The 60,820-nt window shown below is 36.1% G+C and overlaps 2 protein-coding genes across 2 annotated transcripts; one reads left to right on the forward strand and one right to left on the reverse strand.

The window, feature by feature from the left end:
- Nucleotides 1-8,277: 8,277 nt before the first annotated feature.
- Nucleotides 8,278-28,227, reverse strand: LOC128547415 (lipoyltransferase 1, mitochondrial-like). Its single transcript, XM_053520172.1, has 6 exons — nucleotides 28,176-28,227; nucleotides 23,678-24,023; nucleotides 23,119-23,291; nucleotides 20,394-20,501; nucleotides 17,267-17,395; nucleotides 8,278-12,081 (listed from the first exon to the last, which is right to left on the reverse strand). Exons 2-6 carry the CDS (start codon nucleotides 23,988-23,990, stop codon nucleotides 11,602-11,604), a joined length of 1,203 nt encoding a protein of 400 aa, XP_053376147.1. The 5' UTR covers nucleotides 23,991-24,023; nucleotides 28,176-28,227; the 3' UTR covers nucleotides 8,278-11,601.
- A 29-nt stretch (nucleotides 28,228-28,256) lies between these two features.
- Nucleotides 28,257-50,111, forward strand: LOC123533083 (TLC domain-containing protein 2-like). The gene is made up of 5 exons (XM_045314710.2): nucleotides 28,257-28,400; nucleotides 33,082-33,327; nucleotides 36,493-36,575; nucleotides 40,565-40,647; nucleotides 46,643-50,111. Exons 2-5 carry the CDS (start codon nucleotides 33,089-33,091, stop codon nucleotides 47,072-47,074), a joined length of 837 nt encoding a protein of 278 aa, XP_045170645.2. The 5' UTR covers nucleotides 28,257-28,400; nucleotides 33,082-33,088; the 3' UTR covers nucleotides 47,075-50,111.
- The last annotated feature ends 10,709 nt before the right edge of the window (nucleotides 50,112-60,820 follow it).

Consider the following 60,820-nt stretch of genomic DNA (forward strand, 5'->3'; position numbering starts at 1 on the left):
TCCAACCTATTAATAGTTTCAATCTGGTCGATCACATCATGGAGGTAATATTACCTCCATGATCACATATGAGCATAACTCTATAATAATTTCCATTCAGTTTCTAATACTGTCTTTGAATTTTACTGCAGGAACAAAAAGCCCATGATAGTTCTAAATACCTAGTGTATTTACACCCCACCCCACTACCTCCCCTAACCAAGACACACAGACAAGACAAAATCAACATATGGGGAGACATTGATGAAATATATCTTCTGCAATGAGATGGTGGTAACGGCTGTTTTTACATATCTATCTAACATACTGTCTAGACTCCCCTCGAGGGTTATAACAAGAGGACCATGATGGTCCTGAATCGCTCACCTGTCCCCACGTGACCCAGTTTTGAACTAAGTATGACGTCGTTTTCTCTATTATTTGATATAGTGACCTAGTTTTTTGAGCTCATGTGACCCAGTTTTTAACTTGACCTAGATATCATCAAGATAAAAATTCTGACCGATTTTCATGAAGATCCATTGAAAAACATGGCCTCTAGAGCGGTCAGAAGGTTTTCCTGTTATTTCACCTAATGACCTACTTTTTACAAGCACGTGACCCAGTTTTGAACTTGATCTAGATATCATCAAGATGAACATTCTCACCAATTTTCATGAAGTTCCATTGAAAAATATGGCCTCTAGGGAGTTCACAAGGTTTTTCTATTATTTCATCTAATGGCCTACTTTTTAAAAGCACCTGACCCAGTTTTGAACTTGACTTAGATATCATCAAGATGAACATTCTCACCAATTTTCATGAAGATCTCATGAAAAATATGGCCTCTAGAGAGGTCACAAGGCTTTTCTATTATTTGACCTAATGACCTAGTTTTTGACCGCACGTGACCCAGTTTCGACCTTTACTTAGATATCATCAAGATGAACATTCAGACCAATTTTCTTGAAGATCCATTGAAAAATATGGCCTCTAAGAGGTCAAAAGGTTTTAACTATTTTTAGATCTGTTGACCTAGTTTTTTGACCGCAGTTGACCCAGTTTCGAACTTGACCTAGATATCACCAAGATGAACATTCAGACCAATTTTCATACAGATCCCATGAAAAATATGGCCTCTAGAGAGTCACAAGGTTTTTTTATTATCTGACCTACTGACCTAGTTTTTGATGGCAACACAGCCCATTTCAAAATTAACCTAGATATCATCAAGTTGAACATTCTGACCAATTTTCATGAAGATCCATTCAAAAGTATGGCCTCTAGAGAGGTCACAAGGTTTTTTCTATTTTTAGACCTACTGACCTAGTTTTTTGACTGCAGTTGACCTAGTTTCAAACACGACCTAGATATTATCAAGATGGACATTCAACCAACTTTCATACAGATCCCTTAAAAAATATGGCCTCTGGAGAGGTCACAAGGTTATTTATTATTTGACCTACTGACTTAGTTTTTGATGGCACGTGATCCAGTTTCGAACTTGATCTAGATACATCAAGATAAACATTCTGACTAATTTTCATGAAGATCCATTGAAAAGTATGGCCTCTAGAGAGGTCACAAGTTTTTTCTATTTTTTAGACCTACTGACCTAGTTTTTGACCTCAGTTGACCCAGTTTCAAACTTGACCTAGATATCATCAAGATGAACATTCTGACCAACTTTCATAAAGATCCCATGAAAAATGTGACCTCTAGCGTGGTGACAAGCAAAAGTTTACGCACTGACGGATGCAGGGACGACGGTCGCTACGCGATCACAAAGCTCATACTGTCACTTTGTGACATGTGAGCTAAAAACAAGAGGGCCATTATGGCCCTATACATTGCTCACCAGAGTTGATCTGGCCTAATGACCTAATTTTTGACCCCGCATGACCAAGAGTTGAATTTGACCTAAAGATCATCAAGACAAACATTCTAACTAAATTTCGTAAAGATTTGGTTACAACTCTGGCCTCTAGAGTGTTCACAAGCTTTTCCTTTGATTTGACCGGTGACCTAGTTTTTGACCCCATATGACCCAGACTCGAACTTGACCTATAGATTAAAACAAACAAACATTCTGACTAATTCCTATGAGTTTCAAACTTTAATTATGGTCTCTAAGAGTGTTGAAAAGAATTTCCTTTGATCTGGCCTAGTGACCTAGTTTTTGACCCCACATGACCCAGATTCATACTTGACCTAGAAATGATGAAGACAAACATTCTCACCCAGTTTCATAAAGACTGAGTCACAAATGTGGCCTCTAAAGTGTTCACAAGCTTTTCCTATGATTTGACCAGTGACTTTGTTTTTGACCCCACATGACCATGTTTCGAACTTGACCTAGAGATCATCAGACAAACATTCTGACAATGTTCATAAAGATTGGGTCAAAAGTGTGGTCTCTAGAGTGTTCACAAGCTTTCCATTGATCTGACCTACTGACCTAGTTCTTGACCCCACATGACCCAGTTTCGAACTTGACCTAGAGATCATCAAGACAACATTCTGACCATGTTTCCATAAAGATAGGTCAAAAATGTGGTCTCTGGAGTGTTCATAAGCTTTTCCATTGATCTGACCTACTGACCTAGTTTTTTGACCCCACATGACCCAGTTTCGAACTTGACCTAGAGATCGTCAAGACAAACATTCTGACCAAGTTTCATAAAGATTGGGTAAAAAATGTGGTCTCTAGAGTTTCACGAGGCAAATGTTGACGGACGACGCACGTCGACAGATGCCGGACAATGACCAGTCACAATAGCTCACCTTGAGCACTTTGTGCTCTGGTGAGCTAAAAACAAGAGCATTCCAGACCAAGACTTTGATATGACTTCAGTGGTTCAAAAGTAAAAAAAAAAAACATTAATGAGCCGCACCATGAGAAAACCAACATAGTGCATTTGTGACCAGCATGGATCCAGACCAGCCTGCGCATGAGTGCAGTCTGGTCTGGATCCATACTGTTCGCTTTCAAAGCCTATTGCATTTAGAGAAACCGTTAGAGAACAGCATGGATACTGACCAGACCTGCGCGGATGTGCAGCTGGTCTGGATCAATGCTGGTCGCAAATGTCTGGATCCAATACTGTTCGCTTTCAAAGCCTATTGCAATTAGAGAAACCGTTAGAGGACAGCATGGATACTGACCAGACTGCACGGATGCGCAGGCTGGTCTGGATCCATGCTGGTCGCAAATGCATTATGCTGGTTTCTCATGGTGCGGCTCATTTCTTCTAGAAATCGAGAGCAATGATAAGAGGGTAGAGGCTGCTTAAACGTTCATGTTCTGGCTGCACGACTGCAAAGATTGGGAGGTAATTCTACATCATCACTGCACTTGGAAAAAATAAAAACTTGTATTAGTTTGCACTTAATATGTGGGTTAACCTACAGACAATTCTGGGCATGTAACATGTGATTTTATCACATTTATCTTTGATGAAAGAACAAGAAACCTAAAATTTGCATTTCATTTTTAATAATACTTAACAATCCAAAAGACTACAGTAACATAGGAACAGTTTCTACAGGCAAACTATCTTAAACACTTTATTTCCACTGGCACTGTATGTACATGTAGTTTCTTTTTCTCATTTATTATTTATTTGGGTTTTTAACCGGCACACCAACACAGTTTAGGCAAACAGGACTACAAATTTTGGTTTCACATCTCGTTTACATCGAAATAAAACATTCTTTTTCTCATGAATCTAAATCAATTCTACAATACCTGAGTTTCTGTGCCGATATGAATTACTGCTAAATCCTCATTTTTAACATCCAATTTTATTGCATGACTTAATGAATACTTATTCTACATGCTGAGTACAGTACCTTTATAGGACAAGAGGACCATGATGGTCCTGAATCGCTCACCTCTTCCCACATGACGCAGTTTTGAGTATGACGTCGTTTTTTCTATTATCTGACATAGTGACCTAGTTTTTGAGCTCATGTGACCCAGTTTTGAACTTGATCTAGATATTATCAAGATAAAAATGCTGACCAATTTTCATGAAGATCCACTGAAAAATATGGTCTCTAGAGAGGTCACAAGGTTTTTCTATTATTTGACATATTGACCTAGTTTTCGAAGGTACGTGACCCTGTTTTGAAATTTACCTAGATATCATCAAGGTGAACATTCTCACTAATTTTCATGAAGATCTCATGAAAAATATGGCCTCTAGAGAGGTCACAATGTCTTTCTATTTTTATACCTACTGGTCTAGTTTTTGATTGCATGTGACCCAGTTTCTAAACTGACCTAGATATCATCAAGGTGAACATTCAGATCAATTTTTATGAAGATCCCTTGAAAAATATGGCCTCTAGAGAGGTCAAAAGATTTTTCTAATTTTAGACCTACTGACCTAGTTTTTGACCACAGTTGAACCAATTTCAAACTTGACCTAGATATCATCAAGATGAACATTCAGACCAATATCATACAGATCCCATGAAAAGTATCGCCTCTAGAGAGGTCACAAGGTTTTTTTTTATTATTAGACCTACTGACCTAGTTTTTTCAGGCATGTGACCCAGTTTCAAATTTGACCTTGATATCATCAAGGTGAACATTCTGACCAATTTTCATGAAGATCCATTCAAGGGTATGGCCTCTAGAGAGGTCGCAAGGTTTTTCTATTTCAAGACCTACTGACCTAGTTTTTGATCGCAGTTGACCCAGTTTCAAATCTGAACTATATATCATCAAGATCAACATTCAGACCGAATTTCATACAGATCACATGAAAAATATGGCCTCTAGAGAGGACACAACGTTTTTTCATTATTTGACCTACTGACCTACTTTTTGATGGCATGTGACCCACTTTCAAACATGACCTAGATATCATCAAGATGAACATTCTGACCAATTTTTATGGAAATCCATTCACAAGTATGGCCTCTAAAGAGGTCACAAGGTTTTTCTATTTTTAGACCTACTGACCTAGTTTTTGACCGCACATGACCCTGTTTCGAAGTTGACCTAGATATCATCAAGATGAACACTCAGACCAACTTTCCTACAGATCCCATGAAAAATATGGTCTCTAGAGAGGTCACAAGGTTTTTCTATTATTTGACCTACTGACCTAGTTTTTGAAGGCATGTGACCCACTTTCGAATATGACCTAGATATCATCAAGGTGAACATTCTGACCAATTTTCATGAAGATCTCATGAAATATATGGCCTCTAGAGAGGTCACAAGGTTTTTCTATTTTTAGACCTACTGACCTAGTTTTTGACCGCATGTGACCCAGTTTCAAATTTGGTCTAGATATAATCAACATGAACATTCAGACCAACTTTCATACAGATCCCATGAAAAATATGACCTTTAGAGAGGTCACAAGGTTTTTCTAATATCTGACCTACTGACTTAGTTTTTGACCCCACGTGACCCAGTTTCAAACTTGACCTAGATATCATCAAGGTGAACGTTCTGACCAATTTTCATGAAGATCTTGTGAAATATATGGCCTCTAGAAAGGTCACAAGGTTTTTCTATTTTTAGACCTACTGACCTAGGTTTTGACGGCACGTGACCCAGTTTCAAACTTGACCTAGATATTATCAAGATGAACATTCTCACCAATTTTCATACAGATCCCATGAAAAACATGGCCTTTAGAGAGGTCACAAGGCTTTTCTATTATTTGACCTAATGACCTAGTTTTTGACCGCACGTGACCCAGTTTCGACCTTTACTTAGATATCATCAAGATGAACATTCAGACTAATTTTCTTGAAGATCCATTGAAAAATATGGCCTCTAGAGAGGTCAAAAGGTTTTACTATTTTTAGATCTGCTGACCTAGTTTTTGACCGCAGTTGACCCAGTTTCGAACTTGACCTAGATATCACCAAGATGAACATTCAGACCAATTTTCATACAGATCCCATGAAAAATATGGCCTCTAGAGAGGTCACAAGGTTTTTTTATTATCTGACCTACTGACCTAGTTTTTGATGGCACACAACCCAGTTTCAAAATTAACCTAGATATCATCAAGTTGAACATTCTGACCAATTTTCATGAAGATCCATTCAAAAGTATGGCCTCTAGAGAGGTCACAAGGTTTTTCTATTTTTAGACCTACTGACCTAGTTTTTGACTGCAGTTGACCTAGTTTCAAACACGACCTAGATATTATCAAGATGGACATTCAGACCAACTTTCATACAGATCCCTTAAAAAATATGGCCTCTGGAGAGGTCACAAGGTTATTTATTATTTGACCTACTGACTTAGTTTTTGATGGCACGTGATCCAGTTTCGAACTTGATCTAGATATCATCAAGATAAACATTCTGACTAATTTTCATGAAGATCCATTGAAAAGTATGGCCTCTAGAGAGGTCACAAGGTTTTTCTATTTTTAGACCTACTGACCTAGTTTTTGACCTCAGTTGACCCAGTTTCGAACTTGACCTAGATATCATCAAGATGAACATTCTGACCAACTTTCATAAAGATCCCATGAAAAATGTGACCTCTAGCGTGGTGACAAGCAAAAGTTTACGCACTGACGGATGCAGGGACGACGGTCGCTACGCGATCACAAAAGCTCATACTGTCACTTTGTGACATGTGAGCTAAAAACAAGAGGGCCATTATGGCCCTATACATTGCTCACCAGAGTTGATCTGGCCTAATGACCTAATTTTTGACCCCGCATGACCAAGAGTTGAATTTGACCTAAAGATCATCAAGACAAACATTCTAACTAAATTTCGTAAAGATTTGGTTACAACTCTGGCCTCTAGAGTGTTCACAAGCTTTTCCTTTGATTTGACCGGTGACCTAGTTTTTGACCCCATATGACCCAGATTCGAACTTGACCTATAGGTTATCAAAACAAACATTCTGACTAATTCCTATGAGTTTCAAACTTTAATTATGGTCTCTAAGAGTGTTGAAAAGAATTTCCTTTGATCTGGCCTAGTGACCTAGTTTTTGACCCCACATGACCCAGATTCATACTTGACCTAGAAATGATGAAGACAAACATTCTCACCCAGTTTCATAAAGACTGAGTCACAAATGTGGCCTCTAAAGTGTTCACAAGCTTTTCCTATGATTTGACCAGGTGACTTTGTTTTTGACCCCACATGACCATGTTTCGAACTTGACCTAGAGATCATCAAGACAAACATTCTGACAATGTTCATAAAGATTGGGTCAAAAGTGTGGTCTCTAGAGTGTTCACAAGCTTTTCCATTGATCTGACCTACTGACCTAGTTCTTGACCCCACATGACCCAGTTTCGAACTTGACCTAGAGATCATCAAGACAAACATTCTGACCATGTTTCATAAAGATTAGGTCAAAAATGTGGTCTCTGGAGTGTTCATAAGCTTTTCCATTGATCTGACCTACTGACCTAGTTTTTGACCCCACATGACCCAGTTTCGAACTTGACCTAGAGATCGTCAAGACAAACATTCTGACCAAGTTTCATAAAGATTGGGTAAAAAATGTGGTCTCTAGAGTGTTCACGAGGCAAATGTTGACGGACGACGCACGTCGACAGATGCCGGACAATGACCAGTCACAATAGCTCACCTTGAGCACTTTGTGCTCTGGTGAGCTAAAAACAAGAGCATTCCAGACCAAGACTTTGATATGACTTCAGTGGTTCAAAAGTAAAAAAAAAAAAACATTAATGAGCCGCACCATGAGAAAACCAACATAGTGCATTTGTGACCAGCATGGATCCAGACCAGCCTGCGCATGAGTGCAGTCTGGTCTGGATCCATACTGTTCGCTTTCAAAGCCTATTGCATTTAGAGAAACCGTTAGAGAACAGCATGGATACTGACCAGACTGCGCGGATGTGCAGGCTGGTCTGGATCAATGCTGGTCGCAAATGGTCTGGATCCATACTGTTCGCTTTCAAAGCCTATTGCAATTAGAGAAACCGTTAGAGGACAGCATGGATACTGACCAGACTGCACGGATGCGCAGGCTGGTCTGGATCCATGCTGGTCGCAAATGCATTATGCTGGTTTTCTCATGGTGCGGCTCATTTCTTCTAGAAATCGAGAGCAATGATAAGAGGGTAGAGGCTGCTTAAACGTTCATGTTCTGGCTGCACGACTGCAAAGATTGGGAGGTAATTCTACATCATCACTGCACTTGGAAAAAATAAAAACTTGTATTAGTTTGCACTTAATATGTGGGTTAACCTACAGACAATTCTGGGCATGTAACATGTGATTTTATCACATTTATCTTTGATGAAAGAACAAAGAAACCTAAAATTTGCATTTCATTTTTAATAATACTTAACAATCCAAAAGACTACAGTAACATAGGAACAGTTTCTACAGGCAAACTATCTTAAACACTTTATTTCCACTGGCACTGTATGTACATGTAGTTTCTTTTTCTCATTTATTTATTTATTTGGGTTTTACGGCACACCAACACAGTTTAGGCAAACAGGACTACAAATTTTGGTTTCACATCTCGTTTACATCGAAATAAAAACATTCTTTTTCTCATGAATCTAAATCAATTCTACAATACCTGAGTTTCTGTGCCGATATGAATTACTGCTAAATTCCTCATTTTTAACATCCAATTTTATTGCATGACTTAATGAATACTTATTCTACATGCTGAGTACAGTACCTTTATAGGACAAGAGGACCATGATGGTCCTGAATCGCTCACCTCTTCCCACATGACGCAGTTTTGAGTATGACGTCGTTTTTTCTATTATCTGACATAGTGACCTAGTTTTTGAGCTCATGTGACCCAGTTTTGAACTTGATCTAGATATTATCAAGATAAAAATGCTGACCAATTTTCATGAAGATCCACTGAAAAATATGGTCTCTAGAGAGGTCACAAGGTTTTTCTATTATTTGACATATTGACCTAGTTTTCGAAGGTACGTGACCCTGTTTTGAAATTTACCTAGATATCATCAAGGTGAACATTCTCACTAATTTTCATGAAGATCCATTCAAGGGTATGGCCTCTAGAGAGGTCGCAAGGTTTTTCTATTTCAAGACCTACTGACCTAGTTTTTGATCGCAGTTGACCCAGTTTCAAATCTGAACTATATATCATCAAGATCAACATTCAGACCGAATTTCATACAGATCACATGAAAAATATGGCCTCTAGAGAGGACACAACGTTTTTTCATTATTTGACCTACTGACCTACTTTTTGATGGCACGTGACCCACTTTCAAACATGACCTAGATATCATCAAGATGAACATTCTGACCAATTTTTATGGAAATCCATTCACAAGTATGGCCTCTAAAGAGGTCACAAGGTTTTTCTATTTTTAGACCTACTGACCTAGTTTTTGATGGCATGTGACCCAGTTTCGAACTTGACCTAGATATCATTAAGATGAACATTCTGACTAACTTTCATAAAGATTCCACAAAAAATGTGACCTCTAGAGTGGTCACAAGCAAAAGTTTACGGACGCACGGACGCACTGATGCACGGACGGACGACGGACACCACGCAATCACAAGAGCTCACCTTGTCACTATGTGACAGGTGAGCTAAAAACACAAACTTTGAACACAAATGATCCTTAGTTTGCTCCCTGTCCACCTCAAACCAAAGAAATGTTTAAAATGATACAAGCATTTTCCTTGCCTGGTGCTCAGCGTTAAAGGATAAAGTGGCGACTCTTCTCCCAAACCTTGGCGGCGATGTATTCCATCAGAAATAAGGTGCTGAGAGTGATTAAGATAAACTTTAGAAGTGTTTTTAATTATTATAATGTTAATTAAAGGGAGTTCCTATAGTTTTTTATGCGCATCTTTCTGCCCAGCCGATACTATCTATGGAAAAAGTGAAGTGAAGTCAACATTTGTTGAAACATGTGATAGACAATCTTAAATATGAGGAATCTTGTATAAAATAACATTTTGCAATAAGTTTTATCAGTAATCAAATGTTGATACTGGTTTATGTTGTATAGACATGTATCATGCCTGACATGTATCATGCAACATGCCATTTGTGGCTGTGTTTTGACAGCACATTTTAGTACAAAGACAGTATTGTTCATATAATGTAAGACAATTAACTTTGTACTGATAAGACAATATCTCTTTTCAAATCATTTAGTATTCAATTATAGAAAGGATATAGAATATTTTTTAATTTCTAGCAGATATAATCAATTTGGTCAAGTTCAGGCCATTTTTTCATCTGAACAGGTGTTGTATTCAAGCAGTCTTAACATACAATTTAGCCTGGTGACCCATACTTTTTTGGCCATTTTTATGTTCACAATACAATTATCTATACAAAAGGAAAACAGAAAAAAATTCTATAAAACATTTTTTTTTTCAAAATTTAAAAAAATATTCTTTACTATGAGTATTTTTCATTGAAAAAAAGTTCATAAAAGTGAATATGAAACAAGATTTTTTTTTTCATTTGTACCCATCATTGTAATGATATTGTATTACAAATATGAAATAAATATATAAAACTTATTGTGCTGTCTTGATTCATGTTTTTGTTGGTATTTATAAAAAAAGCAGAAAATTATGAAAATGTTGAAAAGTCGCTAGCAGTTTCAGCAACAGTGGGTGTGTTCAAAACAATTTTTTGCAAAAACAAGCTGAGTGGCCCATTTTTTTATTTGTTCATTGTTTTCAGCACACAATTTCCTATCAGATATGTGAATTTGAAAAAAAAATCTATGAAATAAAAAAAAAACTATAGGAATTCTCTTTAATATGTGTTTTCACTATGGCACTATAGTAGATCAAAGTTATTCCACAGATAAAAACAATCCCACTTTCCTAAAATAACAAAACAAACTTTAGCAACCTTACTGATAGTAATTTTAGCACCTCCTGAAAAATTCCCCTTACTGCCTTGGTCAATACAAACCTGTCAAATAATGTTCATGCTTTTTAAAATAATGCTACGGCTTGAATGACAGTACGAGTAATAGAGTTGATATACTGTATCATAAAATAAAATTACCTATATGATGTAGAGAAATTATTGAATCATGTTTTTACTTTTTATAGATACAGTGAAACACTGTTTGAGCATCAAAAGCTTGAGCTTACTCAAATGAATTTATGTAATTCCCTGCCGTTTACTAATAATTCATATGTTTACATTGCTTGAAACACTGAATAACTCATAAACAAACATTTTGCTCCTTTCACAGCTACCTAAGTGATAGGTGTAATTACTTAAATACTGTATAAGCAGAAATTTTCGCGAAGGTTTACTTTTCGCTATAATCTCAAGGCCCTACATCTCGCGAAAATTAATCCTCGGGTAAATATTCGCCATTAGTATAATTCAAATTCATGTATGAAACTATTTTTATAATTTGACGAATATTTAACCACACGAACATACTCAAAAATTCAAATTCGCGAAATTTGACCCTGTGAAAATATGTGCTTTTACAGTATGGTAAAAATTGGGAGGAATATGTATAAATCTGGTGCAATGCCCCCTATGATAATAGGACTACACATAATTTCCTTGCGATGATGTGTCCTCCATATTTGATTTTAGCATCCTTCAGCCTTAAACTCAAAACCTTTCGATCAAATTTGGAAAAATCAGTTTCCTGATCAGTGAGAAGACACATCATTATCCCATGTAGCTGAAGTAGATGTCTGTGTGTTAAATATTGCTAATGTTTCCATTACACATTGTAGAAGCCAGTCTAGATACTCGCGTGTATCAACGGTATAAAGCTGATCTGCAATCCATTCCATTTTCACTTTTGACAGACTTTTACGCACTTCATTCGGACAGAGCTTCGTGTCTTCTATTCCTATCCGTAATGTTAAAAACACTCGACTGTCGATATCTTTAGAATTTAACACATTTAATTCCTTTAACTGTAAGTTATGTATCCGACCTTTTGTTATGTCAACATTCACACTGAGGATGTTCATAGTTTCTGTCTTTCCGTGGAACGTACGTTGTATAGAAAATGGTGGCGTCTTGCCAAATATCCACTCCCAAGACTTCAGTTCTGTCAGATGATTATCTACACCAGGAAAGAGATTTGTGTCATGAGGATCAACAGTTTGTACACTTCTCATCTAAAATTTGAAAAAGAGAGACATGTATTTGAATATTTTAATTTCAATCACAGCTTTTAGCATTAATAAGTTATATTTTAGAAATTGATGACAGCTTTGTATTTACCATATAGGCATGAAGAACATGGTTGTATTTAAAATGTGTACGTGTTGGGGCATACGTTGCTGTTATTAGGGAAAATAAACGATATAGAATTTAAACTAGAGCTATCACTAAAGGTGATGAATGTATCCCCCGCATGCACTGACACAATACACTGCAATTTGACGCACACATATTGCATAATTATGTGGACTGTATGTATATAGACCGTATGTATACAGTATAGTAACAAAAAACAAAGTCCCATAACAATGCAGAATATTTATCTAAAAGAATGTAACATGCACCATGCACAACTACTGTTGGTACTGATCACTTGTGTGAAGTTTCATTAAATTGTGTGCAAGGGTTTGGTAGATTAGGCACACACAGGATTGCATATGCAGACTGTATGTACATAGTATGTTAACAAGAAACAAAGTCCCATAACTCTGCAATTTTTGTTGCTGAAAGAACATAACATGCCCCATGCACAACTACTGTTGTTACTGATCACTTGTGTGAAGTTTCATTAAATTGTGTCAAGGGGATGAGGAGAGATGGTGCACACAAGATTGTGTCTATGTATATAGTATAGTAACAAAAAAACAAAGTCCCATAACTCTGCAAATTTTTTTTTCTGAAAGAACCTAACATGCCCCATGCACAACTACTGTTGTTACTGATCACTTGTGTGAAGTTTCATTAAATTGTGTCAAGGGGATGAGGAGAGATGGTGCGCACAAGATTGTGTCTATATATACAGTATAGTAACAAAAAAAAAACAAAGTCCCATAACTCTGCAAATTTTTTTCTAAAAGAACCTAACATGCCCCATGCACAACTACTGTTGGTACTGATCACTTGTGTGAAGTTTCATTAAATTGTGTCAAGGGGATGAGGAGAGATGGTGCGCACAAGATTGTGTCTATGTATATAGTATAGTAACAAAAAAAACAAAGTCCCATAACTCTGCAAATTTTTTTTCTAAAAGAACCTAACATGCCCCATGCACAACTACTGTTGGTACTGATCACTTGTGTGAAGTTTCATTAAATTCTGTCAAGGGGATAAGGAGAGATGGTGCGCACAAGATTGCGTCTACGGACAGACGGACAGACAGACAACCTGAAACCAGTATACCCCCCCTTACAACTTTGTTGTCGGGGGGGGGGGGGGGGGGGTTTGTCACAAAAAACATATGTCTCCCCATGATGCATTCTAAGGATAGAAGAGGGGCATGTTTGTTGGTATGCAGGGGTTTTGTCACAAAAAACATATGTCTCCCCATGATGCATTCTAAGGATAGAAGAGGGGCATGTTTGTTGGTATGCAGGGCGAAAGTCAACTGGCGGCCATTTTGTTCAGTGAAGTGGAACATTTCGGCGATATGCACAACTAGGCTTGGTACTGATCACTCCTGTGAATTTTTGTCGAAATCTGTCAAGCTGAGTTTGACCTGTGAAAGCCAGACAAGATTTTTCTATCTTGAGCTCTGGTGGCCATTTTGTGCAGCGAAGCGGAACCTGCCACCTGTATGGGCAACTAGGCTTGGTACTGATCACTCCTGTGAAGTTTCGCCGAAATCCAGCCAGCAGTTTGACCTGTGAAAGCCTAACAAGATCTTTTTATCTTTAGCTCTGGTGGCCATTTTGTGCAGCTAAGCAGAACGTGTCGGCGATCACTCCTGTGAAGTTTCTTCGAAATCCGGCCAGCAGTTTGACCTGTGAAAGCCAGAAAAGATTTTTCTATCTTTAGCTCTTGCGGCCATTTTGTGCAGCGAAGCAGAACTTGCCAGCGATATGCACAACTAGGCTCGGTACTGATCACTCCTGTGAAGTTTCGTCGAAATCCGGTCAGCAGTTTGACCTGTGAAAGCCGGACAAGCTTAATGCAGACAGACAGACGGACGGGCGGACAGACGGCGAAGGCCTGCACAGATCTTGGTCTGCACTGGTCACAAAGGCAGAATCAGTTGCCACCAGCAGGCTAAAGGTTAAGTACAAAATGTTAAATGTTGCCTTTTAATTATCTTCATTTGTAATGGATTGAAAAAAATGGATTTAAAAATGGATAATTTTTTTCAAGTTGGATATATTTTTTATACAAGAAAACTTAACCTAAAAAATGTGAATTATATATAAATATGCACACTGAAAACAAATACAAAATGTATTAGACAAAACACAAAATAAATTCAACACAATTAAAATCACAAGTTTCCTGTAAACATGAATTTACTGGATGCTGAATGGATATTACAATTTAGACAGCATAAATCAAGCCCTAATTCGTACTGTTTCATTTCCCAGATCCATTACTGATCTAGACCGCCTAGGTAGCCTAGTGGTAGAGCATCGCTTTGAGAGCGGGAGGCCGTGGGTTCGATCCCTGGCCACTTCATATCAAAGACATAAAAAGTGGTACTGACAGCTTCCTTGCTTGGCGCTCAGCATTAAGAGGATAGTGCTAGGACTGGTCAGCCCGGTGTCAGTGTAATGTGACTGGGTGGGATATCATGTCACGTGTCAACGGCATGATATTCCAGTGAGGCAGCAATATAAAGTTGGGCATAATGTACTCACTGCTACAAGTAGACACTGTTGTTTATTATATATGACTGAACTTTTTTTTAAAAAGACGTTAAACCCGAACACACACACACACAATTACTGATCTCATTATTTACATTGGAAACTGTGAACAAGAGGGCCATAATGGCCCTATATCGCTTACCTGTTATCATTGCACTTAAGGACAAGAAGGGCCTCAGAAAAAATATCTAAGTCCAAAGGACAGGAACAACAAAGGGAAGAAGTTTAACCAAAAAGAAAGAAAAAAAATCTTACAAGGTACAGAATGATATGTCAAAATACACCTAAAAATTGGAGGTACCATCCATGTTGTACCACAGAAAAGTGGTCTTGGTTTTTCCCTACGGCCAATAATAAAAAGGTTACTAAAAATAAGCTATTTATAGTAACGAAAAAAGGGAAGTAATTAAAAAAAAATTATTGTAAATGAACAAAAGAAGGATCTGCCAAATAAAAACAAGAGCACTGCAATGCAACGCAAATGCAGAGCAATATACACACAAAACAAAGTCATATGACCTTTGACCCCTAAGTGTGACCTTGACCTTGAAGTGAGCCATCCAAAACATGCGATCTGCACGTCGTTTCGATGAGGTGAACATTTATGTCAGGTTTCTTTGAAATCCTTCAAGAAGTTCAAGAGTTACAGAGCGGAAGGGAAATTGCTAACCAACAGCCAGACAGACACCGAGGCGATAACATAATACGTCCCTTCGGGCATATAAAAAGAAATCGAGATCTTATCGTGACACAAGTTGTGTGCAAGTTTGGTTAAAATCAAATCATAAATGAAGCTGCTATTGTGCAGACAAGTTCAAAATAGCTAATTTTGGCCCTTTCAGGGGCCATAACTCTGGAACCCATTCAGGGATCTGGCCGGTTCAAGAAAGGAACCAAGATCTTATGGTGACACAAGTTGTGTGCAAGTTTGATTAAATTCAAATCATAAATGAAGCTGCTATTGTGCAGACAAGGTCAAAATAGCTAATTCTGGCCCTATCAGGGGCCATAACTCTGGAACCCATGAAGGAATCTGGCCAGTTCAAGAAAGGAACCAAGATCTTGTGGTGATACAAATTGTGTGCAAGTCTGGTTAAAATCAAATCATAAATGAAGCTGCTATTGTGCAGACAAGGTCAAAATAGCTAATTTTGGCCCTTTCAGGGGCCATAACTTTAGAAGCCATTATGGGATCTGGCCGGTTCAAGAAAGGAATCGAGATCTTATGGTGACACAAGTTTTGTACAAGTTTGATTAAATTCAAATCAAAAATGAAGCTGCTATTGTGCAGACAAGGTCAAAATAGCTAATTCTGGCCCTTTCAGGGGCCATCACTCTGGAACCCATAATGGAATCTGGCTAGTTCAAGAAAGGAACCAAGATCTTATGGTGATACAAGTTGTGTGCAAGTTTGGTTAAAATAAAATCATAAATGAAGCTGCTATTGTGCAGACAATGTCAAAATAGCTAATTCTGGCCCTTTCAGGGGCCATAACTCTGGAACCCATAATGGAATCTGGCCAGTTTAAGAAAAGAAGCAAGATCTTATGGTAATACAAGTTGTGTGCAAGTTTGGTAAAAATCAAATCATAAATAAAGCTGCTATTGTGCAGACAAGGTCAAAATAGCTAATTTTGGCCCTTTCAGGGGCCATAACTCTGGAACCCATTATGGGATCTGGCCGGTTCAAGAAAGGAACCGAGGGTCTTATGGTTACACAAGTTTTGTGCAAGTATGATTAAATTCAAATCAAAAATGAAGCTGCTATTGTGCAGACAAGGTCAAAATAGCTAATTCTGGCCCTTTCAGGGGCCATCACTCTGGAAAACATAATGGAATCTGGCCAGTTTAAGAAAGGAACCAAGATCTTATGGTGATACAAGTTGTGTGCAAGTTTGGTAAAAGTCAAATCATAAATAAAGCTGCTATTGTGCAGACAAGGTCAAAATAGCTAATTCTGGCCCTTTCAGGGGCCATAACTCTGGAACCCATAATGGGATCTGGCCAGTTCAAGAAAGGAACCGAGTCTTATGGTGATACAAGTTGTGTGCAAGTTTGGTTAAAATAAAATCATAAATGAAACCACTATCCCACAGACAAGAAATTGTTGACGGACGGACGCACGCACAGACGACGGACGAATGGTTATCACAAAAGCTCACCTTGTCACTATGTGACAGCTGAGCTAATAAAACTGTGTATATATGGTGTTGGAATAACATCTAACACAATGAAATACTTCAGCAAAAGAAGGACCCGTACACATCAATGTTTCAAGTCTTAAAAAAGCTTAAATTACTTTTTGCCATATATTTGTAAATCATGTATGGACTTTATTGAAACTTGGCATGATTATGGCATATGCTACAGTAAAAAGTTTGGCAAAGTTTTAGCAATTATTAGATTTATACAAATATAAAGTTTACACTGCAATTCTACTATTTAGTGGTTTAAAGTTTAAGTCTAAATTTCAGACTTAAGAAGTTGATACAGAACTTTTGCACATTACCTGATCATTCTGAACAAATTTTTCACTGATAACATCAACCAGAGAAGTGAAGTCAACATCAGGAAAATGATCTGCCAGATTTGTCACTGACATCTTTAAACTTGCTGTAGCTTTACTACTGACACCTTCCTGTAAAATGGAACAAAAAATTCACTGATAATATCAAAGGGTTAATAATAGTAGCTTGATCTGGGATTTTGTATTCGGCTCGAGTGGATTTTTGCCAGACTGAATCTCACGAGGTGTGCAAGCGCCGAGTGTGATCCGATATTGCAAAATCCACGAGAGCCGAATACAAAATTCCAGATCTAGCTACTGTAACAGTTATAATAACCCTTTTATTATATACCTCCATCTTTTTGTTTGTTGTTTTGTTATTGGACGAAATCTTCAATGTTTATCGATATTAAAATGGAACTTAGTGAAGTTTTTATGTGCGCTATTTATAGAACTGTGTCAGGTCATGCATATCAATGAAAGTAGTCCGGCAACATACAATACAAAAGGTACAATACGGATTTTTTTCTGCCTGTTCATATTTACTTGTGAAATACAAGCCGATTTTTTACAGAATTTATATAGGTATATAACAAGAGCTGTCACAGGAGAGTGTGCGCTCGACTATTTCGATGCTGGATTGTGAAACTGGGCACATCTGAGGAGGCTGGAGCTGTCGCCGGAGTATTTAATGACTCAAATGTGGATGAAGATATTGGACAGTAGTGTGAATCTGTGTCAAAGGTATAAAGTGATAAGAGAGATAAAGATAAAGTGTATCAAAACATTAAATAAGTATAATTCTAAGCAAAAATGGGGCATAATTCATGAAATATTGGTGCAAGAGTGATGCACCTTGTGTCATATGATGTGGGTGATGATGTGGAACAACTATTTTAAGTTTGAATCAAATCCATTTAGTAGTAACTGAGATATAGTGAAAATGCATCAAAATTAACCTAAATTCTATGTAAAAGGGGGGAATAATTCATGAAATATTGGTGCAAGAGTTATGGACCATGTGCCATATGATGTGAGGGATGATGTCGAACAAATGTTTTAAGTTTGAATCAAATCCATTTATTAATAACAGAGATAGAGTGAAAGTGCACCAATTTTAACCTGAAATTCTAAGTAAAAAGGGGGCATAATTCATGAAAAAATTGTGCCAGAGTTATGACCTTTGTGTCATATGATGTGGGTGATGATGTGGAACAATTATTTTAAGTTTGAATCAAATCCATTAAGTTATAACTGAGATAGAGTGAAAGTGCACCAAAACTTTAACCTGAAATTTCAAGTAAAAAGGGGGCATAATTCATGAAAAATTGGTGCCAGAGTTATGGACCTTGTGTCATATGATGTGGGTGATGATGTGGAACAACTATTTTAAGTTTGAATCAAATCCATTTAGTTATAACTGAGATAGAGTGAAAGTGCACCAAAACTTTAACCTGAAATTCTAAGTAAAAAGGGGGAATAATTCATGAAATATGGGTGTGAGAGTTATGGCCCTTGTGTCATAAGATGTGGGTGATGATGAAGAATAGCTATTTGAAGTTTGAAACAAATCCATCAAGTAATTACAGAGATAAGGAGAAAAAAGAGAAAGTGTAAAAAAACTTTAACCAAGGTGGGGAAGCGGAAAGACGCCAACGCCGACGCGGGTTGAGTAGGATAGCTCTCCATATACTTCGTATAGTCGAGCTAATAAAAAACAGTAAAGTATAGAAGCTAGTTTGGAAAATGGATCTGCTAGATTTGTTTCTCGCATCATTTTCCTATATACTACCAGTCTACCAGTATTACACTGCAATCACTTTGGGTAAAACATTTTACAGGTTTATTTGTTAAGATTTTCATCTTACAGGCAAGAAAAGATCTGCCTGTGACTTAAGTAATTCATGTTGTACCAGGCCATTTTGCTAATATTTTTTACATCTGGATCACTTGATATCCTTGATAACTCAAGCAAATTGCTCATCTTAGAGTAAATGGTGTTTTATTGTAATGAAAAATATATAGACTCATTTTTTTCTAATGAGTGCACTAGTTATGAAATAAAGCTGATATAATATTTTACTCTTATTTCATAATGTCGCTATCGCAAAGAGTACAGTGATCAGACAGTCTTTGTTAGGGGCTCTCTCCAGGTAGATAAGAGGGTCAAAGCCTGGCACCAGTTAAACTGTTTTCTATGTTCCATATTTGCATCCATCTGTACATCCTGAAATCTTGTGTGTCCAAACTCCTCCCACACTATAAGCCTGATTTGCTTCTAACTTTCACAAATGAATAAGCTTAATGTGCAGATGACCATAAAGGAAGGAACTTTTGCTGTGATTATTTTTACCACAGTCATGGCCCTTTCATAGTTTTTGCTAATAGAGAAAAATCTTGTGTGTCCAACTCCTTCCACACTATTAGCCTGATTTGCTTTAAACTTTCACACATGAACAAGCTTGATGTACAGATGAACATAAAGGAACTTTTGCTGTGATTATTAATTTTACCTCAGTTATGGCCCTTTGGTAGTTTTGCTGTATAAAATATAGAGAAAAATCTTGTGTACCCAACTCCTCAAACACTACTGAAAGGATATGCTTGAACACGGCTATAAATAATGGACTTTTTCCGTGATTATTTTTTTAGAATTATGGCCCTTTCTTAATTTCACAAAATAGTCCATAGTGAAGAAATTTGGTGTATTCAACTCCTCACTCTTTTTGAAGGAATGGATTCAAAGTTGCTCACATGCACAACCTTATCTGAATAACTTTGTTTCAAACTTTTAGTCGAACAATTCCTTCATGCGAAGATGGTCTGTACTAAAAGCTTTGCTATTTAGAGGATGGTGCAGTATGTAGAGGCATCCGTGTCCAATGGACACAGTTCTAGTTAAGTGTAGTATAAAATTGAGTATTTTTTTTAACCATTACCTGTACATACACATTTTTTGACTTCATTAACTTAGAATGGAATCTTAAACATCAATACTGTTCCTGCCTGATGTGTAAATTTCAGTTATTTGTGATGTACATATCTCAGATACAGAACAGATGCATATTTCTTAATATGAATCCGATACCCTATAATTATCTTATGTAACAATTAAGAATAAAGCAAATACCAAGTTAGAGTGCAGGCTATTTTGCAATTCTTCTTTGTCGACATTATACAGCAACGTAAAGTGATGATATGTTTTCTTTCCTCCTAGTTTAGATGCTGTTCCTGATATCTGCAAATATAAGATATAGAGAATCTGTCATTGGTCTTCCGTTAAGATCAGAAAATCCCAACCCGAGGGCGCACCACTCAAGTCTTAAACGAGGCTGTGCCGAGTTTAAGACTTGAGCGGTGCGCCAGAGGGTTGGGATTTTCGATCTTCACCGAACACCAATGATGGATTCTATTTCTCACTTACCACAACAGAAACAATGAAAACAAGTATGAAAATATGGAACTATTTAAAACGCGGGAAATTGACGTCCGTAAGCAGAAGTGACGTCATGACATTTCAGTGATGCATAATAACAAAGTTCCGCTTTAGTTTTATCGTTTGTAGCGTAACGATACGTTCTTGTCATAAAGTAACGAATTTTGAATCGAGAAGTACACTATAAGAGAAAAGATAAAGGTACCTGATTTTTAATTATTTTACATAAATAATATGTATATTCAGTGCACGAAATAGTCCGTCACAGGAGTGTGGGATAACCCATGTGAGATAAGATTTTCCAGCATTTCTAAAAATAGAGATTTTTCTGTCCGATAAGTGAGAAATTACATTCTATCATACCTATCCCTAACCTTGGTAAATTTCTATAATGAACTTGTCCATCTTTCAATTTGGACACAATGGACAGTACCATTAACTGTTAAAATTGGTGCTTACCAAAAAGATACTGACTGAATGGCGAACAGTGCAGATCATGATCAGACTGCACAGATGTGCAGAATGATCATGATCTACACTGGTCGCAAAGGCAGAATCAATTGTGTCCAGCATGATAAAGGCTAACAGGCGAATTATGCATTTAAGAATCTATCACTGGTATGTATGGGATTATCCAGTCAAAAGAGTAAATGTTTCACCACATAAATGCTTAGTCTGCAGAGAGGTTCTGTCCAATTACCACTCATAAAAGATACCCAAAAGTCATACCCACCTTCAGGCAGTGTTATAGAAGACTCTTTTATACCATATTCTAATAACAGAAGAAATAACATAAAATGAGTGATTTTCTTTTATACCCTTATTCGAACAGACACATTCATTCATGACACATTCAGTCATATGCAGTCCCTTACTGCATTCTATTAGCATTCTGCTATCCAAAAGGTAAGACCAGCTTTCCCAGCTCTTGTCCAGTATGTAGGGAATCCTGTTCTTATATACTTAAATATTTATTACACTTTTATTTGTGTTGTGCAGCTCCAAGGTAGCCAAGTAAACAAGACTCGCAATCTTATGGCCACAAGCTAAATACCTGGGTGAATCAAATGAGCCGCGCCATGAGAAAACCAACATAATGGCTTTGCGACCAGCATGGATCCAGACCAGCCTGCGCATCCGCGCAGTCTGGTCAGGATCCATGCTGGTCGCTAACAGTATCTCTAATACCAATAGGCTTTGAAAGCGAACAGCATGGATCCTGACCAGACTGCGCGGATGCGCAGGCTGGTCTGGATCCATGCTGGTTGCAAAGCCACTATGTTGGTTTTCTCATGGCACGGCTCAAATATTCTCAGAGATGCAGGACAGATTCACCAGAAGATGTTAGCTACTAGTGGAGAACATTAGTTTGTCGGAGTGTCCAGAAAAATATGATGCAATAAGTGAATGCCATTTCATCCTACTGAAAAATGGTATTAAACACAATCAAACAGACAATGAACTTAAAATTATGTCTGGATGTTATTAAATGTATATACTGGGAATTATAACTAAAATTAAATGATTTTTTTTGTTGGGTATAGTGTCATAACAGCATAATTTAGGTCATATGGTCACTTGATTATTATGAGATGTGAACATGATGTGTATATAATTATATGAGAAGTTCATATAGGGACAAGTCTGAACATTAATACGAGATATGCATATCAGGATATAACTTAACATTGTGAGATGTGCATATCAGGATACATCTGAACCTTGTGAGATGTACATATCAAGATATGTCTGAACATTATGAGATGTGCATATCAGGAACATTGTGAGATGTGCATATCAAGATATGTCTGAACATTATGAGATGTGCATATCAGGATACATCTGAACAGTGTGAGATGTGCATATCAGGATACATCTGAACATTGTGAGATGTACATATCAAGATATGTCTGAACATTATGAGATGTGCATATCAGGATACATCTGAACATTGTGAGATGTGCATATCAAGATATGTCTGAACATTATGAGATGTGCATATCAGGATATGTCTGAACATTGTGGGATGTGCATATCAGGATACATCTGAACATTGTGAGATATGCATATCAGGATATGTCTGAACATTATGAGATGACTGAACATTATGAGATGTACATATCAGGATATGACTAGCATTATGTAACATACATATTAGGATATGACTGAATGTTGTGAGATGTGCATATCAGGAATTATTCTAAGTTTTAAGAGATATGCATATCAGGATATGACTGACCATATATATTACTTTTAGTAACAGTTTGTTCAAAATTTCTGGACCAATTTCAATATCTAACTCATATATTAAACAACTTTAGCCTTAATTAAGCCTTTAATATGATTAAATGTCCAAAGTTAGTACCAAAACTGCATGACAAATGAAAAGCATTTCCAGCATTTTTAGCATTTTTTGTACCTTGTATTTATCTTGATATATGATATCATCTCTTTTATTGATGGAGAGTGGAATAGCCCAGTGTGATTTCAGTGCATCAACAACCAGTTGTAGGTTTCTTCGTCTGTTGTACAGTGAGTTTTCCATCAAGAATGAACAATTGAGATTCCCCTCATCATGATATACAGTCCCTCCTAAATCACAACAAATACACAATGAATACTCAGTAAACAAATTGACCATAATACAGGGTAATATATGCACTGCAAACTAAATGATTTACTTAATGGAATCATTTAACAGGTACTGTGTAACCTGGCATAATATACATAATAAGTAAGGCAAAAAAATTGAAAACCCCTGGGTGCTTAACTGATGTTCAGACCAGTTATATGTATTACTGTACAGTTATAATGACGAAAGGAAAAAAATCCAATAAAACATTTGCCTACCTACCTACCTGTGGATTTTGGATCAGAGCACAGCAAACAAACATTTTTTTAAGGATAGCTAAAGCTTATATTCTTACACTTACCAAACTGAGATAAATGAATTTTATTAGTACTTTGTGATGACTCACCTCCACTTTTACGCCTAACAAGATCCACTTCATATTTCTGACAGTAGGGAACATTACACTCCACCCAGGGATTCTGATGTCTACCAAACACAACACAAGGCTTATTTCGCCATAGTAACAGTACTGACTCTCTCTGAAAATCTGTGTTTTCAAACAACCAGTCTTCTAATGCAAGATTTTCATAAATATTTGTTGATGATGATATCAAAACTCTGTGACTTCTAACTGCTTTTGATGAAGCCAGTCTGCTAGCTATGTGGTTGAGCCTGTGCTGTGACAGCAGAACTCTCCAAGGTCGTTTTAGGATTCTCATCCTTTCCAGTCAAACTCAAGGTTATGACATACTCTGCAGAAGGAAAATCAGTCTTTAAATTAAATTAGATTAACTATACTTACATGCCTGGTGTAATAACATAATACAGGGAATGAATATTGTCAGATCAGATCATATTTAATAAGAGAATGACTTTCCACCGAATATGCACATAAGGTTTGGTAGAAATCTGCCCTGTTATATAAGAGAAGTGGCTAAAACATAATAATATTTGACGAATCAAGGGTCATAACTCTGCTGAAAAACATCAAACTTGAACAATGTCATGCCCATGATATGCTTAACCAGGCTTGGTAAAGATCACTTTTTGGAAGTTTGGTGTAATTCCTGCGGGTGGTATAAAAGCAGTTGCAGTGGAAATCCACCCAGTAAAAATTATTATTTATTATTATTATACCTGATTTATATAGCGCCCTTTTCATGAAAAACACGTTCAAAGGCGCTTTACATATAGCAAACACAGCCACACAGGGCGCGAAATTCATCCTCTACTAGTATAGACACAGAGCGATCTGACCAGAGGGACAGAGTGAGATAAAGCCCCAAGAACAGATAGAGAGAAAGCCTTTTTAGATACAGACTTGTCCGGCTAACTTAGCCTTAGAGCTCTTTGCGAATAGACAGTCTGTTTCTTTAATGTGCAAAGTGTATAGCACCGATACACGCGAAGCCGTCTTTCCTGGGAAGAACCAGTACACTGGCCTCTAAGTTAGGTGGGGGACACTCAAGAGCATCTCGGAAATTTCCAGTGCCTTGACCAGGATTCGAACCCCGGACCTCTGGATTGACAGTCAAGAGTGTTACCACTAGACCATCAGTCCACTTATAATGTAAAAGAAGCTGTCAAAACATCATAAAATTTGATTAATCAAGGGCCATAACTGTGCTGAATATAACTGAACCAGAAAATGCTGACAATATGCACAACAAGGCTTGGCAATATTCACTCCTGCAAAGTTTTGTGTAAATCTGCCTGGTGTTGTCAGAGGAGTTGCTTGAACGAACTTTGTGACAGAGGGACGGACGGACTTCTGGAATGGACAGCACTAAATCAGTGTCTCTCCCACTACTTGTGGAAGGCATGATAAGGATCAAAGCATGTGAATTAATTGTAAATCTTTGTAGTATTAAAGAGTCTGCTGAGCTTCTTATATAACATAATAGGACCCACATAGTTCGCACACATAGTGATTAGGCTGAACAGTTCCCAACTTCCCACTGAATATTCAATTTCAGGCTTATACTGTTAGACTAAGTCATTATCATCAATCATGTGAAGACTGTCTATAAAGAGTTAATATACAAAGCAGAGTGTCAATTTAAATATTTTAGCAACCAGTTTTTATAACAAGTAAACAGAAAAATCTTCAGAATTTAGTGGCAATATTCCTAATTGCAAGAGACACTAGTGAGGCTCAAGCTAATTAGATGATTCTATGTCAAATTTAGTCCAAATAATAGGATGTTTTGGGACAGCTTGATAACTTTTGACTGTCACTGTCCCTTTAGGGGGATGATAACTAAAAAATATCAGATCATAAAATAAGTCATCCCGTTATGCCAAATGAGTAAGTCTATGTCAAATTATGTCAAAAAAATATTATTTCAAACATGTCTCTACTTACATAAAATACATAACTGGGCCTAAATATAGGACCCTAGAGTTGGCATCACAAAGACCAATTAGGTTGAATCAAAGAAGTAAAAAATACAGCTCTTTGGTTGAATAGTTAGGTCCCAATGAACACAATTCAATTTCAGGTTTATACAGTTAGTCGTTATAAAAGAAGGCTGTCTAAATACAGAGTTTATTACACAAAGAAAGTCCATTTAAATATTTTAGCAACTTGTTCTTTTCAGAAGTGAATATTTGTCATGGTATAGGACTTAATTATCAAAACGGGGAGAAAATGTGTAGGCGGCTGGGTACCTCAGTCGGTAGAGCATCGAACAGTATTCTGAGGCCCCGGGTTCGAGTCCCGGTCCAGCTGCATATTTTTCTCACCCTGTGACATTTGGCGCCCAACATGGACTGTGACTGAATATACTACGAGATCATGTTTACCTTGTTCTCTGTCCTACTTGAAATTCGAGGGCAAATTTCATATAGTGGGGGAGTATGTCACGGTATAGGACTTAATTACAGGCTTTCAATCGACCTTTGATGAAAAAGTAGGAGAAAAGTAGGAGCCTCTCATATATAAAAGTAGGAGAAAAGTAGGTAAAAAGTAGGAATCTGATGACAAAAAGTAGGAACTTATGAGAACAAACTCGCCAGATTAAGAATAAAAGCATCACCTGCGCACCTCACCAGCGAAGTGCATAGCGCCAAGAGGGGGTAGGTATGGGAGGGGGCCTCTGTTTAAATTGGGGGAGGGATGAGTAGGTTCTCCCTCTAATTGTTTTTGATATAATGTCTAAGTTCTGAAGTACTGGAGGGGTATCCCCCTCCTTTTAGGGGTGAGAGTGGGGGATCAGGGGGTTTGTCCTCTGGAAAATATTGAAATACAGGTATGAAATGGTGGGGCTCTGGTGCATTATTTTGTCTAAATTTTTAGGTATGGGAGGAGGTATCCCAGTCATTTAAGAGGGGTCAGGGGGCTCTCCCCCTGGAAATTTTGCAATACAGATATGAAATGGTGGGCTCAGTGGTACATTTTTTGGTCTGAATTTTGAGGTATGGGAGGAGGTATCCCAGTCATTTTAGGGGGGTCAGAGGGCTCTCCCCCTGAAAATTTTGCACTACAGATATGAAATGGTGGGCACTGGTGCATTTTTTGGTCTTAACTTTTAGGTATGGGAAGAGGTATCCCAGTCATTTTAGGGGGGTCAGGGGGCTCTCCCCCTGGAAAATTTGAAATACAGGTATGAAATGGTGGGCTCTGGTGCATTTTTTGGTCTTAATTTTTAGGTATAAGAAGAGGTATCACAGTCATTTTAGGAGGTCAGTGGGCTGTCCCCCCTGGAAAATTTTGAAATACAGGTATGAAATGGTGGGTTCTGGTGCATTGTTTGGTCTTATTTTGAGGTACTGGGAGGGGTACTTTCCTAATTTTAGGGGGGCCAGTGTGTTCTCCCCTGGAAGATTTTGAAATATAGGTATGAAATTGAGGCCTTTGGTGCACTTTTGGGTCTAAATTTTGAGAAAATAGTAATCCTTAGCCAAAATAGTTGGGTGCAACTTTGATGAGCATAAGGCACTTCTCAGCAAACTGGGGAGTGGGGGGGGGGGGGGGCATGGCCACCCTCTTTCCAGCTCTGGATCTGGGCCTGATTCTTGTACATTTACTCACAATTACACAGCAGCACAATATATAAGGTTTTTCTATTTTCTTGATGCTTTGAGGTCACCATTGTACATAGCTACCTGCAACCTCTTATGCTTCAATATCAAGGTCAGTATTCAACTCATATAATGAAGAGGTCACCAGCAGCATATCAAAAATATCTCTAGAGCCTCACCAGTACACCATCAGTCCTTACATTATGTAACAAATTCATTATACAAATAGACTAACAACATTTGTTAACATATTTTTCTTCTTTAGATAAAAAAGTAGGAATAGTAGGAGTTTTTTCAAAAAAAGTAGGAAAAAAGTAGGAACAGACCTAAAAAGTAGGAAAAGTAGGAAAAAGTAGGACTACTTGAAAGCTTGTAATTATTAAAACGGGGAGAAAATGTGTAGGCGGCCCGGGTAGCTCAGTCGGTAGAGCATCGGAACGGTATTCTGAGGCCCCGGTCTGGCTGCACATTTTCCTCACCCTGTGACATATTCATAAAGCATTAGCCTGCTTCATTTCTAAAATGGATTGGTCTATATTTGAATTTGGGCAATACCATTTGTTATTCAAAGAGGTGTTCACTGAAAATTTACTGACTGAATAGCGAACAGTGCGGACATGACAAGGCTGCACGGATGTGTAGGCTGATCTTTGTATGTACTTATCGCAAAGGCAGAATCGCTTGCCGCCAGCAGACTAAAGGTTAAAGAGACTAAGAATTTAGTGGTGTTACCCCTGATCAATGGTGACACAATTACTGAGACTAATAAGATGATTCTGTGTTTACAGATAGGCCTGTTACATTGAACTATGTTGAATTATGTTGAAAAACAAATCACTGTTTGAAAAACGTTTCTATATACGTAACAAAGATGTTCGTACAGTAAATTTAATTCATCAGTTCATTCCGACCTTCAGTAGATTTTGCTTCTCATTGTCACAGTAGCAGTATTCCAACGACTACACCGCTGATGAAAATTTTGATAATTTTTGGAAAAGAAATTTAGATAAATTCGGTCAAACAACCATTGGTTTATGGTGGATATTGTTTGCATATGATTTTACTGAGTTTACTTCTGCATGTTTGTTTTACATACCATTGATTATGTAGGTGTAATCTTTCAATTTTAGTAGTTTTAATCTGATATTCGGATAAAGTATTTTCGGACAAAATAGGTTTATTAGTAACGCTGAATAACTCAACACAATGGTATTCTTGCACGTTTGATAAACCAGAAGGTGTGCCCTCATGTGATTTATCCAGGTGACATGGAATAAGTGTGGAATTCACATATGGAAAGAGATTTCTATAAGGGCCTATAATTTTCTTTAGACGTCTAGATATTTTGTGTACTGTTTCTGCAATTTAGTGTCATCGGCAGTCCGTTATGTATTGAAACCTTTCTAAAGACAAAAATAAATAAAAAATATGCCATTGACAGTCCACAAAATCTCGGACTATTGCCTATTTTCTGGAAGTTTTCAGCATTGCTCAATAATTGTTGCAATTCTTCAACTCGGTTATATCAACTTCAACTTTGTACTGCCATAAAATCAATACTGATTACGCTTGGCAGGCGCTTGTCAGGAGCAGTTATTAGTTTAAAGATATATTATGTGCATGGAGGTTAAAAGTATATATAGCATATACATATATTGCAAAGATAAAAGATCTACAGATCTAAGGTTAAAAACAGTATACAACGGTCTACAGAGAGCATGAGTCGAGTCTACCAACAAAAATTGGTAGGCTCGAACTTGACTGGACATATATTGGAAGACTGTTCCATAGCCTGATGGTCCTTGGGAAGAAGGCTGGTAGTTGGTGTTGGAATGTGGGATTAGATAATTAAGATTTCTAGTAGAGAGCATGTGATGGTATATATATATCCCGGTACAACCCGTTTTCGGACAGCTAACGGTATATCGCTACGTGTTTGGGACGCTTTTCAAAATAATTATTTTTCGGGATAACAGATTGCTACAGTCTTCCATTTTTATTAATTTAAGAAATAAGTCCTTGAGTCATATGAAGTTATGATGTCTACAACATCACAATTTATGTGATAGAATTGAAGGTCCACTAAAGTCTGAACAGGTCTGCTAGATTTTAGCAGTTGGTGGACCTGCTGGCAACTGCTGAAAAAAGTTATGGTCGAGGCCTGCTGATTAGTTTCAAGTTTCAGAAGTTTATTAGCATAAACATACACATGTTTTTGCCATTTACAACAAATATGCAGTGACGTTTCAATATTCACAGAAAAGTATGATAAATATAATGTGGCAAATTATACAATGAAATTAATGTATACATACGTAGATTATACACACATTTAACGTTATTACATTTTAAATGTATTTCAATGATAATGGGTCTTTTACAAAATACTTTCTTAATGGATGCAGGTACCCTATCTTAATATATATATATATATAACAAACTAATACCAAGTTAATTCATCCTCATACATGCAATATATCATAATTATACATATTAACACATACATATGGATTGCCAGGCTATTAGTCTATTACACATGTAATTTAGGTACATGTACATACTGTTACATTACATCCATGTTACATTCATTTTACAAATTACACTATATACAAAACCACTTATTACATATAGCTAATTATTATTTATTGTCTGAAAAGTATAGATATGATAATCGTATGCTGTCATGAACTATGCATCAAATGGACAAATAATCTAAGGTCTTACAAAGAGTTATAAAAATAAATAGATTTGCAAATTGTAAGGCATATAGAGCAAATCCTGCCAACATCATGTGGGAACTGAATGAGATTTCGTTTTACCGGTGTATGAAACAGACAGCACAAGGATAAAAATTTGTGTTGTGAAAAACTTTCTATCAGATTGTTTGTTTAAAATGGTAACAGTGTTTTTTTTTAACCCTTAGACTGCTAAATTTAAAAAATGGACTGGTCTATCATTTAATGTGGGCAGTACCATTTGTTATTTGAAGGGGTATTCATTGAAAATTTACTGACTGAATAGCGAACAGTGCAGACCATGATCAGACTGCACGGATGTGCAGGCTGATCTTGGTCTGCGCTGGTCGCAAAGGCAGAATCACTTGCTGCCAGCAGGTTTAACGTTAATGTTGTTAGTATTTTCTATAGGGGGAATGAATGGATTTATGATTGAAAGTATGGGAAATCAAAAGTGGTTGTTTGAAAAGTTGACCCGATTCGGTCGGCCGTTACCCGTGTATGAAACAGAAAGCAGAAGGATAAAAATTTGTCATGAAAAACTTTCTATCAGATCGTTTGTTTATAATGTTAATGGTGTTTTTTTAATGTTGTTAGTATTTTCTACAAGGGGAAGAAATTAATTTATGATTCTAAGTCTGAGAAATCAACAGTAGTTGTTTGAAAATAGGACCCGATTTGGTTTATTATGTGATGGCCATATCGCCAGTGAATACTTCAGTAAGTGTCTGTTGATTTTATCACGAGTGATCAAGTCAGCAAACACTTCAATAAGATAATGCCGGTTAACGCGGTAATATTTGTCTATGCAAGATTATCTCCAGTTGCGATTCTGTGTATATTTATACTTCTTTGGATGTTATAAGCAGGGTAAATTAAACTCCTTAAGGATGTACGAGCGTTTTTTTTTCAGGATATCCGCCATTTTGAAAAATGTTTCTTCGAATATTGCTTTCTAACAAAAGTTTTGCCAAAAATTAATGCTAAATAATTAAAATATGGATAATAATGTACCATTTAACCAAATATATTATGCTCTTTGCGAAAAAAAAATTTTCACCCTTATTTTTGGCTGGCATTTGCCTAAAATTGACTTGAGATTTACAATGGGGTAGGGGTAGGTAATTTCAAATATCTATTAAAGTAGATCAGGTTTGGCTTTGATATTTTTCTGACTGATACATATAATGTTAAGCTATAAATGAAATAAAAGTTTTCAAGATAGCACTTTATATTATATAGAAAATATAAATTAAAATAAAAAGAACAAAAAATATCAAAATTCACCACTTTTTAACAGTTTTTTCTTAATAAATCTATTAGATGCACGGTGAACCCAACTTTTTTTCTTTCCATTTTGAAGCATTTTTGTGTGTCATTAATGCTGGAAAATATTTTGAAAATCTGAATGTCAGAATTTTTTTTGTAGATCTAAATACGTTTTTCCATTTGAAATAAAGTGGGTGGGGTAATTATGTCAACATGTAAAAATTAAAGAGATTTGTCGGTGACATTTATGCTTATGTAATACTGACATCACCATAATTATATTCATATTAATCTGTAAGATCTGAAATCCCTATAAGATTAAGTAGGATATTATATGTTTTATTAAGTACCAACATTTTTTCAATTTTTCAAAATTTCAGAAATGCGTAAACAGTGGGTGAAGAAAATACCCTATAAAATTAAAACGAGTTCGGTGACCTATGTTTTTTTGCGCTTGTTTGTCTTAGAAACTAATGTTCTTCAAGCTCACAGGGTATGAAAAGATTCTTAACGTTAGAAAAAATTCGCTCGTACATCCTTAAGTTAAAGTAACTGCTCCATGGAATGAGTTTGACAATAATTAGGATTAACTAAAATAATCAGCACCATTGTCTTGGGAATAACGAAAAAATCGACATGATCATTATGCTAATAATAAAGATAATCTGCACAATGGTTATGCAAATACAGAAATTAAAAATCTAGAGGTCAGTGCTAGTACTAGTAATGGGTTAGAACTTAGTTACAGATCTAGAAATAATCAAAAGTTCACAAATAAAAGGCAATGTTGCAGTAGCTGAAAAGGGCAGAGTGGAGTACTGTAGCCTCTGCAGACGTTGACACTAAATTAGCATGAGAAAAGCAACATAGTATATAGCTTTGCGACCAGCATGGATCCATACCAGCCTGCGCATCCGCGCAGTCTGTTCAGGATCCATGCTGTTCGCTAACAGTTTCTCTAATTGCAATAGGCTTTGAAAGTGAACAGTATGGATCCTGACCAGACTGCGTGGATTTGGTCTGGATCCATGCTGGTCACAAAGCCACTATGTTGGTTTTCTCATGCTAATTTAGTGTTAACGTCTGCAGAGGCTACAGTACTCCACTCTGCCCTTTTCAGCTGCTGCAACATTGCCTTTTATTTGTGAACTTTTGATTATTTCTAGATCTGTAACTAAGTTCTAACCCATTACTAGTAATTGTAATATCTTTGAAATTAAATCTTGCATACTGAGCAGGTTTTGGGATACAGCAGATTATGACACAGCCATGTGTACACATGTATTGAGATGACAACTTACTGTTGACATTTTGTATTGTCACAACTGTGGCAGTTAACATGCTGTGCAGAAGGGAGCAAGATAAACCAAGTGATGTATAGTTATTATACAAAAGATGGAATTTTACTAGCAAACTGATTTAGACTTACAATTACTGATTCAGTACTGAAAGTTTGAATTGCTTAGAGCCTTCTTACAACAAGAATCTGGCTTTATATATAACTTGAAGTTTACTAGTGTCAAAATCACTGTCAGTATGAATATATATTGCTTAGCAGTCTGAGCTGAGAAATGCTTACAGAATGGTTTTATCCAAAATATATGAAGAAATATAAAATTTAATGAACCCTGTTATTTCAATTCAAAATGTTTTGAATTAATTAAAATTTACAAGAAAAAAATACTTGATTAATAAAAATTTTCATTAGATGCACATGCATTTATTGCAAGGTATGGATAACTTTTGATGTCTTATAAAATCTCATGTTTTTCATATCTTACAGAAACATAATGGAAGCTGCATCCGGCAGCACCGAGTTCAATCCATACAAGTATGAAGGTTCCCCAAATGTTCATGTGTCCGAAGGGTATCTAGTTGTACTGTGTGGTCTCTTCACTTTTCTTGCCATAAATTTTGCTGCCGTAAAAATTGGCCCACCAAAGAATGTGTCGGGAGATATATGGCGATGGAGGAACACTTTTGTATCGTGGGTGCATGCAGATATAGTTGGAACTGGGGTTCTTTACTGGTAAGAAGCTAAGTTGGATTTCTAGCTTTGATAATGTGTTTTGTTTTTCGCCTAATGAAAGCATACTGAAATTTAGTGCCATCATTAATATACGTCAGTTCAAGTCTTCTATATTGTTGAATGTTGATAAACATATTTTGATAATAGCCCTGTAATAGATCCAATGTGTGGCATGTTGTTCAAGGATTTTATTACATGAACTGAAATTGAATACATGCCAAAAAGTAATTAAGCTTGTCTGGAAAAACTTGGCATCAGTTTTACAGTTTAATCTTTACTCACATTTTAGCAGCACTACATGATGTATAAATAATTACCGTACATGTCATGAGTAGGGTTACAGAAATTATGAAAACTCACTCAGTCCATGGTACCCCACCCACCATATTTATATGTAGTACTACATTTTGTAAAACATGATAGAGAAAAGAATTTAGTGTGTCATACATTGAAATTGATTTGCTGGTTAGAGTAAGTAATCATACAATGATAAAGGTCAATAATTTAAACACTGTATTGGACCAGTTAGCCTAAAAAAATTCTAAATGGCAGGTCATTATGAATCAACACTTGGGTCATTACATACTTGTCAAATAAATAATTTTCATGCTGGAGTAATAATGCAGGGTTGGAATATCTGGATTAGTGCCCCAGTTTTGTAATCATGTTAAATAAATTCTTGTAAACATTAAAACTAGAACTACTACTAATAAACTTTGATAATGTGGCAGTTGAGTCCAATAAGTCCAGGGGTGTTCAAAGATAATCCGTCATAGATCTATTGTAAAGCAAGTGTTGGATTTACATGTATTGGAAAATAAACAGTGTCGATTGTATTGAGGTCAACTGCCACATTATCAAAGTTTATTAGTATGTACTTTACTAACATAATACTTGTATATATTTGATGTAAATTATAGAGTCAAAGTAGGTGAGTTTTTCTGTTTGGTAACTTATTCACTGTAGTCAAGACCTGTATTGAAAATATTTACTGAAAAGAAATTAACAATTCTGTAATAAGAGACTTAAACAATTATGCAGAAATATTAGAAATATAAAATCATGAATCGCCTCTATGTTTTTCCTGAAATAATATTTATGAGCATGATATGTTTAGCTGTGAATAAGTTATATTTTTATGTCTTCTGTGACAACAGAACTTGGAGTGTTTGAATTACGTGTCTATCAGTCATTGATTCCTACAGTTTCCATCCATTTCAGATGAAACTTGGAATACATCAACATCTGTGTTGAAATGCACACATTGTGAGAGGCTTTATTATGTCCCCCAGGATGACCCCTATTGATTTTGGGGTCACTCTTAAAGGTCAAAGTCACATGGGCCAGAACATGGAAATCCATGTTTGATCAGTAACTCGAGACCCATTTGACCTAGAACCTTCAAACTTCATAGGGTGGTAGGGCTTATAGAGTAGATGACCCCTTTTGTTTTGGGGTCACTCCATCAAAGGTCAAGGTCACAGGGACCATCCGTCTGTCACACTTTATTTTCAATCAATAACTGGAGAACCATTTGACCTAGAACCTCCAAACTTCATAGGGTGATAGGGCTTACAGAGTTGAAGAGCCCCATTGATTTTGGGGTCACTCGATCAGAAGTCAAGGTCACAGAGAAAACTGTTTCCAGTCTATAACTTGAGAACCACTAGGCCCAGAATGTTGAAAGTTTGTGGGATAAGTGTACATGCTGAGTAGATGGTCCCTGTTGCAGCCAACCATCACTTGTTACTATTATGCATTGGGGAAGACATGCGCTTTTCTACAAAAGCATCTTCTTGTATTTATTCTGTCCCGTAGACTACTAGTCCTAATTACACCATGTTCTCTGTAGTATCCTGACATTGACCTCGCTAAAGCTAGGTTCCACTTTTAGGGATAGCCAGAGCAAGACATAAAAAAACTCTTCTGCTCATGAACACCTTGGTGGATCTCTGTCAGATTTGATTTGAAGCATCTTTGTTTTCGCCTCTCTAAAATTCATTCATATGGTACTGCTTGACCCATTTAGTGGGCCACCAGAGCTTAAAATGAAAAACTTTCAAACAATTATCTTGAACAGCTCTGTGGATCTTTACCAAACTTGTAGCATCCTTGCTTGGACTACTATCATGTTTGTACAAATGGGTCTGCTTTATTTGTTTAGCTGGAACTGTTCATAGAAAAAAATCACCTTAAATACATGTACTTCTGCTCGTGGACAGCTTAGATTAAATGTATCGTCACCAAATGACCCCTTTTAAGGGCCACCAGAACTAAAATAGAAATACCTTTAAAAACAGAAATAGTTATCAGCTGGTTCATAAAAAGAAGTTGTTTTTAAAGGTATTTCTGTTTTTGTGAAAACTGGATAAGAACTGCTCATGTTAGTGAGCAAACACTGTAAATTTTCACAATTTTGTATCAAAGCAGTTTCTAGTGGTATTAATCACCTTTAGTGATATTAATCACCTTTGGTGATAGCTATAGTTTAAGGCATTTCTTTTTTGTTTTTAATTAACACTGTGGTCTTTTCATGCTTTAAATCTTGTACTCTGTGAAGTATTTCTCACTTTCAAAATGTGTCTTATGACTTTACTCTCTGCTAGCTGACTGTATGGAGTATCGCATATTTAAAAAGATGTAGTTTTATGTTTCTAGTAGAATTGCTCTTTTTGTTCTTCAAGATTCTGTATAACAAAGTGTGTATTAAAAAGAAAGAAAAATGTTATATGAAGTGTTTTTAAAGGTCTTGAAACTTGAATGTTATAGCTTCATAGGTTGCATTATATACCGTGAAATCATTTAAATTCGCTGACATGAAATTTCGCGCAAACATGAAAAAGGACTGTTTTGCGCGGGCTTTAATTCGTGCATTTTCAATTTTAGTAATGAAAAAATATAATTAAAAAATAATGATAGTGCGGTCTTAAATTCGCGCATCGGTCCTAGCGCAAAATACGCGAAATTTCATCCTACGCGAATAAAAATGATTTCACAGTATACAAATTTCAAAGAGTTGTAAATACATTTCTTTTCATAGGTCTTTAATAATGACAGTTTGCTTTCTTTTATTATCAGACTTTGCTAAAAGTAACAATATTAGATATGTATTCATGCAAAATGTATATTTTTGAGTATGACAAACTTAACCTTTTACATTTTCAGCCTGTTGTTTAAACCAGAGATCGCATCAGATTTTATTTTGTACTGTGACAATTTCATATACTTCCTGGTAGCCTTTTCAATGGGTACGTATGCTCGCAAGGAATATTTGTATGTGTTTAATTTGAAAATATCTTTAACCCTTACCCTGCAAAATTTCTATAATAAACTTGTCCATCTTTCAATTTGGACAGTACCATTAACTGTTAAAAGTGGTACTTACCAAAAGATATAGGCTGAATGGCGAACAGTGCAGATCATGCACGAATGTGCAGGCTGATCATGATCTACACTGGCCGCAAAGGTAGAATCAGTCGTGTTCAGCATGGTAAGGGTTAAAATTGTTTACGCTGTATTTTTCTGCATTGACTATAATGTCTAATTTAGGCTTTTTAGCTCACTACAGCACAAGGTGCTAGCTTGATGGTTTTTACAACTTAAATGTAATCCTTTTGTGATTCTGCCGAGAAAGTTCAAATGTTTTCATTTGTCAGAGAAAATGGCCAACAGAGAGCATGGTAACTTTCCCCTATAAATTTATATAAAACATATTTTAAGGTGACCCTGTACAGAGATTGTTCAAATTTTCCATTAAGTGGAAAGATATGAAGGCTCCAAATTTCCATATAAATTATGTAGAAAGTAAAAACTTTTTTATACTCCCTGAAGGGGAAGTATATAGTCACTGCTTCATCCATCTGTGTGTCCATCCATCCCACAATTCTTGTCTGGAGTATTTCCCAGCAACCACTGGTTTGAATTTAGCAAAACTTCATTGGAAGATTCACTCCTAAGTGGAGATGTGCATATGGTCTTGGTGTTAGTTCATGCAAGGAAGTTGTCAGATACTTAATGAGAAATTGTATTTGTTAGAATTGTATGGAATCAGGGAGCACTGGTTATGTTAAATGCCTGCTTTTGCATATCTAAAGTTCTGTAGAAAAATGGTATGACAGTCAAATCAGACCAATCAAATCAGAAGTGAGTTATCATAAAATGATCATCAGTGTACAGTCTAACCTGTGTTAAGCTGTCAGCCAAGGGATCAGCACAATCTGCCAACTAAGGCAAGCGACTGCTAAAGACAAGTTGAAATTAACCTTTAGCCAGCTGGTAGCAAGTGATTCTGCCTTTGCAAACAGTGCAGACAAAGATCATGCAGGCTGATTTTAGTCTGAACTGTTACCTTTTCAATAAATTTTCAGTGAACACCCATTGAATAATAAATGGTGCTACAGAAACTGAATGATAGACCAGTCCATTTCAGGAATTTAGCAGGGTAAAGGTTAAGAAACCACTTGCATTATGAGAACATTTTTCAGCTCCTGCATTTGTTGTTAAAGAACAAAATTTATGTTGTATTATGAGACCTTATTTGTTAAAAGACCTCCTTTTGCACTTCCTGGAGGTGGTCTCTTAACCTTTGGCCTGCTTTCGGCAAGGCTGCATTTAAAAAAGTCTTTGTTTGCTGTCTCCCGACCCTACTTTTTAGCTCATCTGTCACAAAGTGACAAGGTGAGCTTTTGTGATCGCGCGGTGTCTGTCGTCCGTCTTCCTTGCGTGCATCCGTGTGTCCGTCCGTAAACTTTTGCTTGTGACCACTCAAGAGGTCACATTTTTCATGGGATCTTTATGAAAGTTGGTCAGATTGTTCATGTTGATGATATCTAGGTCAAGTTCGAAACTGGGTCACGTGCCGTCAAAAACTAGATCAGTAGGTCTAAAAATAGAAAAACCTTGTGACCTCTCTAGAGGCCATATATTTCAAATATCTTCATGAAAATTGGTCAGAATGATTAGCTTGATGATATCTAGGTCAAGTTCAAAACTGGGTCACATGCCATCAAAAACTAGGTCAGTAGGTCTAAAAATAGAAAAACCTTGTGACCTCTCTAGAGGCCATATATTTCACAAGATCTTCATGTAAATTGGTCAGACATTCACTTTGATGATATCTAGGTCAAGTTTGAAACTGGGTCACGTGCCGCCAAACACTAGGTCAGTAGGTCAAATAATAGAAAAACCTTGTGACCTCTCTAGAGGCCATCATGGGATCTGTATGAAAGTTGGTCTGAATGTTCAACTTGATGATATCTAGGTCAAGTTCGAAACTGGATCACATGTGGTCAAAAACTAGGTCAGTAGATCTTAAAATAGAAAAACCTTGTGACCTCTCTAGAGGCCACATATTTCATGAGATCTTCATGAAAATTGGTCAGAATGTTCACCTTGATGATATCTAGATCAAGTTCGAAAGTGGGTCACGTGCCTTCAAAAACTAGGTCAGTAGGTCAAATAATAGAAAAACCTTGTGACCTCTCTAGAGGCCATATTTTTCATGGGATCTGTATGAAAGTTGGTCTGAATGTTCATCTTGATGATATCTAGGTCAAGTTCGAAACAGGGTCATGTGCGATCAAAAACTAGGTCAGTAGGTCTAAAAATAGAAAAACCTTGTGACCTCTCTAGAGGCCATACTTGTGAATGGATCTCTATAAAAATTGGTTAGAATGTTCACCTTGATGATATCTAGTTCAATTTTGAAACTGGGTCATGTGCCATAAAAAACTAGGTCAGTAGGTCAAATAATAAAAAAACCTTGTGACCTCTCTAGAGGCCATACTTTTCATGGGATCTGTACGAAAGTTGGTCTGAATGTTCATCTTGATGATATCTAGGTCAAGTTTGAAACTGGGTCAGCTGCGTTCAAAAACTAGGTCAGTAGGTCTAAAATTATTAAAATCTTTTGACCTCACTAGAGGCCATATTTTTCAATGGATCTTCATGAAAATTGATCTGAATGTTCACCTTGATGATATCTAGGACAGTTTCGAAACTGGGTCACGTGCGATCAAAAACTAGGCCAGTAGGTATAAAAATAGAAGAACCTTTTGATCCCTCTAGAGGCCATATTTTTCATGAGATCTTCATGAAAATTAGTGAGAAAGTTCACCTTGATGATATCTAGATAAAGTTAAAAACAGGGTCACGTACATTCGAAAACTAGGTCAATAGGTCAAATAATAGAAAAACCTTATGACCTCTCTAGAGACCATACTTTTCAATGGATCTTCATGAAAATTGGTCAGAATTTTTATCTTGATAATATCTAGGTCAAGTTCAAAACTGGGTCACATGAGCTCAAAAACTAGGTCACTATGTCAAATAATAGAAAAAATGACGTCATACTCAAAACTGGGTCATGTGGGAAGAGGTAAGCGATTCAGGACCATCATGGTCCTCTTGTTAAAGTTGGGTAGGTAGGTAGGCAATTCTTTTTTTTTCTTTGGTGGAGGGATTATACTTCTACCAGTAGATATATGATCGTTTCTTACAGAATATTTCTTCTGTAAAAATAAGGCAAATCTGTATATGTTGTATAAAAGGATGAAATTAAATAATACAACTAAAACTTTGTCACTTGTCATATATCGCAACTTAAAAAAAATTTTGACCAGCATTGTCCATAAAAACTTTTGGGGCACAGCATTTTAAGCGGGTAGGTAGGGAGACAGCAAACAAACATGTTTTTAATTTTGGCCCAAGTGATACTGCCTTTGCGACCAGTGCAGACTAAGATCAGCCTGCATGATGATCATGGTCTGCACTGTTTGCTATTCAGTCAGTACAATTTGAATGAACACCTCTTCAAATAATAAATGGTATTGTCCAGATTGAATGATGAACCAGTTCATTATAGAAATTTAGCAGGGTAAGGGTTACCGGTAATACAAGTTGTACTGTATTTATACATAGAAGTGTTATTTACAGATGAGTATTATGCATTTCTAACCAGAATTATATGAGCCGTGCCATGAGAAAATCAACATAGTGGCTTTGCGACCAGCATGGATCCAGACCAGCCTGCGCATCCGCGCAGTCTGGTCAGGATCCATGCTGTTCGCTAACAGTTTCTCCAATTGCAATAGGCTTTGAAAGCGAACAGCATGGATCCTGACCAGACTGCGCGGATGCGCAGGCTGGTCTGGATCCATGCTGGTCGCAAACCCACTATGTTGGTTTTCCCATGGCACGGCTCAATTATGTACAATTTAAGACCTTTTCTACTGCACAGGTTACTTTGTTTATGATGTTTGTGACCATGCCATGAACAACAAGCTTGTCAGCAACTATGAGGTGATTCTACATCATTTAGTGGTAAGTACGGGAACTGTGAGGGGATTCTACATCATTTAGTGGTAAGTACGGGAACTGTGAGGGGATTCTACATCATTTAGTGGTAAGTACGGGAACTGTGAGGGGATTCTACATCATTTAGTGGTAAGTACGGGAACTGTGAGGGGATTCTACATCATTTAGTGGTAAGTACGGGAAATGTGAGGGGATTCGACATTATTTAGTGGTAAGTACGGGAACTGTGAGGGGATTCTACATCATTTAGTGGTAAGTACGGGAACTGTGAGGGGATTCTACATCATTTAGTGGTAAGTACGGGAACTGTGAGGGGATTCTACATCATTTAGTGGTAAGTACGGGAACTGTGAGGGGATTCTACATCATTTAGTGGTAAATATGGGAACTGTGATAAATATGGGAACTGTGAGGGGATTCTACATCATTTAGTGGTAAGTACGGGAACTGTGAGGGGATTCTACATCATTTAGTGGTAAGTACGGGAACTGTGAGGGGATTCTACATCATTTAGTGGTAAATATGGGAACTGTGATAAATATGGGAACTGTGAGGGGATTCTACATCATTTAGTGGTAAGTACGGGAACTGTGAGGGGATTCTACATCATTTAGTGGTAAGTACGGGAAATGTGAGGGGATTCGACATCATTTAGTGGTAAGTACGGGAACTATGAGGGGATTCTACATCATTTAGTGGTAAGTACGGGAACTATGAGGGGATTCTACATCATTTAGTGGTAGGTACGGGAACTATGAGGGGATTCTACATCATTTAGTGGTAAGTACGAGAACTTTGAGGTGATTCGACATCATTTACTGGTAAGTACGGGAACTGTGAGGGGATTCTACATCATTTAGTGGTAAGTTCGGGAACTATGAGGGGATTCTACATAATTTAGTGGTAAGTACGGGAACTATGAGGGGATTCTACATCATTAAGTGGTAAGTACGGGAACTATGAGGGGATTCTACATCATTTAGTGGTAAGTACGGGAACTATGAGGTGATTCTACATCATTTAGTGGTAACTACAGGAAAAACAGAAGTCTTTGCAAGGAAGTAATTTGTCAGGATACGTGTTAAATGACCCAGGAAAGTGCCTACGCCTTTAGTATCTTGAACAATGAAATGGGTCCAATCGCTAAGGTGACTATGTCTTAAACTAGCTGACAAACGATGTAGAATGTCCTTTGCTAAAATGTATAGCTGGTAAGACCAAATATCTTGTATATAAAATTTTCCTCTGGCTACCTTGCCTAAATGATTCGTGTGCCAATGATTTATAAATGATTTCAATTAGGAGCTAAATAATTTCAGGAATCAGGCAAATCACTAAATGTTTCAAACTAACAATCTTCAATTAATGATAATCAGCTCAAACTCCTATAGGCTACAGATACTATATTTGACTGGTCTTTTTGCTTAAGTTCCCATCAGACAATGTCTTTGAAATAACAACATACGAGTCCTATCGCATAGGTGCTTAGCCTATGTTCTCTAAATTGAAGCTGTAACTCAATAAGATTGCCCGGACTCCTGGATGCTCAGCACCTATATGCTATCTCATGTAGCATTCAACTACCATATAGGTTTAACCCCGATGCCTTGGCTGTACTTCGCCAATAACGCTGAACCTCGTCTAAGCTGGAAGTCTCCTACTATCTCAGTAGATTACCAAACACTAGGTCTCTGCCTCAGCTTTGCGATGCTCAGCCTATGTTTGCTATCATCTATAGCATTCAACTACCGTTAAGGTAAAACTCCTATGCGCTGGCCCTGTAGCTCAAAACCGTGTTGAAATTCTGCAACTCTATGAACTTCAAAGTCTTCATTTTAATAATTAATCCGCCGTGACAGTGTAGTTGCAATAACTTCCTCATCAAGGTACTGGGATAAATTATTAGTTGAATCCTTGATGGGTCTAAATCAGTTCCTGGATACAGAATGATCTCTCTGTCATCCATCTACCAATTTATACCTTAGCAGATGTGAGCTTTGATTGGTGCTATTTATAGAACTTGTTTCTGATTGGTTCAAATTCATACATAGTATTTTACAAGGTGTACTTGCTCTAGGAATAAGGTCAGTAATTCGTTCGAGAATGTGTTTCCGCGGTGTAGTCGAAAGAAGTCCATAATAAATAGATTCTAATTTTCCCATTTTTTGCACTAATTCGTGTAGAACGAGTGCTTTAATCACATTTTTTTCACTGCTAGACTATATTCTGCATGAAATGAGATGGTTTTCATGTTTATACACCCCACATGGCAAGTCTTGCAGATTGAAACCGGAAATAGGTGTTTATTGTGCGGACAAGAGCAAATGTGCGCAATTTTTTGGGTAGCAGACCATAACTGACTGGCATTTCACTAGGAACTATTCAACCCCCTATTTTCTTTTCATTTTTGAGTCAGCTAAAGGCTGAAAGCCTTTTGACGAGTCCTTGCTGTTCAGCGATTCTCTGAATGGACCGAATAACACTTGAAGGGATGTAGTTCCATTAGATTTCTCAAACTTCAAACAGTTCACTGCATGAATGAAGTTAAGTTGTGTCAATTCCCTTTGCTATGACCAATATACGATGTAATCTGTCATATTTATGCTTTGTAATTGTGCAATACTCGAATGTAACTCATTAAACATAAATGTGCATTTTAAGAATTGCGCAGGCTTACAAAGCTTGGGTAACATCCAGCGAAAGACAAAAAATAGTTCCACAGGGCTCCAGATAAGATGTGTATTAGCGTAAATTACGTATAGAAATAATGCAAATACGCATGTCTAATAATTTCTAAGCGTATAAAAACGTATATAAAATTACAGAAACGCACACAATGCTTTTTTAAAAACAAAATCTGAATCGTCTGGATGCGTATGGTAACATAGCCGATCAGCCTTAATTCTCCCACATTGAACGTAAACACGTCGCATCGTATGATTTCTATAAACTTTGCGTGGGTTGAATTTTGCAGTCAGTAAACGGATAAATTATCGGAAGAAGAAGCTCTTACTGGTTTGTTTAGTTACTACTGATATTAAAAATGATTTTAATTCTTATTTTTCGAGAAATAAACAAATCGGCGAAACATTAAATTGTATTTTCTTGTAGTTTTTGAAATCGAAAGTAGATTGTCTATGTTTGGCTGCTTTCACGAAACGAAACAACTTTTTATGAAAAGATTAAATAAGAGGTAATTTAACTGTAAACTTCAATGTCAGATACTGCCAATTGCTGCTAAATGTCTTCGTATCATCACAATTTGTAAAATATATTGTTGAAACTGGAGAAAAGTGTAATCGTATCGGGATATAATATTTTGGGTAAATATCGAGCTGTGTTATGAAATTTTAAGAAAAAAACTAAAAACAAACTGAAACTGGTAGACTATACTGTCAGTACATCAATCATTAGCCGACTCAGGCCCTTCAGGCCTTTGATTTGTTAATTTATGATAGAACTTCCATGAAAAATAGGTGTAGGAAAAAGTAATGTTCTATAAAGATACGTAAAGACGACCTGAAGTTGTCGTTTTTTATATGAAACAAAGAAGGATTTGAATTACTGACTTTCAACCTCTTACAAATATCTGGTTCCCGTTAATTATTGTTTATAACATAATGTGTGATGCTGGGATCCAGCTATCAACATAATAAACCCAAATCGGCCACAAATAACCCAAAGTCTATTATCTACAACAAATCAGCTATAGTTATAGCAGTGATAGAATGAAAAAAGGAGCCAATCACTATCTGTGCTTATTTGTTATGTTAGCGATATATCAGATATACAAATTATTCTGACAAAATTTCTGCTGCTTTCACGTTCCTGAGTACTAGGTAGCAGTTGTTGCGAAAAGTAAAAATTTTGATTGCTTTAATGAGGAATGTTTATGGTTTATGTGAAGGTTAAATCTTATGTAGTAAGACTGTTTATAAATTATGTCTCCCCCACCTATTGTTTTTGCCTTCGCTCTCTGTCTGTCCGTCCGTCCACATTAAGCTTGTCCGGCTTTTACAGGTCAAACTGCTGGCCAGATTTCAACGAAACTTCACAAGAGTGATCAGTACCTAGCCTAGTTGTGCATATCGTCAACATGTTCCGCTTTGCTGCACGAAATGGCCGTAAGAGCTAAAAATAGATAAATCTTGTCCAGCTTTCACAGGTCAAACTGCTGGACATATTTTGATGAAACTTGCACCTTTTCCATCCTTAGAATACATAGGGGGGAGACATATGTTTTTGTGACAAAAAGTTTTTCCTAATATTTCTCACTCAGAAATATCTAGTACTTTGTGCAAAGTTGTATCTATCAGTTGTATGTATTTGATTAAAACTTTACGCAAGGCACAGTCCACTAACCTGAAATAATCAAGTTTTGCATGCAGCTTTCAAGATGTATCTTAATAAGAACTGTATGTGTTGGATTGAAACTTCAGACAATGCTTATTAGTCATCAGACCTGCTGAAATAATCAAGTTAGATAACGGTGTTAAATTCAGTGTGAATTATAGCCCTTTTTCGATTTAGAAAATTTTGTTACCCATCTTAAAGGCAGTAAAACGTGCATATTTTGGATGCAAACTTCTTAGTCAGATAACTCTTGATTGATCTTGGTAGGAATTATTTGCCATTTTGGACATGGAACATTTGATTAACCTCTAGCCTGCTGGCAGCAATTTGTTGTGCCTTTGCAGACCAAGATCATCCTGCAAATCCGTGCAGGCTGATTATGATCTGCTTTGTTCACTATTCAGTCAGTAAATTTTCCTTGAACACCCCTTTGAATAATAAGTGGTACTGCCCAAAGTAAATGATGGACCATTCCATTTTAGAAATTTAGCAGGGTAAAGGTTAAAGTTTTGCATGCTAGTAAATATCATGCTGTTTCTCAGAAACAATTACATATATTGGAATGAAACTTCACACAAGGCATTCTACTCATCAGCCCGCCCGCTTAGCTCAGTAGGTAAGAGCGTTGGTCTACGGATCGCGGGGTCGCGAGTTCGATCCTCGGGCGGGGCGTATGTTCTCCGTGACTATTTGATAAACGACATTGTGTCTGAAATCATTAGTCCTCCACCTCTGATAATTCATGTGGGGAAGTTGGCAGTTACTTGCGGAGAACAGGTTTGTACTGGTACAGAACCCAGGAACACTGGTTAGGTTAACTGCCCGCCGTTACATGACTGAAATACTGTTGAAAAACGGCGTTAAACCCAAAACAAACAAACAAATCTACTCATCAGTTATTGTTATATAGCCAAGTTAGATAACTCTTGGTTGAATTCAGTTTAAATTGTGGCCCTTATTTGACTTAGAAAATTTGGCATGCACGTTGATACCATTGCTATAAGGTTTGTACTATAACAAGTTTTGCCCGAATATCATGAAAGTTATGGCTCTTCTTCAACTTTAGTTTTTGTCGAATAGTTAATATAACTCTTGTTATAATATTGTAAATATAGCTTTCTAAGAATGAATATTTATCCTTCGTAAATGAATATTAACATATTGATGATACATTTTATGCTTTTTGCAGATTTCTTGTAATATTTGAATGGGACATATGAAATAATATGATTACCATTTAGTTAAAACTCTAATAAAATGTAATGTAAAATTATTTTACAAATTGCAAGATCAAAATATCTGTCACTATGAACACCCTATATTGCTTTTCACCCAGGCTACACGACTATAATATTGCATCTGTTGTTTTCAAGGTGAAAGATACTATAAAAGCAAAGAATTTTCACAAGGGTTCAATTTTCGCTATATTCGCGAGGCCCTACATCTCGCAAAAATTAATCCTCACGTAAATATTCACCATTAGTATAATTCAAATTCAAGTAGGATATAATTTTAAAATTTCAGGAATATAAAACCTGGCAAACATACTCAAAATATCAAATGCGCAAAATTTTGACCCAGCGAAAAGATGTGCTTTTACGGTATCAGTCTTACTCTAAAGCAAGGAAATGTCCTTTGTATATTGCAGGTTCTGTGGTCATTTTGGTACGACATACAATACAGAGTGAATGTACCTTACACCATTATAGCCCTGATGACGGAGATTCACAGTATATTCCTTCATGCTCGTAAGCTCATGCAATTCGATAAATGGCCGTTCGATCACTGGTTATACAAGATGGTCGTCTCACTGAATTTCATCACCTTCGTAAGATTCCGACTTTGGGGAATATTTCTGATCAGCTGGGGTATTTATACAGAGTGGGGAAGGCTTACATTTATTTATCAAATATTTATTGTTGTCACAATGTTTGTAATGTATCTTATTAACCCAATTTTGTTCTGGAGACTTTTAAAGAATGATGTTCTGCGTCATTTTCGCTCGACTGAAAAGAAAGATAAATTGCATATGAATGGAGCTTGTAGTAAAATGGTCAATGGCGAGTGTCATCTGACCTGATTGTGTAACTTTTTGACAAATTGTTGAGTAATTCCAATGCTATTCCTGTACTGTCATACATCTTTTACACATTTTGTATAAATTGCATAGTTACTTTCTTAATGGCCGGTGCTTAATTAGTCGAGAATGATTTAAAAGTGACTTCCTTAAATAAATTCCTCAGTTATTGAGGTAGTTACTTCTTTAGGCTGGTTCTAATTAAAATAGTTACTTTCGTTAGGCTGGTTCTTATTTTATATGGTTACTTCCTTTAAGCTGGTTCATAATTCAGATGGTTACTTGTTTTTGGCTGATTCTTAATAGGAGATACACAGTACATTATGGCTGTAACCTTGAGTAAAGCGTTAGAAACGCTTTTCGATTTTCAGTGTAAAAATGAGTAAAATCAACGAGCTCTCGTGTGTTTCCTTGACATATAGTACATCAGTAATTAAATTTCCAAGCTTTCTTAAGAAATATAGCATTAATTTCCAGATACCTAAATTATTTTTAAAAAATTTCATCATATTATCTGGAGGCCAGTACGGATTTAATACTTTTATCTACTGTTAGCTGTGAATCTCCCTTTAAGGATTTAATACTTTTATCTACTTTTAGCTGTGAATCTCCCTTTAAGGATTTAATACTTTTATCTACTGTTAGCTGTGAATCTCCCTTTAAGGATTTTTAATTCTTTCATCAACTGTTAGCTATGAATCTCCCTTTATTGATTTAATACTTTTATCTACTTTTAGCTGTGAATCTCCCTTTAAGGATTTAATTCTTTCATCTACTTTTAGCTGTAAATCTCCCTTTAAGGATTTAATTCTTTCATCTACTGTTAGCTGTGAATCTCCCTTTAAGGATTTAATTCTTTCATCTACTGTTAGCTGTGAATCTCCCTTTAAGGATTTAATTCTTTCATCTACTTTTAGCTGTGAATCTCCCTTTAAGGATTTAATACTTTCATCTACTGTTAGCTGTGAATCTCCCTTTAAGGATTTAATTCTTCCATCAACTGTTAGCTGTGAATCTCCCTTTAAGGATTTAATTCTTTCATCTACTGATAGCTGTGAATCTCCCTTTAAGGATTTAATTCTTTCATCTACGGTTAGCTATGAATCTCCCATTAAGGATTTAATTCTTTCATCTACGGTTAGCTGTGAATCTCCCTTTAAGGATTTAATTCTTTCATCTACTGATAGCTGTGAATCTCCCTTTAAGGATTTAATCTTTCATCTACTGTTAGCTGTGAACCTCCCTTTAAGGATTTAATACTTTTATCTACTATTAGTTCTGAATCTCCCTTTAAGATATTTGTTACTGTCAGACAGTACTCTTTCATGACAGCTTCTTGTGAGTTTATACCACTGTTAAGTACCTAGTACTTATACAGTCTGTCAAACTTCTGTCAAGTTTTGTGACATTGTGTGTATAACTGTCTTTACTCCAGCGTATTAAGAATGTTGGATTTAATGTATGTAACATTCCATTATAGCTGCTTGATGCTAGATTTATGTTGAAATGGTGAGAGAGAGGGGTATAGATAAACTGATTAACTGATAAAAAACTTTGTTGAAGTGTGTAACTGGTCAGTGCTGTGAAGTCAGATCGTATTCTGATTTTAAGCATTTGTCAAGAAATAGTTTAACAGTATGATTTTTGCCTAGTGAACTAGTTTTTGAAACTAGATGAGTCAGTAATAGTAAACAGCGTGAAATATGATAGTTTTAATGGTTCAAGGGCCATAACTCTGGTGGTAAAGGGATGACCTAGCCATTAAGATTTAAAAAGATTGTTCAAGAACTGTTGCCTTAAATGTGCTAATAATGTGAAAGGTAACAATGTTTACTTATTCAAGGGCCATCATGTATCTGAAGCAGACTTGGCCAGTAATAAAACTGACTTATGTCTTATGATCTCCAGTGTGTTTTCTATAAAATTATTGATGAGTGGACTGACACAGGGCCATCACAATAGCATACTTCAAACATATTGTGCACAGCTAAGCTAACAGGAAAGCCATTCAGGACCTGTATCACCAATCTGTTCAAATTTTTCTCAAGATTGCCCAATTTCCACTTTGTCCTAGATTTCATTAAGACAAATTTTATGGAAATGAGCTAGAAAATATGACATAGTGTCCCAAATTTACACCTAAAACAGGCTTTCTTATGAATTTCAGCTTTATTCTGCAACCTCCAGATTGTATCTGTAAAACATCCTAAAGTATGAAGATGGTAGTAGGATGATTCTGGATTTCTAAAAAAAAAAAAGTATATATTTATAACTGAATGTCAATTTTAAGGCCAGAAATGTACTTTCCTATTGTAAAAATAGGGCAAGATCAAAATTTCGAATATTTTAAATGATAGGTTTATTTTAAAAAGAATTTTGTACGAAAGTCACATAAAAACACTGTTTTATTTATTTATTTACAAAGACTTTAACATAAAAGTGTTGTTCATATTCAAACATTTGTAAATCTGGAAGCAGGTAGCTGAATTTTATTTTACAACGTATCCATTAATATGTTACTACCAGTAGATAGTAGTTCGCTTCGGGAGAGGAAGGTCTTTGGTTCGATCCCTGGGCGCGTCATACCTAAGACGTAAAAAATGGTACTGGCAGTTTCCTCGCTTGGTTTAAGAGGATAGTGCTAGGACTGGTCATCCCGGTGTCAGTATAATGTGACTGGATGGGATATCATGCCACGTGTCTACGGCGTGATATTCCAGTGAGGCAGCTTTATAAAGTTGGGCATTGTGCTCACTGCTACAAGTAGACACCGATGTTTATGTAACTGTAAGCATGTTAGAATGAAAATAAATAAGGCTGTGTTGTGGTGTATTGTCAGATTTACCATGGTTCATCATTCATATCCTTTGAGATTTAAACCACTAAGGCTAATGCTGGTGTTTTTCATTTCCTGCACCTCTGAACTGTGGTTAATCAGGGGATAAAGCACACAGAGGCCATGATTATTTAATAGATAAAAATAGGATTCCTGTGTATAATGTAACACTTACATGGCTAATATCATGAGGTTTCCAAGCATATAATGCATATAATGTCAGACAGTAGGCCCTTATTTTAGATACCTATGGATTTACCAGTTTTTGTTACTTTTTCTTTGCTGTGGTTGCCCAAATATGTTTTTATTGCTCATAAGTGTTCAATTTTATCATTTGTTGAACATAAATGATGTAACAATATTTTTTTTTCAAAATAGCATGTACGTAGTTTTGTTGAGGAGAACATGTTCTCATGTGTTTAATACCATATTTGTACTGTGTCTGTAATAAGTGCTGTTGTGGAGTATATCTCTTTTGCATGGTAAATATTATCAGTACACTGTTCCTTCTTTCTTGTGATGATTTCTTGCCATTTTATTGTTATTTTTCTCATAACTGTTTGTTTTACCTAAGCTTGCAGTGGACAGACATTTTAATGTGTTTAGTGCAAGCACTTTCATTTTTTATTTCAAAAAGAAAATTAAATTAATTAGTTGTTAATTTGAAAGTAAATTAGTGGGTTCCACTGTTTAGAAAAACTAATGTTTATCTTGGTGCTATAAATGTTCAAATTGTAGGTTTTGTTTCAGTTAGAATGTGAAATTTTGACACAATATACTTGTGACATTAAAAATTTTTTGTGTGGTACTTTGCAGAATGTGAATGCACTAAATCACTAATTGCCATGTTACGCTTATCATGCTTATAGTTGATATAAAAAAAACATACTTGTATTATTGCATAATTATGTGTTGTGTTTATGATATTATTTCAGCTGAACTTGTATATTTATTCTATATAATCCTTGTTCAAGGTCATACCTCATCAGTTATTTTTAGCATTAATTGCTGTAAATTGGGTAATATTCTCAATTGTTTTGTTTTTACCAACATTCACAAATAATGCCACTTTTAAATTCAAAATATTTGTCAATATAATTTGCAATATGTCCTAAAACACAAACAGTCACATTCTGTGAATTCTTAACATTATGGCTGATAACAATGAAATTACTAAATTAAATGTAAGCAACAATTACCCAATCTGCAATATTAATTATTACTGTAAGAATCAAACTGTATAAGTATACCCCCACAAACGAAGTTTGCGGGGTATATAGGAGTGAGCTTGTCGGTCAGTCGGTCTGTTGGTTTTCATGGTTTCTGGACAATAACTCATGAAAGACTTGGCAGATTTAAATACTTCCTGGTACACAGGTGTAACATCATAAAATACAGGTCAAGTTTGACTTTGAGGTCAGTAGGTCAAGGTCACAGTGACCCGCAACAGTTAAACGGTTTCCAGATGATAACTTGAGAATGCTTTGGGCCAAGGATAGTAAATTTTGGTACACAATTGTAGCATCATAAAATACAGGTCAAATTCGACCGAGTTCAGTAGGTCAAAGGTCAAGGTTACTAGGACCCGGAACAGTTAAACGATTTCTGGATGATAACTTGAGAATGCTTTGGCCTACGATCATGAAAAATGGTTGGTCATGACCAGCAGATGGCCCCTATTGATTTTGAGATCAGTAGGCTAAAGGTCAAGGTCACAGTGACCCGGAGCAGTTAAATCGTTTCTGGACAAAAACTTGAGAACGCTTGGGCCTAGGATCATGAAAGTTGATAGGAAGGTTGATCATGACCAGCAGATGACCCCTATTTATTTTGAGGTCAGTAGGTCAAAAGTTAGTGATCATAGTGACCCAGAACAGTTAAACCATTTCAGGAGGATAACATTAGAACCCTTGGGCCTAGGACCATGAAATTTAATAGGGAGGTTGATCATGACCAACAGATGACCCCTGTTGATTTTGAGGACAGTCGGTCAAAGGTCAAGGTCACATTGACCCAGAACAGTAGAGCTTTTTTTGCAGGGTTGACAGATTTAAATCATTTTGATACACAGGTGTAAAATCATCAAATATAGGACAAGTTGGACTTTGACATTGGCTTACTTCTGTGACAAGGCTGTATTGTTGGGGTAAAATTCGTCACTGTGTGACAGCTCTAGTTAAAGTTTTGATGTTGTGACTGAAATGGTTACTATCTATGGATTTATAACAGCTAATTATTTAAAGTTGGTTAGTAAAACTAACTACCAGTTAATACCAGTTTGTTTATTAAAATGTTATTTATTAGCTCGACTATTCGAAGAATAGTCTAGCTATTCTACTCACCCTGGCGTCGGCGTCGGCGTCACACCTTGGTTAAGTTTTTGCATGCAAGTACATACAGCCATCAATTAAAGTCATATAGCTTTGAAACTTATTTTTTCTTTTTCTAGGTCAATTACCAACCTCTCTGGGTCAAGTCCCATAACTCTGACATGTATTTTGAGCAAATTATGCCCCCTTTTGGACTTAGAAAATTTTGGTTAAAGTTTTACATGCAAGTTACTATCTCCAAAACTAATGCAGATATTGATTTGAAACTTCAAATGTGTCTTCGGGGTTATAAAACTAGTTGATAGCACCAAGTCCCATAACTCTGACTTTCATTTTGGTCAAATGTATGCCCCTTTTGGACTTAGAAAATTCTGGTTAAGTTTTGCGTGCAAGTACATACAGCTATTTCTAAAGGCATATAGATTTGAAACTTATTTTTTCTTTTTTAGATAAATTACCAACCTCACTGGGTCAAGTCCCATAACTCTGACATGTATTTTGAGCAAATTATGCCCCTTTTAGACTTAGAAATTTTGGTTAACTGTTTTACATGCAAGTTATTATCTCCAGAACTAATGCAGATATGATTTGAAACTTCACATGTGTCTTCGGTTATAAAACTAGTTGAAGCAGCAGTCCCATAACTTGACCTTCATTTGGCAATTATGCCCCTTTTGGACTTAGCAAATTCTGGTTAAGTTTTGCGTGCAAGTACATACAGCTATTACTAAAAGGCATATAGATTTGAAACTTACTTTTTCTTTTTCTAGATCAATTACTATCCTCACTGGATCAAGTCCCATAACTCTGACATGTATTTGAGCAAATTATTCCCCTTTTTGGACTTAGAAAATACTGGTTAAAGTTTTGCGTGCAAGTACATACGGCAATTACTAAAAGGCATATAGATTTGAAACTTATTTTTTCTTTTTCTAGATCAATTACCAACCTCACTGGGTCAAGTCCATAACTCTGGCATGTATTTTGGGAAAATTATGCCCCCTTTTGGACTTTGGAAAATTTGGTTTAAAGTTTTTACATGCGAGTTTCTATCTCCAAATACTAATGCAGATATTGAATTGAAACTTCCATGTGCCTTCGGGTTATAAAACTAGTTGATAGCAGCAAGTCCATAACTGATATGCATTTTTGGTCAAATTATGCCCCCTTTTGAACTTAAAACTCTTTTGATATTTAACCTTTTTGGGTAATATTTTCCTGCTTCTGTGACAATATTTCGAATAGTCGAGCTTGGCTGTCTTACGGACAGCTCTTGTTATTAGAAAAATAATTGCATTGATCTGATGAAATTTGAACCGCTTTCATTGGTATATAAAATTAGAGACTGAAATAGATCCTGGGTATGATGTTTAGATTTCTGGTTTAACCATTTGAAATAGGTCAGAGTTACCGGATTAGAAATAAAAGGAATATGTACTATTTAAGTATTAACTCGCACGTCTATCTACCTGCTTCACCCAACTTCTGAAACTCGACTTTCAATTTTATCTTTTCCACTAAGTTCATATAAATGACAACATAAAGACATCATTGTCCAGTGGTCTGTTGTACTTTTGTACTTTCGTTGATTGAAAAAGATTGATATGTTTAAATTATTTTTTGGTACTTTTTATAATTATATACCAAATTCTACATTTTTTCCAAATGAAGGTGCCATAATATGTGTTAATATGTAAAAAAAGAATATTCTGCACAGTTTTGCACATTTGATAGAATGTTTTGTATTTGCACAAATATAGACTAACACAGGATAATGTACCGTTTCATTTTCTATTAAGGTTCCAAATTGATTCTAATTTAAATTTTGTTAAATAGAAAAAGTAATTGAAATAAACCATAAAATGGGGTGTTTGGGATAGGGTGAATAAATGGTCTACTGTTTGATCAACCTAATAAACCATATCAGCTTTTTTTTGTAAATGGTTAGAAATTTTACAAATATTTGCACGGAAATTTTGCTTTGCTGCTAACTAAGATATCCTGAAAGTTTTGTAACATTCTCCATTAATAAATAAAGGCAAAATTAAATTTTTGTTTAGTATTTGTGTCAGAAATGGCTGAAATTTACAGAGAAAATAACAAATGAAGAATGTTCTTTTGTTTTTAGCTCACCTGTCACGTAGTGACAGGGTGAGCTTTTGTGATCGCCCTTCGTCCGTCGTCCGTCCACAATTTCTTGTCTGCACGATAGTGGTTTCATTTATGATTTTATTTTAACCAAACTTGCACACAACTTGTATCACCATAAGATCTTGGTTCCTTTCTTGAACTGGCCAAATCCCATTATCGGTTTCAGAGATATGGCCCCTGATAGGGCCAAAATTAGCTATTTTGACCTTGTCTGCACAATAACAGCTTTATTTATTATTTGATTTTTACCAAACTTGCACACAACTTGTATCACCATAAGATCTTGGTTCCTTTCTTGAACTGGCCAGATCCCATTATGGGTTCCAGAGTTATGGCCCCTGAAAGGGCCAAAATCAGCTATTTTGACCTTGTCTGCACAATAGCAGCTTCATTTATGATTTGAATTTAATCAAACTTGCACAAAACTTGTGTCACCATCAGATCTCGATTCCTTTCTTGAACCGGCCAGATCCCATAATGGGTTTCAGAGTTATGGCCCCTGAAAGGGCAAAAATTAGCTATTTTGACCTTGTCTGCGCAATAGCAGCTTCATTTACGATTTGATTTTAATCAAACTTGCACACAACTTGTATCACTACAAGATCTTGGTTCCTTTCTTGAACTGGCCAGATTCCCTAATGGATTCCAGAGTTATGGCCCCTGATAGGGCCAGAATTAGCTATTTTGACCTTGTCTGCACAATAGCAGCTTCATTTATGATTTGAATTTAATCAAACTTGCACAAAAACTTGTGTCACCATAAGATCTTGGTTCCTTACTTGAACTGGCCAGATCCTATAATGGGTTCCAGAGTTATGGCCCCTGAAAGGGCCAGAATTAGCTATTTTAACTTTGTCTGCACAATAGCAGCTTCATTTATGATTTGATTTTAACCAAACTTGCACACAACTTGTATCACCATAAGATCTCGATTCCTTTTTATACGCCCTAAGAGACGTATTATGTTATCGCCTCGGTGTCCGTCTGTCTTTCTGTCTGTTGGTTAGCAATTTCCCTTCCGCTCTGTAACTCTTGAACCCCTTGAAGGATTTCAAAGAAACCTGACACAAATGTTGACCTCATCGAAACAATGTGCAAAGCGCATGTTTCGGATGGCTCACTTCAAGGTCAAGGTCACACTTAGGGGTCAACAGTCATATTACTTTATTTTGTGTGTATATTGCTCTGCATTTGCGTTGCATTGCAGTGCTCTTGTTTTTATTTGGCAGATCCTTCTTTTGTTCACTTACAATATTTTTTTTTAATTACTTCCCTTTTATGTTACTATAAATAGCTTATTTAGTAACTTTTTTATTATTGGCCGTAGGGAAAAATTGAGACCACTTTCCTGTGGTACAACATGGATGGTACCTCCAATTTATAGGTGTATTTTGCCATATCTGTACCTATAGGAAAATTTCAACTATATTTTCTCATGATTCTTTTGATTGATCTTGATTATGATTTTTTGACCTTCTTGTCCTTAAGTGCAGGTGAGCGAAATAGGGCCATTATGGCCCTCTTGTTAGAATGTCATACCAACCTTAGAGATTTTCATAATGTTTTGTAATATTAGTACCGGTATTTGAAGAAAAATCAAAAATGACAAGGTAGATCAATCAGTAACTTGAAATTATAACTACTGAATTGCAAAAAAATGAACATACAGAAATTAGATGAGATACTGTAGTATTCAATTGAATTGTAGGGGCCTCTGTGAGTGATTGGTTTTGAATCGCTTGCCCCTGTTCATCTGGCAGAAGGTCGGTGGTTCTACCCAGTTGCCCTCACATGCTTGAAATTATGACTGGAGCTTCCAACAACAAAGCTGGAAAGTGTACTCAACAAAAATCTCAGAAAAAAACCCCATAAAACTATACCCCTCTATTACACAAGCTAAAATATAAAGATATGACATGTGTTAGTAATAACTATTCAAAAATGGACTGTGCAAGGTGTGCGAAAGTACAGTATAAAGCAGAAATTTCAGTAATATTGAAAAGCTGAATTGGAACATAATTTTTGCTTCAAATGTCCCATAATTTTACACCTGCCTTATATTTACCAAAAGTCAGTTTTCACTAATGAATGTTTTCCCCCTCTCAAGTTGTACTTGAAATCAACAAATATAAGACAGGTTGACATTTAATAATTACTAATACTACATTATACACACACACACACACTCACCAACATCACCTTATTCTGCAACATACATTGGTCTAAAAACAATTATTATTTTTATACAGTAATTTGCTTGTTGGTTTATAGAAATACTTTGTCGTGCCAAATTTTGGTTAGTTTTATGCTCAATGTTGTGTTAATGTTATAAGAAACTAGAAAATGTAAGTTATTAACTTGAGTCAGTGTCTTTAATGTCTGTATAATTGCAAAAGGTAACTTTTTTCATGTTTTTTTCTTCTTCTTTTTTCTTGCTGTGCTTAGATACATTTTATTTGTGTTTCTTGTATGTTAGTTTTATTGATATTACTATACAAAGTATTTAGTTATTGCCAAAAACAGATTTAGAACCAAATACATGTCCTGTTTTGTAATCATTTGTCTTAGTCACTTTAAAGCAGATGTCACTTATAAGCTGGCTTTTGTATGAAATACTGGAATATCAGGTGATTTTGCATAACCACAATTAACTTTAATCTTTGAATATGTCATAAATTCTTCCCTTAAAACTTCAATTTTTCATGAGATTTTTTGTTTCAAAATACCAAAAAAGCTTAATGTATTTTGCTAAACTTATTCCCGAGCAAATTTTTCAGTAGAAGTTGTTTGTTATTGTGTAGTTATTTCAAATGCCAGCTATTTTAAAGTTCAGCTTTTGTTGTTCCATTGGTCATAACTTTATCAAGCCCATACCGAGTTTTTGTGTGTTTTTTTTAAATTGTATCAAATATAAATTTTATGATTCCAGAAAAAAACAAAAACGGCGTCTGTGTGAAGGAATTTTATCAGAAACTATAATGTGTGGTATATCTGCCCGTTCTGACAAATGTGTACATTAAAGTTTTGTAATTGATATTATGTGTATACTGAGGTATTCGAACTTAACACCAAAAGAACTGTAAATGGATTTCCATTCCTAGTTTGAAATAAGGCTGGAGTACTTAAAATAGTATCTTTTTCTATAGGTTTATACATGTATTTATAGTGAAATATTTATTCCATATTGTACAGTTTATGTGTTAAGTTTTAGATTAAGCTTTTGTTACAGTTGAAGTTTTAGATTAAACTGTTTTTACTCTTGATATTAGACTACAGTGCTAGAGTTACATGTTCATTAAATTTTGTCTTCAGACTTTCTAGGCAGTTACCTTTGTGTAGTGGTTCAAACATTATATTTTATATTTAAGGTGGAAAAATTATGAATTACACATAAAGTTGTACTTTTTCCGAGATTACTATTTATTTTTATTCATTAAAATGTAGAATAAATATTTTATAAGTCATCACCGTGTGATTTCTTTTTGTGGGAGACCTTCTGAAGTGTAAGGCATCCTTCTAGTTAGCTCAGTCAATAGAGCCAGTGTGTTGTTAAAGGTGGTCAATCAATTTAAACAACATTTAATGACATTTTTTTACTTTTTGTATATTCTGGTAGAGAATTATTTAAGGAACAAAAGACCGATTACATAGATTCCTATTTGAAATGTATATTTTATTATTTTGATAAAATTTTGTAATTACTCCCCTTTAATATGAAAGTATATCAAAAGCTGGGTATTTCTTTTTATTTCGATACAATGTCTAGTTTTACATTTGCATTTGATAGACATATCAACTATTGAACAATCTGAACCAAAATGCAAGTTTTAAAGCTGTGTGTAGCTTCTGAATTCATTTATTTCCAATCTATCTTGGTTGCGCAACCAAGGTAGGCAAAGGGAGGTAATAATAATTTTTCAAACTTGCGTTGCTAATGAATTCCATCTAAATACATAATTTTTAATGCAAATATTTTACAAATATATTACAATATGTCTTATATTTATACATTTCCTTAGGCAAAGTATGTTTATCAAATTAATACTTATGATAAAATAACTCTATCTTGGTTGGGCAACCAGGACAGGAAAATGAAATTTTAAAAATACCTCCAGTGAAAATCTAATTTGTATTAAGTGTTAAGTGAACATAAATGAGTGTAAGTGATCAGATGCTAAAGTTTCGAACAAATCCGTTACATGGCCAAAATCTGATTATCCACCTTTAAAAGGTTTGGAGCTCAATGCTGAGATAAGGTGATTTTTTCCCCAGTGACAATTTGACAGAAAGGCAGTTGGTATGATTTCTTTCATCCTCAAACTGTCTTTAATGTGGGATTGTGGTCAGTTTCTTGTTGAGAATGTGTATTCTGGTACAGAATCCAGTAATACTGGTTTGGTTAACTGGCTGCTGTTCCACAACAAGGATACTGTTACCCTTATCATGCTGGACACAATTGATTCTGCCTTTGCGACCAATGCAGATCATTGTCAGTATCTTTTTGGTATGCACCCCTTTTAACACTTAATGGTACTGTCCAAATTAAAAGATAAGACATGTTCATTATAGAAATTTAGCAAGGTAAGGGTTAAATCAAAATCACCTCATTGAAATGTAATGTTTCCTGATCCAAAATCTAATGGCTTTAAGTACCAATATTTGACATGAAGTTTAGAATATTCGCTTGTTATTATTAAATGACTACATTTTTATTATCAAATGGGTTGAAATTAATTGCTATTATTTAAACAAACTTCCACAGTATGGGAGGCATTGTTTGGGAAAGTTGTGGGATCTTCCTGTACAATCTTCAGTAAAGTGTGTACCAGCATCAATGTTGATTCTTTTTATACGCCTGAAGGGACGTATTATGTTATACCCCCGGTGTCTGTCCGTTAGCAATTTCGTATCCGCTCTGTAACTCTTGAACCCCATGAAGGATTTCAAAGAAACTTGACACAAATGTTCACCACACCGCGACGACATGCAGAGCGCATGTTTTGGATGTCTCGCATCAAGGTCAAGGTCACATTTAGGGGTCAAAGGTCATATATGACTGCTTTGTGTATATTGCTCTGCATAGCAGTCACTGTGCTCTTGTTTTTGTTTGGCAGATCCCTATTTTGTTCACTTACAATAAATCTTTTTTGAATTACTTCCCTTTTATGTTACTATAAATAGCTTATTTTGAAACTTTTTTATTACTGGCCGTAGGGAAAAACCGAGACCACTTTTGTGTGGTACAACATGGATGGTACCTCCAATTTTTAGGGTGTATTTTGACATACCTGTACCTGGTAAGGTTTTTTTTTTGTGGACTTACAATTTGTCTGGAATATCTTCCCTTTGTTGTTCCTGTCCTTTGGGCTTCAAAAGTCAAGTTCTTTAAATTTTGCTCCCATCCTCTGATGTAACCCTTCAGGCATATATTGCCCTGCTTGGCAGAGCTCTTGTTTAACATGACTTTGTTTTATGTCAGTAACAGAGGCATTCTCTGTGCACCTAATATTTTACCTGTAGTTAATCATAGGTATTGTATACCATACATGTATGTGGGGGGTGGGGATGGGCAATCTCTGCAAACCCTAAACCTGTCTTACAGGGACTGATAGGGGCAAAGTTAATATAGAAGTAATTGAAACAAGAGGACCATGATGGTCCTGAATCGCTCACCTATCTCCACATGACCCAGTGTTCAACTGAGTATGACATCGTTATTTCTATTATTTGACATAGTGACCTAGTTTTTGAGCACATGTGACCTAGATATCATCAAGAAAGAAAATTCTGACCAATTTTCATGAAGATCCATTGAAAAATATGGCCTCTAGAGAGGTCACAAGGTTTTCTATTATTTAACCTAATGACCTAGTTTTTGAAGGCACGTGACCCACTTTTAAACTTGACCTAGATATCATCAAGGTGAACATTCTCACCAATTTTCATGAAAATCTTGTGAAAAATATGGCCTCTAGAAAGGTCACAAGGTTTTTCTATTTTCCGACCTACTGACCTAGTTTTTGACCGCACATGACCCAGTTACGAACCTGACCTAGATATCATCAAGCTGAACATTCTCACCAATTTTCATGAAGATCCATTGAGAAATATGGCCTCTAGAGAGGTCACAAGGTTTTTTCTATTTTTAGACCTACTGACCTAGTTTTTGACCCCACGTGACCCAGTTTCGAATCTGACTTAGATATCATCAAGATGAACATTCTGACCAATTTTCATGAAAATCTCATGAAAAATATGGCCTCTAGAGAGGTCACAAGGTTTTTCTATTTTTAGACCTACTGACCTAGTTTTCAACCCCACGTGACCCAGTTTCGAACTTGACCTAGATATCTTCAAGGTAAACATTCTGACCAATTTTCATGAAGATCCATTGAAAAATATGGCCTCTAGAGAGGTCACAAGGTTTTCCTA

The sequence above is a fragment of the Mercenaria mercenaria genome, chromosome 12 (assembly GCF_021730395.1).
Source record: "Mercenaria mercenaria strain notata chromosome 12, MADL_Memer_1, whole genome shotgun sequence".
Taxonomy (NCBI): Eukaryota; Metazoa; Mollusca; class Bivalvia; order Venerida; family Veneridae; genus Mercenaria; species Mercenaria mercenaria.

Coding starts and splice junctions, on each gene's coding strand:
- LOC128547415 (XM_053520172.1), bottom strand. CDS start 23,990: ATGAGAATCCTAAAACGACCTTGGAGAGTTCTGCTGTCACAGCACAGG. Junction 20,502..23,118: donor TATATCAAGATAAATACAAG/GTACAAAAAATG, acceptor TTATATTTGCAG/ATATCAGGAACAGCATCTAA. Junction 17,396..20,393: donor ATAGCCTGCACTCTAACTTG/GTATTTGCTTTA, acceptor TCCATTTTACAG/GAAGGTGTCAGTAGTAAAGC.
- LOC123533083 (XM_045314710.2), top strand. CDS start 33,089: ATGGAAGCTGCATCCGGCAGCACCGAGTTCAATCCATACAAGTATGAA. Junction 36,576..40,564: donor CCTGGTAGCCTTTTCAATGG/GTACGTATGCTC, acceptor TCTACTGCACAG/GTTACTTTGTTTATGATGTT. Junction 40,648..46,642: donor TGATTCTACATCATTTAGTG/GTAAGTACGGGA, acceptor TGTATATTGCAG/GTTCTGTGGTCATTTTGGTA.